Raw genomic sequence first — 71,351 nt, 5'->3', positions numbered from 1 at the left:
GACAGTCTTTGGTTTGGTGGGCGCAGTCTTTGCCGTGGAAGAGGCAGTAGAATCGGCGCGGCGGCTGCGCACGCCCCCGACCCCTACCGCGAGTTCCATTTCCGCGGCCCTGGGGGGGATATTCCTGGCGACGAGGGTCGTCAGCAGCGGGGTGCTGGTTGGCGATGTTGTGCACTTGCTGTTGATTGCGGCCGTCTCGACCGGAGTCTGGCTGCGGAGTCCTCGTCCACGTGCGGCTGGACTGTGGAGCATCTTTGGGCTTCCTTTGGGACTCGACCTTGCGCTGGTGGAGCTCTTCGGATTTGGCGTATTTTTCGAACAGCTGATATAATTCCTGGAGGTTCTTTGGCGGATCTCTGATGCAGTGGCTATAGAGGACGCCGGCGCGAAGGCCACTGATAGCGTAGTGGATAGCGATCTGGTCATCGACTGAGGGCAGCTGTGAATTGAGTGTTAAAAATTTGTGGTAATACTCCCGCAGAGTCTCCTTTTCCAGCTGCTTGCAGAGCGAGAGTTCGGCCAAGGCGTCGGTGTCTGGGCGGTACCCTTGGAAGTTGAGCAGGAACTTGTCCCGGAGGCTTCTCCAGGAATCAATGGACAGCGGAGGCAACCTGGTGAACCAGGTGAGAGCTGGGCCTTCGAGGGCGATGATGAAAGACTTGGCCATTGTGGCGTCGTCCCCTCCGGAAGATGCAACGGCGACCTGATAACTCATTATGTATTGTGCTGGGTCGGTGCTGCCGTTGTACTTGGGATAGGTCCCTGCCCGGAAGTTAGCGGGCCAAGGCGTCACTTGCAGGTGTGGCGCCAGGGGACTTCGCTCGTCAAGGTAGTTGACCCCTTGGAATGGCGCGGCGTGCGGGAAGGTGTGGTCGCGCTGGGGGAAACGCGTGTCTTCCGGTTGTGCGCGTTGTAGCAGGGGTGGCCCATGTTGCAGGCCGAGGTGGCCTTCACGCGTGTCTTCCAGTTGTGCGCGCTGCTGCAGGGGTGGCCCATGCTGCAGGCCGAGGTGGCCTTCGCGCTGCATCAGCGCGATCTCCCGCTCGAGGTCCTGGGCCTTCTGTTCTTCGTCGCGTATCATTTGCCGCACTTTGGCTAGTGCGGACACGCGCTGGCGCTTGGCCTCCAGTATCTCTTTCTGCCTCTGGAGATTGCGGTTCTTGAGGCGCAGGGCGCGCAGCTGTAGATGTTCTTCCGCTGAGACGCCGAGGACTTCACCGTCCTCGGTGAGGTCCGCGCCCTCCAGTGTGGCGAAGCCTGGGGGTGGCTGCGATTATTCTTCAGGGCCGCAGGTGCGGAGAGTGTCGTCTTCGCAGGTGCGGAGAACGTCGTCTTCAGTGGCCTCTTGGTGGGTGGATTGGGTGAGGGCGAGGGCCTTGCCCTTTCTTGCAGCAAGTAGTGCTGCCTTCGTAGCCTCATCAGCCTTCGGGTTAGCTTTCTTGGGTGCCATCGCGGGTGATTTTCTCGTAGCACGAACGGTGGGCGCCAAATGTTGGAACTTGCTCTTAGTTGCAAGGGGATCCAACAAGGGTGGACAGGGACGTTAACAGGGTTCTCACGCAAGATGGCAATAGCTCTGTTAATCTGGCCTCTCACGGGCACTGTGCGGGGGTATTTATAGGTATCTGAGCGCCCAGCGTCTTGTGTTAAGGACGCATGTGCCCTCAGACACCTAGGTTATCCCCAGAATATTCCCATAAAGCAGGGTTACAGACTGTAATTACAGGAATGCCTTTACAAATTAGGCCCGTAACACGCAGCGGCCACGCAGGGCCCGTTACAATGGGCCGGATCGCACGTGGGCCTCCGAGCTGGACGAGGCCACACGGTGGGATGACCTCGTCGCAGGCCTTCGTCTGATGTTGTATCGAGCGAAGGGTGTCCCTGCCCGTTTTATCTCCGCGGACCAATGACTGCAGCGAAGGCCTCGAGCAAAGGGTGGCGTCTTTGCCTTCGCCCCAACAATTATCATTTCAAAACAGTCCTGTACTATATGTGTGTTGTGGGGTCTTCATAGCTTCGTATGGACTAACAAGCTAACAGAAACACCAACTACTTGGCTAGACAAGAAAAGAGATACTGACCTTTAATGGCTTCCTTGGGTATCTTGAAACCAAGGCCAATGTTCCTCTGGAATCTATTTCTTCCTTTGCTAGGTTTGTTCCCCTTGGTGGCCTTCTTGGAACTCAATTCCAAAACACACATAAGCCTCGCATAAATAAAAGAATGAAACAAATGCACGTCAGAAATAAGCGCTGAAATATTACAAAGGGAACACTTCAGGTTGCTTCAACTATTACAAAGGGAACACTTTAGGTTGCTTCAACAAAGCCTCTTCTGTCATTGCCCGTCGGTAGAGACAATGAAGAAAAGATGCTTAGCGATGGCAAAAAGCAATTCCATCAGATCATATAGCAGATACACCATAATTAGCAGAGACATCAAGATCAGAACCCAACTAACGTTTGAGACACTCTTCATTATAGCATAATAATACAAGATTCACATGGTACATACTCTCCATGTTAACTGCTAACTGAACTTCTATGTTTCCAATCAAAAGCGCTGCCAAGTGTTCCCCAGCAAAAAAAAATCGTTTCTTACCATGAGACCATCATGCATTCCAGTAACAGCTGAAAACAAAGCAGTAACCAATCTTGGTGGTCCAACCAAGTCAAAAGCATCGGAGAAAGCATTCAATCACACAGCACGAGAGCGTCACACTCACCCCATGAGGTTGACGTGGTCCTTATGGTTAATGAAATTAGTGCAGCCAAATTTCTTAGTTGAAAAAAATAAAATGGAAGTAAGTTTGATGAACCATCACACACTGGCTTGGAAGTCAGTCAAGTCACAAAGAATAAGGTAAAATTCAATCATCACGACAACAGGATATAAATGGTGCTCAGCAAAAACTATTTGCCAAAAATAAGTACCTTCATTACCACCGAGGACAACAACTCTTTTAGATCGCGACCTTACTTGGTATTAAATAAAAAATAGTTACAAGGTTACAAGTTAACTTGCAACAATTCATCAGTAAATGAAAATCGTTGATCACAGAATTCAACACAATAGAAGCAAGAATCGAGGCAAGGGCAACCCACTTTATTCCTCTGTAGGTTGTTCATAGACAAAGTCCTGCAATATCTAACAGAAAGAACCAGGAAATAACGACCAACATATGATCCTTTTCACTAAAGAATGAGTAAATTTTCTAGCTAAAATGTGTGAGCCGTGAAGACTAATAGCAATTTTAACTCTAGAAGAAAAGACTAAGCATCAACAAAAAAGGAAATGTGCTGCCTTTTGAATCAAGATAAAAGGCCAAGCTTCCTAACAAATGGCATGAAAATGATAGCTTAATAGCTTATAATTAGAACAGCAAGGATACATGACAACACTGGAATATAGTAGAGAAACTATTGCTTTAATATAGTATAGATTTGGGTGGATCTCCATAACAAAGGAGACTTGACGGTGGCCTGATGACTCTCAGCTAAAGACTGGGTTAGTTGCGGCCAAACCAAACCAGCTAGACTAACTGTCTAATAAAGGACTTTCACTACTATTCTGTTTGAAAAATAAAAACTTAATATTCTAAAATTCAACAATTTAAGTTTTCAACCAAAACATATCCTAGATGCCTATTCCCATGTGCCAGAACAAAATCAGTTAAATGATCATGCTAGCCTCAAAAAATAAGTTAATAGATTGATCTTTGAAGAAAGTATTTATCGAGTCGAGGTAGTCTATGTAGTTCCAAAGGTAGTTATTGAGACTCTTGACCGAGAACATTTCCATGACCCTGGTCTGAATTTATTGAATTGTTCTACTGAAAACGTGATAACTCAGATTTAATTTGCTATGAGAAGTGAAGCTTTTGGAATAGATTCTATAAATCATATGGTCCAATCTAATTTTTGTCTTCCTCAACTAAGGCATAAAGCAAAATTCAAAAGCCATATGTTATCTTGTTCAAAATCTGGACATCATAAACCCACATGGTGAAGGTGGCTGATGGCTGAAGCTGTCAGTTCCGAAAGTGACAAAGCATTTGACTAAAGAAGAATTAGACATGCATATAGGTCATTGTGGCTATAGTTGGGAAGTAACAAGCATCATTTTGTCTTTGGCCAAATTCTAATTGCCATTTTTTGCAAACATTTTTTCCAAAGGTAACTGAACTTTCTGTTTTTTGAAAGAACAACAGAACATACCGGTATCAGTTGGGGGACGACCAGTTTAGCACCGGCGTGGGTAAGGAATCTTGTCACCTCCAAGGATTGGCCTGATAGCGCAAAGACTGAAGGTGGTGACTTTGAATCTGGCGATAGTCTCATCCACACGAGATGGTTGATAATGAAAGATACATTTGCTTCCACAAGTTTCTATCATAGTTTGGCACATGGCACCATTGATATCAGCTTAGGATGAACATTTAGTTTCATAAACTAAATTCTTCCAAGGCAAAGCTAAGCAACTATGGTATATTATCTGAAACTACAATAGACAAAATGTAAGCCGGCGAATGCCTTGTCTAACTCTAGGAATACCTGGTTGATGCTGCCATGGATGGAAAAAGATTCCTTCGTTTGTGTTACATACCATTTCAAAGGAAAAGCAGTGAAACTAAATAAACTTTTCAGAGGAGAGTAGACAGAGAAGCGTATTGTAGATACACGTAATAAACGAAACTTAGAAATCATTTGTTTTAGTATTTGCTGACAACATGTGAGGTTATGTCTTACAAAATAGAATGGAGGGAGTAGTGCAGATGAAGACAGTGGTGGCAGACAATGCTTTAAAAGTTGGATGTTTTAAAAAATGGTACTGTAAAGGTTGTCTTCATGATAAATACATTATTATTGTTTATGCTCTATGTATATATAGATAAGAATAGTTGAAGCCATAACTAACCACATATGAGTAAAATTATTAGAAAAAAGATAATGAGCTCTTACTTCTTTGTCAGCCAAAATAATATCGATGTGTAATACGGGCCCAGTGTCTATGTTTCCATAGAATCCCCATTTCCTTGAAACTTGTACTTCATTTCCTGCTTTAACAAAAATGTTTGAACAAATTGATGTTAGATGCACTTGCATATGAAGATATTGTTTTGATAAAAAAACTTTTCATGACTAACAGTGAAGATTATTTTGAAAATTTGAAGTATATGAATTAATGCATAGGTAGATGATCAATAGTTAAGAAGACCTTACCGCATATCGAGCTAAGAATAGCACATCATATTTTATAGCATAATGGGACAAGAACTGTGAAATTATTTGTAATAGCAGGTGCCTATATTATGTAAATAACAGACTAAAACTCTCTGATCTCACAGTAGGGGATGAAGTCGTTGTTGCAGGGGCTCAGGGGCTTCAGCCACGACCACCCCAAGGAGCGGATGGAGCACCAGCCACCATCCACCAAGCTCGACAAGCTTGTCTGCGCCGCCCAAGTTCGTTCCTTCCATCTAGGGTTTGGCTGCTCAGTTGCGCACATTAAAAAAGGAACACCAGAGGGCAGGCGTACCTAGTGTTGCTCGTCGTGGCTAAGGGTCCGAAGAAGACCTGGGCGTAGCCGTGTAGGGCTGCAACGATGGCAGCCCAATTGTCTCCACGAGAGAGAGGGAGGAGGAGATGAGAGAGCACACGCTAGAGGTGTCCATTCCCGGGGAGGAGGCATCCAGGGTAGTGTCGTCGGAGTCCATGCATCCTGGAGGCGAGACGCGGCCGGGTCGGGGAGGCGGCAAGGGGGGAGAGGGGTGGCACGACGAGCGTGGCGGCCTTGAGGCGGGATGTAGCTGGGTCTTGGGAGGCGGCGAGCGCGAGCGGAGGCAGAACGAAGGCACCTGCATATCAAATTTTCAAGTATTAATTAATACCCAGCATTGTAGTGCCGAGAAAACTAAAATAGTTTTTGTAGAAGATGCAATTACAAATGGTGTTGTTAATGGCAGTGAAGCTATGCCCAAAGAATCCCATGAAAATTTGACATCTAAAGAACCAAAAGACAGTGGAACAAAGGATAAGGTAAAATTCAATCATCACGACAACAACATATAAATGGTGCTCAGCAAAAACTATTTGCCAAAAATAAGTACCTTCATTACCACCAAGGACAACAACTCTTTCAGATCACGACCTTACTTGGTATTAAATAAAAATAGTTACAAGGTTACAAGTTAACTTACAACAATTCATCAGTAAATGAAAACTGTTGATCACATAATTCAACACAATAGAAGCAAGAGTCGAGGCAAGGGCAACCCACTTTATTCCTCTGTAGGTTGTTCATAGACAAAGTCCTGCAATATCTAACGGAAAGAACCAGGAAATAACGACCAACATATGATCCTTTTCACTAAAGAATGAGTAACTTTTCTATGATACTGGGAAAATTATTACAACAGAACAACCAAAGCATGTCAAAACATTTCTTTACTTTGATAGGACACAAGACAAAATTACAGTAGAACTTGGTAGTCTTGGATGTAATAAAAGCAACTGTTAGAATTAAACCATGCATGGTGAAATTACTCATCTAGTGAATATCCAAACAAAATCTACAGACAACGTGAAACCATTACACTTATCATGTACCTCTCAAATGCACGCAAACATATCTTTCATCAAGGGAGCACTGGAGGCAGACTGTATGGGAACGTTGGCTTTTCTTTCTTTAAGACAACCAACAGATAAATTAAATTTGTTGATTTTCCACGCAATGGTTGAATCTCCCTCAACATCTCAAGGATGTTGCACGCGAAACCCCCATGAATTGATTTCAAAACTAATTGGACCTCTGGTGTTTGGCTGCCATTGTTCTGGGGCCATGTAATTTGGACTTCCAAATCTCTAGATGAGGTCTAGATTAGATAATGAAAGGCCAAACTGCAAGGATGGAATCCCAAAATCCCCCGCACAGCACAACCGTTTTCGTATACCCAGCAAGCCCAGGAGGTGACCGACACTGGAGTGGAGGGCATAAATAAGTGATTTTTTTTGAGACTGGAACTGCTAGGTATTCAATATCTCCAATGAAATATCCCAAAATTATCAATTCACCAACACAAAAACCACAGAAACGAGCTACCTTAATTAAAATGTACATACATACTGTCTTAATAATCAAAAGGTGAACTCTATATGTTCAACTTAGCATCTAGAAAAGAAGTCTAAAAAATCAAAATTCTGTTAATTGAAAAAAGCACAGGATAATTTCAAATTATTTGTAGACATGATTGCACAACAAATTCTAGTAATTTCAAATAGTAAACAATTGATAATTAGAACATCACAAAACAGACATGGAAATCTTTGTACTGAAGAATGAGGTTTACCGGAGCATGCAACTGAGTTCCAGAACTGAAATGTTCACCCTTTACTTAGGAGTGCATAGATGGAGCGCTAAGTATGCTTGGGAGAACTTTAGGCAGGTTGTATGTTGTAGCAGTTCAATGTCGTTTGTTTGGTAATATCCACTGATAGAAAAAATCTTGGTTTTGGATTTTTTTTTAAAAAAAATCCTGTTTTTGGTTACACATCTACAATCCATACTTGCATCCAAACAATGCATGGTCTGGTAATAAACCAATTAACGACTCACGTCTCAGTTATTATGACTTGAGGATAGGAGTTGAGATCGAGAAATATTAGAGTTACGGCTTAAGGTTCAGAGAGGAAACCCCCATATACTTTCTTGTAATGGTATGATCATTTTTTTCAAGGTAACATTTTCTAGCATCTTCAGTTGTCTGCTTGACTGAATGCAATATATTAGTTGTAATAAATATTGCTCTTCTGTTGTGCACAAATGACAGATATATCACTTGCAAAAATTTGTTAGATAAAGGTAATTGCTAGCTACTTTGTATTCTTCCCTTCATTAGGAACACCTGGAGAATGCGTTGTGGTTGAACTGAAGCCTTGTGAGAAGTACTATTGACAAAAATAGCGGAAGTAAGAAAGGAACCTTGCACGGCAAGGCCTGATGGCAGAGAGGTAGTGCGAGGCTCATATCGCCATTGGGAGCTCTGATGTAGGTGCAGATGGCGCTAGCGTGCTCTTGCAGCTGAACTCCACCTTACGAGGATGGTATTGGTACTTGCTGTGCACGACGACGGTGGGATCCATGGACCGGCACGACAGGAACGGGGCCGCGTGCCTCGACGACGCGCGGCGGTGGCCGTGCGGGTACGGTTGCACCACCGCGCCAGGTACATCGTCAGCGTGAGGTTTTGCTCCCGTTCCCACGCAGTGAGGCGGCGGCGACAACAGTTGCTGCTGGAGAGGAGGCGGTGCAAGTGGCGACAACAGTTGCATGTCAACCCCCTAAGAAAGAAGAATACCAATGTTCAGAATAAAAGTGAAATGCCTAATATCAAATTTAGTGGCTAACAAAAGCAGAGGTAATAGGACTAATGTAACAGATATGATAAAGTGTTGATAGAATGTTGATGATAGGTTTCTTAGGCTTTTTAAAGCAAATTTGCAACTCAAGTAGTACAAAGTATGTGCTGTTCAAAATTGAAACCTACATTTGTTGCTTCAGCAGCAATACATAATATATATTGTTAAAAAAATGAGTTATAAGCAAGTCTTGTGTGTTATCTTAGGGGGGAAATCATCAAATCAAGTGAACTGTTGATTAAAACTATGACACCATTTGAGAAGTTATGAAAATTAGGTAATCCAGTTTGCAGAGTTGAGAAGACAGTACCTGACCCAAGGCTGGCAGGCTTAGAGCTTCGAGATTTCCTTCAGCCAGGTTGACTGGAAGTTGTCTCCTGTAGTCCACATGTCAAAGGGGAATGTTTCAGTAGTTGTCTTCAAATTTGAATCGAAGCCTAACAATGCTAGGAAGTTGCTCAAGAGTAACAAAACCTTAGTTCTAGTGTCATCTTCGGAAGTACATGCCGAATTGCGCAGTCTAGTTATCCAGCTGCCTTCAAGAAGACATCAACAGTGGCATGTCTACTCTCTGTAGCACATTGGAAATATGTGGCCTTGTCAGCGCATGAGCACTATAGACAGAAGTACTTGAATGCACGACAAATTGTTAGCATCTTTCAGTGGCCTAATTTAAATAAAGGATAAAGGAAACTTGGACACAGCAGTCTCCAGGCCGACAACGCTTTGGATTCATCTACAGCTAACAGTTGTAGTACCTTCAGAAACTCTTGGGGCGTAGCCATTGCCGTATGACCTTGGGAGAAGCAGGGTGTTGGCCTACTGCAAGCAGACCATGGCCATCAAGTGCAGCACCTCATACCAGACATCTGACATGGTCGTCTCCTGAGATTGAAAAGCTGCTGTATTTACATATAGCTGATTTCGAGCAACAAGACAGCAACGAGTTCACGGAATCCACGGCTGGACACACATACCTCAGCATTATCCTCTTGGTTACTCCAGGTGAACTGCACTTTGTGCCTCAAGACGCTACCTACACGTTTTACAGACCGGGCGAATCAGAACAACAGGACTGTGAACCGAAACAAGAGCAAACCAACCACCCACTACATTATTGCAGCAGTTGTTCCTCACCTTGTTGTGCTAGTCCCAGCAGAACGGGCAAGTAGTCTTTCGAGGGCCGTAGATGGTGACACACTACTTTGTTCATATCACAGAAATGAAGCGAGACCATCTAAGAAATTCAGGGGTTCTATAGAACGAGGAGTGGTGAAAGGACCATCAAATTATCACAATAAAAGGCATGTGGCTCTGCAGAATTACAGTGAACAGCAATAAACCAGCCGGACGGTGGTGGTCCGCGGCGAGCTTACATGGAGACGGCTGCGGCGGTGGCCGGCCGGCCAATAACTGCGTTGGCTAGCTTGCGCGCGCATACCTGATCAGTGATCCCCCCGGCCGGGCCGCCGCGGCAGTGCATGGCGAAATTAAGTCCGGCAATGGTGGCAGGGGGGACAGATCTTGACGGGAAAGATTGTGTCTTTGTCCAGGGCCGTCAACTCTAACAGCGAATCGACGCGAGATGCTAGCTGCTGTTGCTCCTGCTCCGTCTGAATCGCAGCGCTTCAGCCTGGTTGCGGGCAGGTCCGGTCGAAGCTCACGGCTGCCCGGCGCCGGCGGTCCGGGGCGACAGAGCTCGGAGGCGCGGTCGCGCCTCGCGCGGAGGCTCGGCGTGGAGGCCTGGCGTGGTGTCGGCGGCTCGACGGATGCCGGTTGCAGCTCGCGCAGATGAGGGGAGTGGGAGGCGGTTGATGCGAAGGGAGTAGCGAGAGCTAGCTAGGGTTGCAGAAACGGGAGGAGTGTGTGCGAAATCTCACCTCAGTCTTCTGCTCCTCGAGCTTCTGCTGCTCGATCTGGGTGGCGAGCTCCTCCGCGGTCTGCGTCGTCATTGTCTCGGTGTCGTGGGAGGGGATACGAGGGCAGAGCGACGGTGATCGTGGGAGCGGAACGGGGGCTCTTTGCTCGCGCAGGACGGTTGCGAGATGCGGGCCTGGCGGCGGAAGGCGGGGTGGGAGAGGTCGTGTGGGGTGGTGGGCAAGATCGGACGGCTACGACCGTAGAAGAGTAGAACGGACGGTTGAGATTGCACAATGGCAGAACGGCAGGCTACCCTTTCAGTCTTAATAAGTAGTAGAGATTATTGGTTATGGTTTTGTGAACTTTATTTCTAGCAGCATATGATGTTAGTGTTGTGCAATGAAATGTTACATGTTTGTGGAATGGATGACGAGTTGCTTTATAATGATGCTTGTTGCTATCTTATTATAATAAGGGTTTATAAATTTGTAAGTCAATACATATTTGGTTATTTAATTTAATATTAAAAGTTAGAAGCGCTAGGAAGATGATATGATAGTAATATTATAAAGGTTTTGGGTTTGTAGTGTTAAACACTTAAAATATGATTTTTCGGTTATATATATATATATATATATATATATATATATATATATATATATATATATATATATATATATAGATCTTTGTATTTAGTTGTGTGGCTCACGAGCCTAACGAGTTGGCTCGAACTTCCTAACAAGCCGAACCGAGTCAACTGTTTAGCTCGTTAGTATAACGAGCCGAGCCGAGCTGACTCGTTACAGTAACGAGCCATAACGAGCCGAGCTGGCTCGATCCTAGTTGCCGGAGCTCTCCCTCTGGAGAACACGAACAGAGGAGAAGAAAAGCATTCCACGACCCCCGAGGGGCCCCCTCAAAAAGGGAACTATTCCTTAAATTTACTTTTTTTTATTTATTTTTATTCGTTTTTTGAACCCCAACAAAAGTGGATTCAAAGTTACTTCAATTATCCTTTTCTTTTAAGTTCTTCTTGTAAAGTTCCATGCTTGCTGTTTGGTCAAGAAAATTAGACCTAATCCAACAAACAAGACAAGGATTGATTACGAATCTTGATTCTTCAAAGAATGTATTCCGTTTCTTTCATAACGGATTATCCGCTATTCGATTTTCTATTTATTAGATATTATTTTATGCTAACCAATTAAATTCCTTTAACTAAAAAGGGATCGATTTTGCACCGCCGCCTCAGGCGCACGACGAGGTTCGCTAATAGTAGAGCAATCGTTTCAGAGAAGATGAATTATGACCTTTCTTTTCTTGTTTCCTTTTTCTAGAACAGTCATTGGACGAACGCCGTTTGTGGTCGTTGTTGTACGTGAAGGATATAAGGTGAATTGTTAGAGATAATATGTACATAGGAGAAGAATCTTTGAGAGAAAGATAGTACTCCTTCGTTCTTTTTTAAATTTTGTTCGGTTATTGAAATTTTATGTGGACCGGAGTGTATATATTTAAATGGACTTAATAACACGCAGTCCATATATATATAGTGAAACGAATAAGTTCTTATTTGTTACATTTTAGTTTAAAAATAAACTAAAAGACGGTAAATATTCGAAAATATAGAGGTAGTATAATATATTAAAAATACAAATAAGATATATGGCAAGGGGTAATTGTTAGAGAGAGAGTATTAATTAGGACTACAAGAGGATCGAGAGACAATAATACGGTGTGGTGAGATGACCACGACAAACCTGTCTTACTTTTCTCGGATGATACCAAAACATCAGTCGATGAACTTTTTCTACATTTGACTTGAGTAAAATCTGCCTCTTGTACGTGTGTTGCGTCTACTTTCTACACACAAATAATGTGACGTTGAACTTGACAACAATAGGAGTCCATTCATTCATTCATTCATTCATTCATGTTGTTGCTTATACTTCCGAAAACATTAATCAACGCAAATAAGAAAAACAAGAGGAATAAATTTACAGGCATAGTATACGTTTAGGAACGACGACTTTTGTGTAGTCTGATCGATTTGAAGCCAAAACAAAAGCATGATTACGTGACGAGGATGAGGCCCTCGGTGATGAGCGAGTCAGCGATGACCTGGTTGGCCGCCTCGGACGGGTGGACGGCGTCCCAGAAGACGTAGGACGTGGCGTTGGGGCACGTCCCGACGGACTTGGGGTTGCAGAGGAGCACGGTGGTCTCCACCGTGCCCGTCCCGCAGCATCCCCGCCGGGCCTCCGCGAAGCCCTGCGACTGGGGGTCCGTGGCCAGGTCGTACAGCGGCGTGTAGATGTCGAAGACGGCGATCTTGAGGTCCGGGTACCGCCGCGCCAGCGCGTCCACGGTGCCGTTCATCTTCCGGTTGAAGCTCTGCGCGTCGCTGTTGAGCCTGGACACGCACCCGGCGGCGCCGTGCCCGAACAGCGTGATGGACGCCGGCAGGCAGCCCAGCGGCGGCAGCGACGTGACGCCGACGCGGCGCGCCCCCATGCCGTAGAGCTCCTGCACGGTGCGGCCGAAGATGGCCACGAGGCGGTCGGAGAACTGGTCGGCCGTCTGCGTCTTGAACAGCAGCGGGTTTATGTAGTAGTTCTGCACGAAGTCGCTGGCGCCGGCACTGACGATGTACAGCGCGCCGCTGAGGATGGAGCGCGCCTGCCCGGCGCCGGCCACCGCCGCCAGCTTCGTCTGGTACTCCCTGAAGTACTCCAGCTGCTGGGACAGCGGGATCGCGTGCTGTGTGTGTGTGTTTGTTTGTTTGCATTGGTGTGTAAGAATTGCTAGCCGTTAGGTCACACTGATCGATCGATCGATGAGGTGGTGACGAACTGATCTGATGATACTTACATACATAAGTGCCGTGTGGTCGTAGTACCCAGACCCCGCGGACGCGAAGTTGGCGCCGATGAGGAGGTTCTGCCCCGACGCCTGTGGGCTGAGGTACGCGGCAGGGTAGGTAGTGAACCCCAGCGTGTCGGCTGCAGCCATGGCACAATGCATGCACCACGTACGCAGACGATCGACGAAAAAGTCGTCGTACGTGGTCGGGAGTTGCATTCATCAGATCGATGTTGTCCAGACTCCAGAGAGAGACAGAAAGGAATGGCAATGGCATGCATCCCCGACTTAGTCCTAGCTACGTACGTACCGGTGATGTCGGTCGCCAGCTTGCCATTGCAGAACCTCCCGGTGGCGACGTGGTTGGCGAAGTCCCTGCCGTATGGCGGGAAGTTGGCCTTGATGATGGTGTGGAGGTAGTCGTTGTTCCCGACGTCCACCGACGAGTCACCGAACGTAAACAGCGCCGGCACCAGCGGCTGCGCCTCGCTGCCGCAACCGGCCAGGAGGAGGAAGAGCGCCAGGACCAGCGGCACCCGCGTCCCCTGCGCCTGCAGAGCCATCATCACCTCTATCTCTCTCAGTCTCAGACTCTCAGCTCTGAAACACAAACACTCACGACGCAACGCACGTCGTGCCCTGGTGTAGTGAAACCGGCCGTGCCTCGTGCGAGCTTTATATAGGTGACGAGACGACCAATGGAGTTTGTTAACCACGCACGCGCATGCATCCCCGCTGAGTAGGGCACGCATCATGATGCCGTGTCACTCGAGACTGGGAAGTGACCATGGCGGACCGCCCAGCCCAGTCGTTCATGCTGTGCGCTGCCCTGCCCCGCGTCCCCGCCACCGCCCGGTTCGATTCTCCCATCCGCAATGGTGGCTATTTATTAGGGTTGATAGGGAAACACAGCGGTGGTTGAGACGACGACTGCTGCTGCTGCTGACGCTACGACCGACCGGCCGAACTGACGACGCAGGCACGCGGCGCTCCGGCCCAGCGCCACTGCGCTAGAAATGTTCAGGAGCACCAACAGCTAGCAGGCAACCACTACTGGGTGAATTATTGCACACGTTCTATGTACTATGCGGGCATGGATGGATCCTGCGGATGAAGCTGCAGCTCGTGCGTGGGCTTCGGTCCAACCTGGAAATGTCAGACCAGGAGCACCGCCCGCCGCCGGCGGGCAGTGGTCCTGCGGTGAAGAAACAAGTGCGGAGGATGGAGCCAATGGAATGGAGAACAGATCTGCAGATCCTCCAAGTACAGGGTGACAGCGCAATCCAGTGGCCAGATTTTCGAATGGTGAATGCAGCGGCAATGGGGAGCCTATTATATATATATACAGAAGAAAAGCTCAAAACTTTTCGTGTAAAATTTGGCGAACTGGTATAAACATGACAGAATAAATCTAGTGAGATCACTTTGAGTGGGTAAAGGCCTTTTTGATTGAAGGCGTGGCCTATTTATTTGCATGGCAAAAACCGTTGCATGAGAGTTACGACGCTGAATTGATGACTTTTACATGTCCAGGCAATTTGAGCGCGAATGTATATTTGGTCGGAGGACTATGCCTAAGAATACTAATTGAAAGAAAGGGAAAGAAAAATCAGTTTTTAATCTATATATATGTAAATGGTGCACACTATTATCATTATGCTGTCTTTACTCCTTACCAAGGGAAGAAATGAGACAGATCATGATACCCACATCTAGTAATTAAAGTTATTGAAACACCATTTATAAGGGAACTATTCTGATAATAAATATTTGACCAGTCTAGTAATTGGTTTGGTCACCTACGATTAGGGCTGGACGAAATGCTCGTGGTTCGCTAGCTCGCTCGGTTTATGGTCAGCTCGGCTCAACTCGGATCGGCTCGTTTGAATTTTTTCACGAGCTGAGCTGACATCCTAGCTCGGTTCGTTAACGAGCCAGCTCGCGAGCTAAACGAGCTCTCATATTCCAGCAAAAAAAAACTATATGCATATCATTTACAGAATAATTGATGAACATGTTATATATATATGTGAGGTGTCTATGGCCTATGAATTAACATGTTATATATATGTGAGGTGTCTATGACTTATGAATTAAAGTAATGATTAATGAACTATGTCTATGTGTTAATTTGATCTATGCAAATATAATTATAGGTTAAACTGATGAACATGTATGTGAATTGTGAATTAATGAGTGATGAATTATGCTAATTTGGTGTTACATTGACGTGGTTTGTGAAACTATAAGTATAATTACTATTTTCTATCGTTAAATTAGTTTGAAATTAACTAAAAATTAATTATTATGTACATATTTTTTTCTGCTCTGGCTCGTGAGCTAAACGAGCCGAGTAAAGTTGACTCTGTGGCTCGTTACCTTAATGAGCCGAGCCGAGCTAGCTCATTAGCTTAACGAGTCAGCTTGAACTTGGACAAGCCAAGCCGAGCTGGCTCGTTATCCACCCCCTACCTATTACCTATGATGCACGGCACCGGAGTCCCAAGTAAACAAGCCCTAAATCACCAAATTCGAATGACAATATAGAGCATTACGCATTTAACAATGCTATTTAACTATAATAACAACAATAATATATTGCAATCAACCTAAGTTATATGCTTTGACAACGGTGTTTAAGGTACATTTACCAAGTGCCTGTCTACCATGAGAATGTTTAATTAGCAGAAAATACAGTTGGATGTCTCACGTCGACGAATTCATATCTCTGCAACAAGAGAGCCTTTAATTTCTTTTAAAACAACGCGATACAGCTCTTCAGTGCATTGAACAGAAAGAAGAGAGAAGAACAGGAAAGGCCATTCATCATAGACTTGAGTTATTATATGCAGTTGTGCAGGTTTCGTCATAATTGTCATTTATTCATGAGAAGACGAGTTATGCATTCTTACAGGACCCGTTAGCTCTTAAATACAAAGGACAGAACATTTGTGCAAAAACAGCGAAGGTGCAGCTACCATCATATGAAGCATACAAGCATGGAGACATCCTTTCCTTATAAAACAATAGGTCAACAAGAAGATCATTCAACTGCCACAATCGATATTGAAATGCTTTGAATTGTACTTTGAGGCGCAAGATTACCTGAGCATATAAGGTTCAGTAAACTCGGAGAGACTACAGAAACTCTATAAAATGCATAACAAAAGCTTACTTCCTTATCCAGTTATTTCAAAATATGCACCATAGTCTGGAAACTCAAATTCCCTCCGGAATTCCTAAAGATTGGGTGGAAATTAGTTTATTTTTCTAATCAAACACGGGAAATCCCGAAGGGGATTCGAGTTCCGAAACTAGCCCTAAGAGAAAAAAAACTGGACTATCGTATGGGCATATTTGCCATGATGAAGGTTAAACACACACAAGCTAGCTGTTTCACTGGGTAGCTTAAGCCTGCAATTAATCCTGGCTACTGGGATCTGGATACTGCAGCAGTCAAAGGAGAGTATTCCACTGTTCTCTCAACAAATACGTGACTGACTAGATAATATCGGCATTCTGAGCATAGATCTTACCAATTTAATGAAACAATCAAACAATAACGAACTCATTCATCAGAAATAAAATTCTGACTGCAGGATGAGATAGTTTTTATAAATAGTGAAACAAACCCTACGACTAAAGTAGAAGTGAGTAAATCCTTCGCTGTCAAGGATCATCATCCAAAAAGACATGTACGATCAGCAGATGTGGTCCAACATATAGGGGGTGTTTGGTTACCCCAAACTAAAATTTAGCCTCTGTCATATCGAATGTTTGAACCTCCGTTCTGGGTATTAAATGTAGTCGGATTATAAAACTAATTTGTCAGCCGAAGATTAAAAGACGAGACGAATCTAGTCCAGTTGGTTGGGTCTATATTTCATACTCCTATTTAAAAGTCAAACGTTTGATGTGACCCGGGCTAAACTTTAGCAGAAGCAACCAAACACCCCATATATGCAACCTGTCAAGCAAACCAAGGGCCACGTTTCGCACATGTTTTAAGGTAGGCAGGTTCAGGCCTTCAGCCGCTGGCCCGCTGCGACCTCCTATCATGCTGCGCCCATGGCAAAAACAGCATCGCCATGAGGCCAGTCACATCCTAAGCCTAGATGTCAATAGATAAATATCCACCGAGTATTACTATCTCATACATATACAGTAGCAGAGACCTACTGCTAGAATAGAGACAACACATCTACTATACAACATCTTGTTTTGTTGGTATAGTAGAAGATATGAGAGTTTTTAAAAGTAAGGTATGGCTCATGCCACACTAAGCCATAATGGCCTCTCCGCCACTGTACATATACTCACGATAAAAAAATAGTCTTGTGATTCTGTTAGATCACTCATATCCACTGGTAGGTATAAATTTACATCATACTCATACCCATGTGAGTATGGGTCACCCGTCGAGTCATTCGTACCTATAAAGATTAAACATTTATATTATACAAATGTCAAGTATATCTATCTAAATATCATTACAAAATTTCGAGTCGGCACTAATACCATTTGTAACACCTCTTCCACTCTCGGACCAACAGTATTTACTCATGGCGGTCCTCTAGGACCATAGACCATACACACAAACCAACACGAATCTTTTGTGCGCACTTTGTCCCCACTCGTGCGTCCCGAGAAAACTTTTCGGTCGGTCACCCATTCCAACATCTAGGCCAAGCACGATTAACCTAGAGGTTCTTTTGAAATTGGCTTCCAAAAAAGACGATGCACCTTTGTCGGGGACCATAATTAGGGGTACCCTCAAGACGCCTAATTCTCAGATGGTAACCCCCATCAGCATAAAGCTGCAGAGGCCTGATGGGTGCGATTAAGTCAGGGATCAGTCCATACGAGCGACTCGATCACGGCTCGCCCGAGCCTAGCCTCGGGCAAGGGCAGCCGACCCCGAGGGATTTCCGTCTCGCCCGAGGCCCCCCTTTAACGGCGGACACATCTCCGGCTCGCCCGAGGCCTTGCCTTCGCTAAGAAGCAACCCTGACTAAATCGCCGCGCCGACCGACCGAGTCGCAGGAGCATTTAACGCAAAGATAGCCTGACACCTTTATCCTGACGCGCGCCACCCGGCAGAGCCGAAGTGACCGCCGTCACTTCGCCGCTCCACTGACCGGTCTGACAGAAGGACAGCGCCGCCTGCGCCACTCCGACTGCAGTGCCACTTGACAGAGTGAGACTGACAGGCAGTCAGGCCCTGCCAAAGGCGCCATAGGAAACTCCGCTCCGCCCGACCCAGGGCTCGGACTCGGGCTAAGCCCCGAAAGACGGCGAACTCCGCTCCGCCCGACCCAGGGCTCGGACTCGGGCTAAGCCCCGGAAGACGGCGAACTCCGCTCCGCCCGACCCAGGGCTCGGACTCGGGCTAAGCCCCGGAAGACGGCGAACTCCGCTCCGCCCGACCTAGGGCTCGGACTCGGGCTAGGCCCCGGAAGACGGCGAACTCCGCTCCGCCCGACCCAGGGCTCGGACTCGGGCTAAGCCCCGGAAGACGGCGAACTCCGCTCCGCCCGACCCAGGGCTCGGACTCAGGCAAAGTCCCGGAAGACGGCGAACTCCGCTCCGCCCGACCCAGGGCTCGGACTCGGGCTAAGCCCCGGAAGACGGCGAACTCCGCTCCGCCCGACCCAGGGCTCGGACTCGGGCTAAGCCCCGAAAGACGGCGAACTCCGCTCCGCCCGACCCAGGGCTCGGACTCGGGCTAAGCCCCGGAAGACGGCGAACTCCGCTCCGCCCGACCCAGGGCTCGGACTCGGGCTAAGCCCCGGAAGACAGCGAACTCCGCTCCGCCCGACCTAGGGCTCGGACTCGGGCTAGGCCCCGGAAGACGGCGAACTCCGCTCCGCCCGACCCAGGGCTCGGACTCGGGCTAAGCCCCGGAAGACGGCGAACTCCGCTCCGCCCGACCCAGGGCTCGGACTCAGGCTAAGTCCCAGAAGACGGCGAACTCCGCTCCGCCCGACCCAGGGCTCGGACTCGGGCTAAGCCCCGGAAGACGGCGAACTCCGCTCCGCCCGACCCAGGGCTCGGACTCGGGCTTAGCCCCAGAAGACGACGAACTCCGCTTCGCCCGACCCCAGGGCTCGGACTCCGCCCTAGCCTCTGCCGAACAACCTCCGCCTCGCCCGACCCAGGGGCTCGGGCTCGGCCTCGGCCATGGAAGACAGACTCGACCTCGGCTTCGGAGGAACCTCCACGTCGCCCGACCTAGGGCACAGGCCCGCCACGTCAACAGGAAGCGCCATCATCACCCTACCCCGAGCCGACTCGGGCCGCAGAGAACAAGACCGGTGTCCCATCTGGCTAGCTCCGCCAGATAGGCAATGATGGCGCCCCGCAAGCCCTGTGACGACGGCGGCTCTCAGCTCCCTTACGGAAGCAGGGGGACGTCAGCAAGGACCCGACCGCTCCGACAGCTGTCCCTCCGCCAGGCTCCATTGCTCCTCCGACAGCCACGACATCACACTAGCAGGGTGCCAAGATCTCTCCGGCTGCCACATTGGCATGTACTTAGGGCGCTAGCTCTCCCTCCGCTAGACACGTAGCACTCTGCTACATCCCCATTGTACACCTGGATCCTCTCCTTACGCCTATAAAAGGAAGGACCAGGGCCTTCTTAGAAAGGGTTGGCCGCGCGGGGACGAGGACGAGACATGCGCTCTCTTGGGGCCGCTCGCTTCCCTCACCCGCGTGGACGCTTGTAACCCCCTACTGCAAGCGCACCTGACCTGGGCGCGGGACGAACACGAAGGTCGCGGGATTTCCACCTCTCTCACGCCCGTCTCCGGCCACCTCGCTTCCCCCCTTCGCGCTCGCCCACGCGCTCGACCCATCTGGGCTGGGGCACGCGGCACACTCACTCGTCGGCTTAGGGACCCCCCGGTCTCGAAACGCCGACAGTTGGCGCGCCAGGTAGGGGCCTGCTGCGTGTTGACGAACAGCTTCCCGTCAAGCTCCAGATGGGCAGTCTCCAGCAACCTCTCTGGCCCGGGACGGTGCTCCGTTTCGGGAGTCTTGAGTTCATGTCCTTCGACGGCAACTACGACATGATACTCCTTCCACCGCCGCGCGACAACGACAATGGCGGCCGACAACCCGCCCGCCGGCGGCGGAATCGACGACGTCTTCCCGGCGTGGTGGAAGAACAACATTCGGGCTCGCCCCGTCCTCTCCCCCGCCAACGGAGGAGGAGGCGGGGCAACCAAGGCCAAGCGGAAGGCCGCGCTTCGTCGGCTGTCGAGCGAATCGACGTCCCCAGCGCCCCAACGGGGGGCGCATCGGGCGTCGACCTCGCGTTTGAGACGAAGGCGAGCGCCGTCCCCCCGCGACACACCAATCCCGAGCAAGTGGACGACGCCAGCGCGCTCGCGGAGGGTTTGCAGGACGTCGCCCTCGTACCTAAGACGACGGTGCAATCAGTCCCCGACGTGACTATGTCGCTCCTCGTCGACCAAAAGGTACTGACTGATTCCCATCCTACGTCATTTCGACTCGGCCTCAACCCGCCTAGCGACCTCGCTTTGGCGGGCGCTCTCGTTGAGGCGAGTGCAACCCCTCTGGGGTTTCGTATGCGGTCGCCTTGGGACTGATTGACGGACGTCTCGACCTACGGGCCCTCTGCGTCCGAGGAAGAAGACGATCCCAGCATCTGTTGGGATTTCTCTGGATTTGGCAACCCCAGTGCCATGCGGGACTTTATGACCGCATGTGACTACTGCCTCTCCGACTGTTCCGACGGTAGCCGTAGCCTTGACGACGAGGACTGCGGCCCAAGCCGCGAATGTTTCCACGTCGAGCTAGGGGATCCCTCCGAAGGCAACCATCTCGGCATGCCGGAGGACGGTGATCTACCTAGGCCGGTGCCTCGCGCTGACATCCCGCGGGAGCTAGCTGTGGTCCCCGTTCCGGCGGGGGGTCACGACCCACAGCTCGAGCAAGTCCGCGGGGCGCAGGCCAGGCTCGACGAGGGAGCAGGAGCGCTTGAGTCGATCCGCCGGGACGTCGGGCAGGTATGGGCGGGCCAACCCCCGGCCGGAGAAATACGTCACCTGCCCCAGGGTTTCCAGCACCGCGTCGCCAACGACGTCAGGGTCAGGCCGCCACCCGCATCCAGTGGGGTCGGTCAGAACCTGGCAGCCGCAGCGATGCTCCTCCGCGCGATGCCGGAGCCATCAACCACCGAGGGTCGGCGAATCCAGGGAGAGCTCAAGAATCTCCTGGAGGGCGCTACGGTCCGACGGGCCGAGAGCTCTACCTCCCGGAGGCAGGGATACCCCTCGGAACCTCATGCCGCGACTTCCCGATTCATGCGGGAAGTCTCGGTCTACACCGGGCGCACGCACAACACCGCGCCTGCGGCCCCGGGCCACCTCGGCAACGAGCACCATCGTCGCGACCGTCGGGCCCACCTCGACGAGAGGGTGCGCCGAGGGTACCACCCCAGGCGTGGGGGACGCTATGACAGCGGGGAGGATCGGAGTCCCTCACCCGAACCACCCGGTCCGCAGGCCTTCAGACGGGCCATCCGACGGGCGCCGTTCCCGACCCGGTTCCGACCCCCGATTACTATCACAAAGTACTCGGGGGAAACGAGACCGGAACTGTGGCTCGCAGACTACCGCCTGGCCTGCCAACTGGGTGGAACGGATGACGACAACCTCATCATCCGCAACCTCCCCCTGTTCCTCTCCAACACTGCTCGCGCCTGGTTGGAGCACCTGCCTCCGGGGCAGATCTCCAACTGGGATGACTTGGTCCAAGCCTTCGCCGGCAATTTCCAGGGCACGTACGTGCGCCCCGTGAATTCCTGGGACCTCCGAAGCTGCCGGCAACAGCCGGGAGAGTCTCTCCGGGACTACATCCGGCGATTCTCGAAGCGGCGCACCGAGCTGCCCAACATCACCGACTCAGATGTCATCGGCGCGTTCCTTGCCGGCACCACCTGATGTGACCTGGTGAGTAAGTTGGGTCGCAAGACCCCCACCAGGGCGAGCGAGCTGATGGACATCGCCACCAAGTTCGCATCTGGCCAGGAGGCGGTCGAGGCTATCTTCCGAAAGGACAAGCAGCCCCAGGGCCGCCCATAGGAAGAGGCTCCCGAGGCGTCAACTCCGCGCGGCGCAAAGAAGAAAGGCAGGAAGAAGTCGCAAGCGAAACGCGACGCCGCCGACGCGGACCTTGTCGCCGCCGCCGAGTACAAGAACCCACGGAAGCCCCCCGGAGGTGCTAACCTCTTCGACAAGATGCTCAAGGAGTCGTGCCCCTATCATCAGGGGCCCGTCAAGCACACCCTTGAGGAGTGTGTCATGCTTCGGCGCCACTTCCACAGGGCCGGGCCACCCGCAGAGGGTGGCAGGGCCCGCGACGACGACAAAAAGGAAGATCACCAAGCAGGAGAGTTCCCCGAGGTCCGCGACTGCTTCATGATCTACGGTGGGCATGCGGCGAATGCCTCGGCTCGGCATCGCAAGCAAGAGCGCCGGGAGGTCTGCTCGGTGAAGGTGGCGGCGCCAGTCTACCTAGACTGGTCCGACAAGCCCATCACCTTCGACCAAGCTGACCACCCCGACCACGTGCCGAGCCCGGGGAAATACCCGCTCGTCGTCGACCCCATCGTCGGCGACGTCAGGCTCACCAAGGTCCTGATGGACGGGGTGAGAGCACCTAGAGGGGGGGGTGAATAGGTGATCCTGTAATAACTTAAACTTATAGCCACAAAACTTGATTAGGTGTTAGCACAGTTTATGCCAAGTGGCTAGAGAGGAGTCAAAACACAATAACCACAAGAATCCAATCACAGAGATGACACAGTGGTTATCCCGTGGTTCGACCAAGTACAAAACTTGCCTACTCCACGTTGTGGCGTCCCAACGGACGAGAGTTGCACTCAACTCCTCTCAAGTGATCCAATGATCAACTTGAATACCACGGTGTTCTTGCTTTTCTTTTCTCAATCCCGTTTGCGAGGAATCTCCACAACTTGGAGCCTCTCGCCCTTACAAAAGATGTTCACAGAGAATCACAGAGCAAAGGAGGGATTAGCAACTCACACACGACACAAAGATCACAGCGAATACGCACACACAAGACCCAGACTTGAGCTCAAAAGACTAGCACACTAGAACGGAGCTCAAATCACTAGAATGTCGAACAAGTGCACGAGATTGATGTGTGAGTGATCAAGAGTGCTCAAGGAATGCTTGGGGTACTCCTCCATGCGCCAAGGGGTCCCTTTTATAGCCCCAAGGCAGCTAGGAGCCGTTGGGAACAAATCTGGAAGGCCATCTTTGCCTTCTGTCTCGTGGCGCACCGGACAGTCCGGTGCACACCGGACACTGTCCGGTGCCCGATTTGTTTCCATAGAAAGCGAAGCCGACCGTTGCCGACCGTTGCAGATCTGGCGCACCGGACAGTCCGGTGCACACCGGACAGTCCGGTGCTCCCTTCCGACCGTTGGCTCGGCCACGTGTCGCGCGCCGATCGCGCGGCCGACCGTTGGCCCGGCCGACCGTTGGCTCACCGGACAGTCCGGTGCACACCGGACAGTCCGGTGAATTTTAGCCGAAGTCGCCGGGGAAAAACCCGAGAGCGGCTGGTTTGCGCTGCGCTGATCTGGCGCACCGGACACTGTCCGGTGCACACCGGACAGTCCGGTGCCCCAGCCCGAAGCAGCCTTTGGCTGTACACAGCCACTCTCCACTTCTTTTCTTTTCTTCTTTCTCCTGTTTCTAACACTTAGACAAGATGTTAGTACACAAAACTAATGTACTAAGGCTTAGAAACATACCTTTACTTGTGATTTACACTTTGTTCATCCATGAGCATATTTTCACATTTAGGCCCTTGTGTTTGCACTCAATCACCAAAATACTTAGAAATGGCCCAAGGGCACATTTCCCTTTCAATCTCCCCCTTTTTGGTGATTTATGCCAACACAATATAAAGCAACTAGAACAAGTGCAAAATCACTTTAAATAAAAACTCAAATTGGTTTTATTCAATTTTGGCATATATGGATCATCCTTTGCCACCACTTGGTTTGTTTTTGCAAATCAAACTCAAATCTCTATCTCTAAGTCAAACACACATGTTGAAGTATAAAGAGAGTCATTCCAAAAGAGATTGATCAAAGATTTCAAAAACTCCCCCTTTTTCCCATAATCAACACTTCTCCCCACAAGAAGCCAACTTTTGAAAATAGAGACAATAAGAGACAATAAAAGCTTTTGACAAAACAAAAACTCTATTCTACTATTTTCAAAATCTCTCAAGTGGTAGCTGATCCATTTATCACTTTGGCCTTTATTTTCTCCCCCTTTGGCATCAAGCACCAAAACGGGATCAATCTTGGCCCGTTAACCCTATTGCCTCACCAAAGTCTTCAATTAAGAGCAAATGGCAATAAGATTTCATGAGATGAACTTGGAATTAGTTACCCTCTCATCGGAGTGCAGTGGAAGTCTTTCATGGTCCAAGTCCACCTTTTCCCTTTCAATCCTCCTTCGAGACTAAATTATCAAACTCAAGCACATGGTTAGTCTCAAAGGGTCAAGTTGTAGCACATCTCCCCCTACACATGTGCATCACTTTGCAACGGACTTGTGAGGTCCAGGGAGTGTTTGTACAACTTGAGCACCATAATAAGCAACATAATGCAAAAAGGAACATGATCAAAAGCATAACTACATGTATGCTACAATTCAATCCAGGTTCCGCGAATCTAAGACATTTAGCTCACTACGCAACCTGCAAAAGGTCTTCTCATCTAGAGGCTTAGTGAAGATATCGGCTAGCTGGTTCTCGGTGCTAACATGAAACACTTCGATATCTCCCTTTTGCTGGTGGTCTCTCAAAAAGTGATGCCGGATGTCTATGTGCTTTGTGCGGCTGTGTTCAACAGGATTTTCCGCCATGCGGATAGCACTCTCATTATCACATAGGAGTGGGACTTTGCTCAGATTGTAGCCAAAGTCCCTGAGGGTTTGCCTCATCCAAAGTAGTTGCGCGCAACACTGTCCTGCGGCAACATACTCGGCCTCAGCGGTGGATAGGGCAACGGAAGTTTGTTTCTTAGAGTTCCATGACACCAGGGACCTTCCTAAGAATTGGCACGTCCCCGATGTACTCTTCCTATCGACCTTACATCCAGCATAGTCGGAGTCTGAGTATCCAACTAAGTCAAAGGTAGACCCCTTTGGATACCAGAGCCCGAAGCAAGGCGTAGCAACCAAATATCTAAGAATTCGCTTCACCGCCACTAAGTGACACTCCTTAGGATCGGATTGAAATCTAGCACACATGCATACGCTAAGCATAATATCCGGTCTACTAGCACATAAGTAAAGCAAAGAACCTATCATTGACCGGTATGCTTTTTGATCAACGGACTTACCTCCTTTGTTGAGGTCGGTGTGTCCGTCGGTCCCCATCGGAGTCTTTGCGGGCTTGGCGTCCTTCATCCCAAACCGCTTTAGCAGATCTTGCGTGTACTTCGTTTGGGAGATGAAGGTGCCGTCCTTGAGTTGCTTCACTTGGAACCCAAGGAAGTAGTTCAACTCGCCCATCATCGACATCTCGAATTTCTGCGTCATCACCCTGCTAAACTCTTCACAAGACTTTTGGTTAGTAGAACCAAATATTATGTCATCGACATAAATTTGGCACACAAACAAATCACCATTACAAGTCTTAGTAAAAAGAGTTGGATCGGCTTTCCCAACCTTGAAAGCATTAGCAATTAAGAAATCTCTAAGGCATTCATACCATGCTCTTGGGGCTTGCTTAAGTCCATAGAGCGCCTTAGAGAGCTTACACACATGGTCGGGGTACCGTTCATCCTCGAAGCCAGGGGGTTGCTCCACGTACACCTCCTCCTTGATTGGCCCGTTGAGGAAGGCGCTCTTCACATCCATTTGAAACAACCTGAAAGAATGGTGAGCGGCATATGCTAGCAAGATACGAATTGATTCTAGCCTAGCCACAGGAGCAAAAGTCTCCTCGAAATCCAAACCTGCGACTTGGGCATAACCTTTTGCCACAAGTCGAGCCTTGTTCCTCGTCACCACCCCGTGCTCGTCCTGTTTGTTGCGGAACACCCACTTGGTTCCCACAACATTTTGCTTCGGACGAGGCACCAGTGTCCAAACTTCATTGCGCTTGAAGTTGTTTAACTCCTCTTGCATGGCCAACACCCAGTCCGGATCTAGCAAGGCCTCTTCTACCCTGAAAGGCTCAATAGAAGAGACAAAGGAGTAATGCTCACAAAAATTAACTAATCGAGATCGAGTAGTTACTCCCTTGCTAATGTCACCCAGAATTTGGTCGACGGGATGATCCCTTTGAATCATCGCTCGAACTTGAGTTGGAGGTGCCGGTTGCGCTTCTTCCTCTATCACTTGATCATCTTGTGCTCCCCCTTGATCAAGCGCCTCCACTTGAGGTACCTGTTCGTCATCTTCGGTTGGGGGTTGCACCATAGTTGAGGAAGAAGGTTGATCTCGTTCATCTTGTTCCTGTGGCCGTACTTCTCCAATCGCCATGGTCCGTATAGCGGCCGTCGGAACATCTTCTTCATCTACATCATCACAATCAACAACTTGCTCTCTTGGAGAGCCATTAGTCTCATCAAATACAACGTCGCTAGAGACTTCAACCAAACCCGATGATTTGTTGAAGACTCTATACGCCTTTGTATTTGAGTCATAACCTAATAAAAACCCTTCTACAGCTTTGGGAGCAAACTTAGAATTTCTACCCTTCTTTACTAGAATGTAGCATTTACTCCCAAATACACGAAAGTACGATACATTGGGTTTGTTACCGGTTAGTAGCTCATACGACGTCTTCTTGAGGAGGCGATGAAGGTAGACCCTGTTGATGGCGTGGCACGCCGTGTTCACGGCTTCCGTCCAAAAGCACTCGGGGGTCTTGAACTCTCCTAGCATCGTCCTCGCCATGTCGATGAGCGTCCTGTTCTTCCTCTCTACCACACCATTTTGCTGTGGTGTGTAGGGAGCGGAGAACTCGTGCTTGATCCCTTCCTCTTCAAGGAACTCCTCCACTTGAAGGTTCTTGAACTCGGACCCGTTGTCGCTTCTTATCTTTTTCACTTTGAGCTCAAACTCATTTTGAGCTCTCCTGAGGAAGCGTTTGAGGGTCCCTTGGGTTTCAGACTTATCCTGCAAAAAGAACACCCAAGTGAAGCGGGAAAAATCATCAACAATAACTAAACCATACTTACTTCCCCCTATGCTTAGATAGGCGACGGGTCCGAAGAGGTCCATATGCAGCAGCTCCAGGGGTCTTGAAGTGGTCATCACATTCTTGCTGTGATGCGCTCCTCCCACCTGTTTCCCTGCTTGACAAGCTGCACAAGGTCTATCTTTTTCGAATTGAACATTGGTTAGACCTATCACGTGTTCTCCCTTTAGAAGCTTGTGAAGGTTCTTCATCCCCACATGTGCTAAGCGGCGATGCCACAGCCAGCCCATGCAAGTCTTAGCCATTAAGCATGCATCTAGACCGGCCTCTTCTTTTGCAAAATCAACTAAATAAAGTTTGCCGTCTAATACACCCTTAAAAGCTAGTGAACCATCACTTCTTCTAAAGACAGACACATCTATATTTGTAAATAGACAGTTATATCCCATATTGCACAATTGACTAACAGATAGTAAATTATATCCTAGTGACTCTACTAAAAACACATTAGAGATAGAGTGCTCATTAGAAATTGCAATTTTACCTAACCCTTTTACCTTGCCTTGATTCCCATCACCGAATATGATTGAATCTTGGGAATCCTTATTCTTGACGTAGGAGGTGAACATCTTCTTCTCCCCCGTCATATGGTTTGTGCATCCGCTATCAATAATCCAGCTTGAACCCCCGGATGCATAAACCTGCAAGGCAAATTTAGGCTTGGGTCTTAGGTACCCAACTCATGTTGGGTCCTACAAGGTTAGTGCAAATATCCTTAGGGACCCAAATGCAAGTTTTGTCTCCCTTGCATTTTGCCCCTAACTTCCTAGCAACAATTTTCTTATCCTTTCTACAAATAGCAAAGGAAGCATTTAAAGCATAATAAATTGTGGAAGGTTCATTTGCTATTTTCCTAGGAGCATGAATAACATTCCTTCTAGGCACATGATGAATAGCATTTCTTTTAGGAACAACATTTCTCCTAGTAACATTTCTATCATACACATAAGAGGAACTAGGAGCAAACATGGTATGAGAATCGTAAACATATGAATCATAAGCATCATGACTTACATTTCTAGTTTGTCTTCTATCATGATACAAAAATGCATGGTTCCTCTTAGCACTAGTAGCCATAGGGGCCTTCCCTTTCTCCTTGGCGGGAATGGGAGCCTTATGGCTTGTTAAGTTCTTAGCTTCTCTCTTGAAGCCAAGTCCATCCTTAATTGAGGGGTGTCTACCAATTGTGTAGGCATCCCTTGCAAATTTTAGCTTATCGAAATCATTCTTGCTAGTCTTAAGTTGAGCATTAAGACTAGCCAGTTCATCATTAAGCTTGGAAATTGAAACTAGGTGTTCACTACAAGCATTAATGTCAAAGTCTTTACACCTAGTACAAATTTCAACATGTTCTACACAAGAATTGGATTTGTTTGCTACTTCTAATTTAGCATTTAAATCATTGTTGACACCTTTCAAAGTAGAAATGGTTTCATGACAAGTAGATAGTTCAAAAGAAAGCATTTCATTTCTCTTAACTTCTAAAGCATAGGATTTTTGTGCCTCAACAAATTTATCATGCTCTTCATACAACAAATCCTCTTGCTTTTCTAAAAGTATATTCTTTTCATTCAAGGCATCAATTAATTCATTAATTTTGTCTATCTTAGATCTATCTAAGCCCTTGAACAAACATGAATAATCTACTTCATCCTCATCACTAGATTCGTCCTCACTTGAAGAAGCATAGGTAGAGTTGCGAGTACATACCTTCTTCTCTCTTGCCATAAGGCATGTGTGACGCTCGTTGGGGAAGAGGATTGATTTGTTGAAGGCGGTGGCGGCGAGTCCTTCATTGTCGGAGTCGGACGAGGAGCAATCCGAGTCCCACTCCTTGCCTAGATGCGCCTCGCCCTTTGCCTTCTTGTAATGCTTCTTCTTTTCCCTCTTGTTCCCCTTTTCCTGGTCACTATCATTATCAGGACAGTTAGCAATAAAATGACCAAGCTTACCGCATTTGAAGCATGATCGCTTCCCCTTGGTCTTAGTCTTGCTCGGCTGTCCATTGCGACCCTTTAGCACTGTCTTGAATCTCTTGATAATGAGGGCCATTTCTTCTTCATTAAGACCGGCCGCCTCAATTTGCGCCACCTTGCTGGGTAGCGCCTCCTTGTTCCCTGTGGCTTTGAGAGCAAAAGGTTGCGGCTCGTTGATCGGTCCATTCAAGGCGTCGTCCACATACCTTGCCTCCTTGATCATCATTCGCCCGCTGACGAATTTTCCTAGTACTTCTTCGGGCGACATTTTGGTGTACCTGGGATTCTCACGAATATTATTCACCAAATGAGGATCAAGAACGGTAAAGGACCTGAGCATTAGTCGGACGACGTCGTGGTCCGTCCATCGCGTGCTTCCGTAGCTCCTTATTTTGTTGACAAGGGTCTTGAGCCGGTTGTATGTTTGAGTTGGCTCCTCGCCCCTTATCATCGCGAACCGTCCAAGCTCGCCCTCCACCAACTCCATTTTGGTGAGCAAGGTAGCGTCATTTCCCTCATGAGAGATCTTGAGGGTATCCCAGATTTGCTTGGCGTTATCCAAGCCACTCACTTTATTATATTCATCCCTGCACAATGAGGCTAGAAGAACAGTAGTAGCTTGTGCATTCTTATGGATTTGCTCATTAATGAATATAGGACTATCCGAACTATTAAAGTGCATTCCACTATCTACAATCTCCCATATGCTAGGATGGAGAGAGAATAGGTGACTACGCATTTTGTGGCTCCAAAATCCGTAGTCCTCCCCATCAAAGTGTGGGGGCTTGCCGAGTGGAATGGAAAGCAAATGTGAATTTGAACTATGCGGAATACGAGAGTAGTCAAAAGAAAAGTTAGAATTAACCGGTTTCCTTTGTTTGTCGTAGTCGTCGTCCTTTTGGGAAGAAGAGGACTCATCGCTGTCGTAGTAGACGATCTCCTTGATGCGTCTTGTCTTCTTCTTCTTCCCATCTCTTCGCTTGTGGCCCGAGCCTGAGTCATTGGACTTGTCATCCCTTGGCTCGTTGACGAAGGACTCCTTCTCCTTGTCGTTGATCACAATTCCCTTCCCCTTAGGATCCATCTCTTCGGGCGGTTAGTCCCTTTCTTGAAGAGAACGGCTCTGATACCAATTGAGAGCACCTAGAGGGGGGGGTGAATAGGTGATCCTGTAATAACTTAAACTTATAGCCACAAAACTTGATTAGGTGTTAGCACAGTTTATGCCAAGTGGCTAGAGAGGAGTCAAAACACAATAACCACAAGAATCCAATCACAGAGATGACACAGTGGTTATCCCGTGGTTCGGCCAAGTACAAAACTTGCCTACTCCACGTTGTGGCGTCCCAACGGACGAGAGTTGCACTCAACTCCTCTCAAGTGATCCAATGATCAACTTGAATACCACGGTGTTCTTGCTTTTCTTTTCTCAATCCCGTTTGCGAGGAATCTCCACAACTTGGAGCCTCTCGCCCTTACAAAAGATGTTCACAGAGAATCACAGAGCAAAGGAGGGATTAGCAACTCACACACGACACAAAGATCACAGCGAATACGCACACACAAGACCCAGACTTGAGCTCAAAAGACTAGCACACTAGAACGGAGCTCAAATCACTAGAATGTCGAACAAGTGCGCGAGATTGATGTGTGAGTGATCAAGAGTGCTCAAGGAATGCTTGGGGTACTCCTCCATGCGCCAAGGGGTCCCTTTTATAGCCCCAAGGCAGCTAGGAGCCGTTGGGAACAAATCTGGAAGGCCATCTTTGCCTTCTGTCTCGTGGCGCACCGGACAGTCCGGTGCACACCGGACAGTCCGGTGCACACCGGACAGTCCGGTGCACACCGGACACTGTCCGGTGCCCGATTTGTTTCCATAGAAAGCGAAGCCGACCGTTGCCGACCGTTGCAGATCTGGCGCACCGGACAGTCCGGTGCACACCGGACAGTCCGGTGCTCCCTTCCGACCGTTGGCTCGGCCACGTGTCGCGCACCGATCGCGCGGCCGACCGTTGGCCCGGCCGACCGTTGGCTCACCGGACAGTCCGGTGCACACCGGACAGTCCGGTGAATTTTAGCCGAAGTCGCCGGGGAAAAACCCGAGAGCGGCTGGTTTGCGCTGCGCTGATCTGGCGCACCGGACACTGTCCGGTGCACACCGGACAGTCCGGTGCCCCAGCCCGAAGCAGCCTTTGGCTGTACACAGCCACTCTCCACTTCTTTTCTTTTCTTCTTTCTCCTGTTTCTAACACTTAGACAAGATGTTAGTACACAAAACTAATGTACTAAGGCTTAGAAACATACCTTTACTTGTGATTTACACTTTGTTCATCCATGAGCATATTTTCACATTTAGGCCCTTGTGTTTGCACTCAATCACCAAAATACTTAGAAATGGCCCAAGGGCACATTTCCCTTTCACGGGGGCAGCTTCCTCAACATCATCTACGCCGAGACCCTCAGGCTCCTGCGCGTCGATCTGTCCTCCGTCCGAGCAGGCGCTGCGCCCTTCCACGGGATCATTCCTGGGAAGCGCGTCCAGCCCCTCGGACGACTCGACCTTCCCGTCTGCTTCGGAACGCCCTCCAACTTCCGAAGGGAGACTTTGACGTTCGAGGTGGTCGGGTTCCGAGGAACCTACCACGCGGTACTGGGGAGGCCATGCTACGCGAAGTTCATGGCCGTCCCCAATTACACCTACCTGAAGCTCAAGATGCCGGGCCCCAACGGGGTCATCACCGTCGGCCCCACGTACAAACACGCGTTCGAATGCGACGTGGAGTGCGTGGAGTACGCCGAGGCCCTCGCCGAGTCCGAGGCCCTCATTGCCGACCTAGAGAACCTCTCCAAAGAGGTGCCAGACGTGAAGCGTCATGCCGGCAACTTCGAGCCAGCGGAGACGGTCAAGGCCGTCCCTCTCGACCCCAGTGGCGACACCTCCAAGCAGATCCGGATCGGTTTCGGGCTCGGCCCCAAATAGGAAGCAGTGCTCGTCGACTTTCTCCGCGCAAACGCCGACGTCTTTGCGTGGAGTCCCTCGGACATGCCCGGCATACCGAGGGATGTCGCCGAGCACTCGCTGGATATTCGGGCTGGAGCCCGACCCGTCAGGCAGCCTCTGCGCCGATTTGACGAGGAGAAGCGCAGAGCGTAGGCAAGGAGATCCACAAGCTAATGGCAGCAGGGTTCATCAAAGAGGTATTCCATCCCGAATGGCTTGCCAACCCTGTGCTTGTGAGAAAGAAAGGGGGGAAATGGCGGATGTGTGTAGACTACACTGGTCTCAACAAAGCATGTCCGAAGGTTCCCTACCCTCTACCTCGCATCGATCAAATCGTGGATTCCACTGCTGGGTGCGAAACCCTGTCCTTCCTCGATGCCTACTCAGGGTATCACCAAATCCGGATGAAAGAGTCCGACCAGCTCGCGACTTCTTTCATCACGCCCTTCGGCATGTACTGCTATGTCACCATGCCGTTCGGTTTGAGGAATGCGGGCGCGACGTACCAGCGGTGCATGAACCATGTGTTCGGCGAACACATCGGTCGCACAGTCGAGGCCTACGTCGATGACATCGTAGTCAAGACAAGGAAGGCTTCCGACCTCCTCTCCGACCTTGAAGTGACATTCCGATGTCTCAAAGAGAAAGGCGTCAAGCTCAATCCCGAGAAGTGTGTCTTCGGGGTGCCCCGGGGCATGCTCTTGGGGTTCATCGTCTCCGAACGAGGCATCGAAGCCAACCCGGAGAAGATCGCAGCTATCACCAGCATGGGGCTCATCAAGGACTTAAAAGGCGTACAGAGGGTCATGGGATGTCTCGCGGCCCTGAGCCGCCTCATCTCACGCCTCGGCGAAAGAGGTCTGCCTCTGTACCGCCTCTTAAGGAAGGCCGAGTGTTTCGCTTGGACCCCTGAGGCCGAGGAAGCTCTCGAGAACCTGAAGGCGCTCCTTACAAAGGCGCCTATCTTGGTGCCCCCAGCTGATGGAGAAGCCCTCTTGGTCTACGTCACCGCGACCACTCAGGTGGTTAGCGCCGCGATTGTGGTCGAGAGGCAAGAAGAGGGGCATGCATTGCCCGTTCAGAGGCCAGTTTACTTCGTCAGCGAGGTACTGTCCGAAACCAAGATCCGCTACCCACAAGTTCAGAAGCTGATGTATGCAGTGATCCTGACGAGGCGAAAGTTGCGACATTACTTCGAGTCTCATCCGGTAACTGTGGTGTCATCCTTCCCCCTAGGGGAGATCATCCAGTGCCGAGAGGCCTCGGGCAGGATCGCAAAGTGGGCGGTGGAAATCATGGGCGAGACAATCTCGTTCGCCCCTCGGAAGGCCATCAAGTCCCAGGTGTTGGCGGACTTCGTAGCCGAATGGGTCGACACCCAGCTGCCGACGGCTCCGATCCAACCGGAGCTCTGGACCATGTTTTTCGACGGGTCGCTGATGAAGACGGGAGCCGGCGCGGGCCTGCTCTTCATCTCGCCCCTCGGGAAACACCTATGCTACGTGCTACGCCTCCATTTCCCGGCGTCCAACAATGTGGCTGAGTACGAGGCTCTGGTCAACGGGTTGCGGATCGCCGTCGAGCTAGGGATCAGACGCCTCGACGCCCGCGGTGACTCGTAGCTCGTCATCGACCAAGTCATGAAGAACTCCCACTGCCGCGACCCGAAGATGGAGGCCTACTGCGATGAGGTTCGGCGCCTGGAAGACAAGTTCTACGGGCTCGAGCTCAACCACATCGCTCGTCGCTACAACGAGACTGCGGACGAGCTGGCAAAAATAGCCTCGGGGCGAACGACGGTTCCCCCGGACGTCTTCTCCTAGGATCTGCATCAACCCTCCGTCAAGATCAACGACACGCCCGAGCCCGAGGCACCCTCGGGCCAGCCCGAGGTACCCTCGGCCCAGCCCGAGGCGTCCTCGGTTCAGCCCGAGGTACCCTCGGCCCCCGAGGGCGAGGCACTGCACGTCGAGGAGGAGCAGAGCGGGGCCACGCCTGATCGAAATTGGCAGACCCCGTACCTGCAATATCTCTGCCAAGGAGAGCTACCCCTCGACCAAGTCGAGGCTCGGCGGGTAGCGCGACGCGCCAAGTCGTTCGTCTTGCTGGGCGATGAGAAGGAGCTCTACCACCGCAGCCCCTCGGGCATCCTCCAGCGATGCATCTCCATCGCCGAGGGTCAGGAACTCCTGCAAGAAATACACTCGGGGGCTTGCGGCCATCATGCAGCGCCTCGAGCCCTCGTCGGGAATGCTTTCTGGCAAGGCTTCTACTGGCCAACGGCGGTGGCTGACGCCACTAGAATTGTCCGCACCTGCGAAGGGTGCCAATTCTATGCGAAGCAGACCCACCTGCCCGCTCAGGCTCTGCAGACGATACCCATCACCTGGCCCTTTGCTGTGTGGGGTCTGGACCTCGTCGGTCCCTTGCAGAAGGCGCTCGGGGGCTACACGCACCTGTTGGTCGCCATCGACAAATTCTCCAAGTGGATCGAGGTCCGACCTCTGAATAGCATCAGGTCCGAGCAGGCGGTGGCATTCTTCACCAACATCATCCATCGCTTCAGGGTCCCAAACTCCATCATCACCGACAACGGCACCCAGTTCACCGGTAGAAAATTCTTGGATTTTTGCGAGGATCACCACATCCGGGTGGACTGGGCCGCCGTGGCTCATCCCATGTCGAATGGGCAAGTAGAGCGTGCCAACGGCATGATTCTACAAGGGCTCAAGCCCCGGATTTACAACGACCTCAACAAGTTCGGCAAGCGATGGATGAAGGAACTCCCCTTGGTGGTCTGGAGCCTGAGGACAACGCCGAGCCGAGCCACGGGTTTCACGCCGTTCTTCCTGGTCTATGGGGCCGAGGCCGTCTTGCCCACTGACCTGGAATACGGCTCCCCGAGGACGAGGGCCTACAGCGATCAAAACAACCAAGTTAGCCGAGAAGACTCGCTGGACCAGCTGGAAGAAGCTCGGGACAAGGCCTTACTACACTCGGCGCGGTACCAGCAGTCCCTGCGACGCTACCACGCCCGAGGGGTCCGGTCCCGAGACCTCCAGGTGGGTGACCTGGTGCTTCGGCTGCGGCAAGACGCCCGAGGGAGGCACAAGCTTATGCCCCCCTGGGAAGGGCCATTCGTCATCGCCAAAGTTCTGAAGCCCGGAACGTACAAGCTGGCCAACAGTCAAGGCGAGGTCTACGGCAACGCTTGGAACATCCAACAGCTACGTCGCTTCTACCCTTAAGATGTTTTCAAGTTGTTCATATACCTCGCACCCACGCAAAGTTTAGTCATCAAGGAAGGGTCGGCCTCGCCTCGGCAAAGCCCGACCCTCCCTCGGGGGCTAAAAATGGGGGGACCCCCTCTGCGTCGAAATTTTCCTCGAAAAAAGATCTCTTTTAGCAGAATATCTTTCGTGCTTTTTGACTACTTCGAAAAGCGGATCTTGAAAACGACGGAGTACACGTAAGCAGCCAAGGCTGACCGAGCCGAGGGACTCCTACGCCTCCGGGATACGGATACCTCACTCATCACCTTCTGCGATAAGTAACTCGCGTTCGGATAAAGTGATTCCGCGGACCGAACAAGTCTTTACGTTCGGAAGCTATTCTGCCGAAGCGGTCCTTCAAGCCTTCTCGACTGAATCGGTGACAGGGCCTCATGGACGGGTGAAAGTACGCGTAAGCGGCAAGGCCGACCGAGCCGAGGGACTCCCACGCCTCCGGGATACGGATACCTCACTCATCACCTTCCGCGAGAAGCAACTCTCGCTCGCACAAACATCCCTGTTACCGACAAAAAAGTCCAGATGCTCAAAATAAGAGGAAAGGAGACGCAGCTTTACAACGCAGCGAGGGTGTGTTTTCTGGCCTCAGCGGCCGCAGAAGGCACACGCTACAAGACAATCTGATCCTGCAGACTCGGGTCTTCACGCTGGAAGGGGGCTGTAGCACCCTCGGCATCGACGACACCTTCAGCGAGGTCCGACCCAGCCTCGGACGGCGACGCGGTCTAGGGACTTCTCCGGGAATCCGGCCCGAGCAGGCGGCTCGGCCGGTTACCCCAGGGGCCTCGACCAACCATCTTCCAAGGGCGCCAGCCCGGTCCGAGGCCTCGGCTGATCAACTCCGGCATCGGTCCCGCTGACGGACAACCCGGCTAGGCTCCGGCCAACCAGGTTTTCATTTTCGAGCCAACTCCGCCTCTGTTCGTGCTGATATCGCTACCCCTGGCCTCGGCTCATCGAAGAGCGGCCAAGGGGTCTCTTTAACTAAGCTAGAGGAGCCTCAGACAACAAGGCCGATCGAGCCGAGGGACTCCTACGCCTCCGGGATACGGATACCTCACTCGTCACCTTGATACGGGGCGACTCATGCTTGGTGAAGCGGTTCAGATAATCAACAGGCAAGTCTTAGTGCTCGAAAATGAGGAAAAAACACGGCTCCGTGCCAAAATTACATACATGTTCAGGCCTCGACAGCCACAATGAACAAAGACACTGGCATTCAAAGTGCCCTTACAAACGGAACTCAGGTTCCGTCCCCGCGGGTATGAGCAACCTCGAGCCTGCGGGGCGACGAACATCGGGAGGCTCGCCAGCGACCTCTGCGGCAGCAGCCATGGTCCCGGGTGGACGCGGCCACCAGAGGGCTCTCGTTCGCGGTCCCGCTCAAGGGACGCGAACCAGCTATTAAAGCCAAAGAGCGGGCCGCTCCCAAGCGCACCGGCAGATCCTCGCTGCCGTCCTCGCCGCGAATGCGAGGGAAAGGACGGAATGTTGCATCCTAGCTGCACAGCAACAGTTCGCCTTCCCCGGCATGACTGGAGGACGTCTCCATCGCAGCGCGGGAGGACGATTGCCACCACCAGAAGCTAGAAGAAGAGGTGGTCCGCCGACCCGCGCAGGAGGTAGAGCCCCGGCTCGCCTCGCTCCCCGCCCCAGCGAGGATGACGAACACCCCCGATGCTGAGGGCGGGATCACAGCCTGGCTTGCCTCTCCCCATCCAGGAGCTGGAGGTCACCGTCTTGGGTGACCACCAGCGGAGGGGAGCAACCGGGCTGTGTGATGAAAATCCTTGAAGCCGAACGATGGCTGAAAGGTACCAACTCCCACGGAGTTGCGTTCCTCCAACGATGAGGCGAAAAGACGGCGGGTACCCCCCATCCAGGGGCTTGGAAGGTGGGAAGACGCGACGCATAAGGGAGCGAGAAGACATGGTCGCCTTCCGAAAAGGGTCGCCCTCCTTTTAAAGGCAACTCTCCCTACGTGCGCCCCCAAACGTCACGGGCTGAGTCTTCTCCAACACGCTCCAAGGCCCTTCCCTGCGGCGCGGGGGCTGGGTCCCGCGTGTCATGCAAACCGGCTCAGAGCAGAAGAAGCCAAACCGCCGCGCGTGGTGCACACAACCGCCCAGCAGTTACAAGCGACCCCCCACTTTTGCCCAGACCAACGGGCGGAAGGGGCGGGCAGCCATGCAGGCGGCATGCAATCGCGCCAGGTGGACGCGCTTCTCCGATTCCCAACACGCCAGCATGGAGGCCCAGGCCCACGCGTCACGCAACCAGCGCGCCGGATGCTGCATGCAAGCAACTGCACCGCCACTTGCGCCACCACCGCTCCTCTTCGGTTGCGAAACCAATACCGCGACTCGAGGCGGCCCAGCGCACGACCCAGCAGCGCCAGCCTGGCGCGACGGTCAATACGGCCGAAAGTGGGCCGGCAGTAATGACGGTGGCAGGCGGGCGGGAGCAGCGGTCACGTCGTCGGCCAGACTCACGTCCCGTCCAGGGGGCAGCAAGAGAACCCCCTCTCACGGCGTGTAGACAGGGCGCCCGTGATCCGTTCCTCGAACGGCTCGCGCACGCGCAACGGCCGCCCTGCCAACAACTCACCCCGTCGCATTAACTCCGCGGCGGGACAGGCGGCACTTCTGGCAGGAGAAGCGGGCGACGCTTCGCCTTCGCCGCAATAACCGCGCCAAAAAAGGTACGCCACGTCGTTCGATTTCGTACCCTTTTCCTTTTTTCCTCTTTCTCTATCTCTTGCAACAGGGACCGGGAAAGGGGGATACCCCGAAAAAGGATCCTTCCCTGTGAAGGAACCGGGCTCCGAGCCCCCCTACTGATCAGAGGTTCGAAGGCTGGCCCTCCGAGGGGTTCAACAGTCGCCTCAGATCGCGTGGGCCCTACACCCACTACTGGTCAGAGGTTCGAAGGCCGGCTCCCCGAAGGGCTCCACGGCCGCCTCAGGCTACTCGGGCTCCGCGCCCATTACTGATCAGGGGTTCGAAGGCTGGCCCCCGAAGGGTTCACAGTCGCCTCAGACGCCGAGCGAGGGATGACCAGGGGTACGTTCGATACATAACCAAGGCTTGGGCTGCGCTCCCGAGGTACCCTAGGACATTTCCGAGACCAGCGGGAGCGATCTTGTAACGGAATCCCATCGGAGGGAGGCATCGAGCCCTCGGACCCCGTCGCCAGGGGACCGGGTCCGGCAGATCACCTGCAGGTACTTTTGGGCGTGCCTCTGGGCCCCTAGCCGACCCCCAACGAACGGGGCACGGACGTCCACTCGGATTACCCGCTTGCAGCTCACCGGAGACACCATGTTCGGTGCCCATCGAGGGTAACATGGCGCTCTCCCCCCTCCTCCTTGCGGAAAGGCGACGTAGGGGCGTATGTAAAAAAGCCGAGTCCGTCCCTGATCGCCCTCTCGCCCTGTGCGGAGGCTCGGGGGCTGCTCTCGCAAACCCGGCTCCGGTCGAACCGTTGACAGCATCAACATACCAGCCCAAGAACTTGGGCCCCGACCGTGCACCCGGGCTACGGCCAGTTCGCATGAGGGAACAACCAGACCAGCCGAAGCATTACGCAAGGCATTAAGACCTCGGGGGAGTGAAACCACTCCTCCGAGGCCTCGGGGGCTACACCCGGCGGGTGCGCTCGCGCGCACCCACCGGAACAAAATGCAACCGAGAAAGGCTGGTCCCTTGCAAAAAAGTGCGACGAAAGCTTCCAAGCGAGTGCTAACACCCCCTTCGAGGCTCAGGGGCTACTGTCGGGGACCATAATTAGGGGTACCCTCAAGACGCCTAATTCTCAGCTGGTAACCCCCATCAGCATAAAGCTGCAGAGGCCTGATGGGTGCGATTAAGTCAGGGATCAGTCCGTACGAGCGACTCGATCACGCCTCGCCCGAGCCTAGCCTCGGGCAAGGGCAGCCGACCCCGAGGGATTTCCGTCTCGCCCGAGGCCCCCCTTTAACGGCGGACACATCTCCGGCTCGCCCGAGGCCTTGCCTTCGCTAAGAAGCAACCCTGACTAAATCGCCGCGCCGACCGACCGAGTCGCAGGAGCATTTAACGCAAAGGTAGCCTGACACCTTTATCCTGACGCGCGCCACCCGGCAGAGCCGAAGTGACCGCCGTCACTTCGCCGCTCCACTGACCGGTCTGACAGAAGGACAGCGCCGCCTGTGCCACTCCGACTGCAGTGCCACTTGACAGAGTGAGACTGACAGGCAGTCAGGCCCTGCCAAAGGCGCCATAGGAAACTCCGCTCCGCCCGACCCAGGGCTCGGACTCGGGCTAAGCCCCGGAAGACGGCGAACTCCGCTCCGCCCGACCCAGGGCTCGGACTCGGGCTAAGCCCCGGAAGACGGCGAACTCCGCTCCGCCCGACCCAGGGCTCGGACTTGGGCTAAGCCCCGGAAGACGGCGAACTCCGCTCCGCCCGACCCAGGGCTCGGACTCGGGCTAGGCCCCGGAAGACGGCGAACTCCGCTCCGCCCGACCTAGGGCTCGGACTCGGGCTAGGCCCCGGAAGACGGCGAACTCCGCTCCGCCCGACCCAGGGCTCGGACTCGGGCTAAGCCCCGGAAGACGGCGAACTCCGCTCCGCCCGACCCAGGGCTCGGACTCGGGCTAAGCCCCGGAAGACGGCGAACTTCGCTCCGCCCGACCCAGGGCTCGGACTCGGGCTAAGCCCCGGAAGACGGCGAACTCCGCTCCGCCCAACCCAGGGCTCGGACTCGGGCTCAGCTGTGGCAGAACCGCCCGAATTATTCCAGCTTAAGTGCCTAAGTCACGCCTCAGGGGCCGTAACACACTTAAATCGGAATAACCCGTCAGTCCCTCAGATCTAGTCTGATGAAGCCACTTAACCAGGATCAAATTCCACAATCTCACTCGAAGGTGAGTCACAGAAGAAATACAATAAAACAGGAAACCTCAAATTAAGTGTTGAGTTATTACATAAATCGGAGTTTCTGAGTAGCAAATAAAGTTCATAAATTAAAGTGCAGCGGATAATCGATGTCGTCGGTAATGAGGAAATGGGCAAGGCCTAGCCCACTACTCCTCATGCTCCTCTCCTACCGGAGCAACATCCCACTCGACCGTCCAACCCGGTGGCAGGGTGGTAGGCCAAGTCACACCATCAACCATTTCCTGAATGGCACCTGCAAAAATGGTGCCACAAGCAAGGCTGAGTATACTAATACTCAGCTAGACTTAACCGGTGTGAGGAGTCTACTCCTCTACCTCTAGACTATGCAGTTGTTTGGCTGAGGGGTTTGGTTTGCCAAAAGCACTAGCTGTTTCTAAAATCAATTTTTAGCTTTTCAAATTCTATCATCATTAACTTAGCTAGATTTGCTCCTTCTAAGCATACATGGTAACAATCAATTAGTTCGATCAACAAGTTATCTCAGATAATCCACATTTCACTTCTTACTCGATGCAGTACAAGGAATCAAGCAGTCTCATTAGCTACGAGAAGCAGACGATTCGAATCGAGTTTTAACCTTGCAAGGTAAACCTAAACACACGTCAAGTCAGGGTACTCCGACCCCACACAAGACAACCGTCCCCATCGATTCCCCGTTCGCGTCCAGGCCTCACCGCCTTGGCATACAATGCTCCACTGACCCCGGCTGCCGCCGTGCAGTGACCGCACTTGTACCCACCATAGCTAGCATGGGAGACCCAGTCTCAGGTCGCATGAGGGATAAAGTCCGCGCCCGGCTTCACTCAGGTACTAGGTTTACCGGTTACCATTTTTCCCGGCATGTGCTTAGTACGTTCAAAAGCTTGACTCAGGTATCCACACATTAATCCTTAATTCATTTTTCCTGTCTCATGGTCAAGGCATCCTCCCTAGATCCAAGTCCATAGACCAACATAAATCCCATTATCAAGATGAATACAATCAATTCCTGACCTCGCGCGAGTGCTAGAAAAATCACTCGACTTCTACCGAGATCCTGATTAGCAAGCAGCTACTCGACCTAGCATACTAGTATTCATCTCAAAAAGGAATCCTAAGTTCATGCAACTAGGGTTTCAGGCAACTCCTATACTTAAGTGCACATTACAATCCTACAAGCATTAAGTGTAGTAAAGTAGCATATAATAATACGGTTATTCATAAAACCGGGGCTTGCCTTCAATTGCTGGGGCTGTGGGGAGATCCTCAATAGCAGCCTCTGAAGCCTGCTCCTGGTCCTCCTCTTGGACAGGTCCTTGCTCGGGGATGAGCACGTACTCTCCGTCGGCAAGATTACAATCTAATGAATGCAATGCGTAAGATATATGCATGATAGGATATGTGCTTTTAGAAATTACAACTTTAACGGTGTATGGGCTTTTGAGTTTAAACAAGTTAACTTTACTTATGTAAAACCCTTGGGGGGTATACTTGGTAAATTGGGTTAAACTTAGTTAAGGTAAGGGGTAGGTTTATTTTTGGGGTTCCACTAAATTCTTTTTAAGTCTTAGTGATAAATGATAAGTTCTCAAGTTAGACTTATTGAGGTGGGGTTTATTTCTTCTTTCCTTTTCTTTTATTCTTTTAATGTTTTGGAGTAGGTTTGAACTACAAGTTGCTTTTATAAAATTCCAAAAATTCTGCAAAAATTACAGTGGCTTGTTACTTGTGTATGATTCTCTGTCTCAAAATTTGGGGGTCAGAAAGTGAATGGTTTTCTCTGGACAAAATTACCAAATTTTAGGGCAGAAGGGGTACTTTGAACTACAACTATTATTTAACAGTGGGTAATTCTCTAAAACTTATTTTTGCTGGCTTTTAGGTGTTATAAAATGACTTGATACAAATTTCTAGTCATTAATACCTTTTAATTCTTTTCCTATGGTTTTCTTAAGGTTTCTAGCCAAAGGGGTGCTTTCTACTACCACTATATTTGAAAAACATCAAACAACAGAGTTCTTATTTTTCTTAGTTGGTATTTTGTGCAAGAGCAATCATTCTGAAGTTTGGCTTCTATTTGCTTAAGGGAAGGGGTGGTTTGCATTATTTGAATTAAATGGCCTTTCTCTTTAATCACTAGCAAAAGGTATGAGTTTACTTCTTTTTCATGGGTTTGCCTTTTTCTCTGGTGGACTGTCTCATCATGGACTTAGCTAATTTTTGGTTGCCCATTATCACATTAAAAGGGGTTGTTTATGATTTATTGGAAAAATGCCTTATTATCACTCTGTATTTATTTTCCCTACTTAAAAAGTTGGGCTGGGGTGTTCTGTATTTTTGTAGTGGGGCTCTGGTGGTTATAAGTTCACTGGATTTTTACTAACCACTTTGGTTATAGTTTTGCAATTATAATAATTGATTTTCAGTCTATATAAGGTTAATTAAATCATCTTAGTTAAGAACTGGTCCAAATTAATGGTCTCTGTATTTTTCCTAGGTTCTCTGTTGCATAAGTAAACTAGGAAAAATATTATTAATCACTGTTCATTAATCTCTAAGGCCTTTCTGATTTTCTCTAAGTTTTGGACAAAATAGCTTTAAATGAATAACTACCTCATATTTTCCAATGCTGGTGTTCCTACTATTTTTAAACAGTGTCTAAATAGAGTATAAACATCTACAAATTTTCTTAAGCTCAGCACAAAAGAAAAACTAATTTTTCTTAATTAAACAAGGTTTAGTGGGTTTCTGTTTTTAATTTTAAACTCTAAAATTTAAAACAGAAAGCATAGGGTTCACTATTTTTAAATGACAGATTACAATATTCCAGAGCTAGCAAAATTGGTTTGACAACTTTTTATTAAGATTTCATCAAGTTATGGATTTTCTAAGTTCTATGGTCATTTTAAAAGAATAACAGAATTGATTAAATGGAAATCCACTTTGCACTGGGGTCCCTGGCGGTTTTTCTAAGTTTCCTTTGCGAATCAGTCCTTAGGTTACTATTCACATGAGTCGCTGACATTACAGAAAACCCCTCGGGTTCTACAGATCCTAACCCGAGGTCCTTCTTCTACCTTAAAAAGTAGCCGCAGCGAAGAAAAGGGCGGAGGGGCTTACCGGCGGCGAGACTGTTCCGGTGAAGTGGTCGAGGATGAAGGGGAGGTCGCGGGGATCACAACGGTGTGCGGAACGCCGTCGGAGATGGCCGGAGTCGGTCGGTCCACGCGCGCAGGCGGGGATGCTCGTCGGCGGCGAGGAGACCGGCCTGGTCACGGCGAGATAGTTCAATCAAATAGGTCAGGGAGGTCCACGGGATGCCAGAGGAACTATGAGCGAAAGGAATCGGTCGGAGACTCACTGGGTGGCTCGGTCCACGCGCGGCGGCGGAAGACCGAAGTCCGGTGAGGTTGATCTCGGGCCTCCGGTGAAGTCCGGTCGGGTCCGAGGGCTTGGCAAGCTTCACGGGCTACTAGCGGAGCTAGCCGAAGCACTGGCTTGCCCAGAGGATGGCTGGGGTGGGCTGGCCACGGTGGCCGAAGCTCTGGCGGCAATGGCGGGCGGAATTAAGCTCGCCGGAGCTAAGGGGAAGTGGTTGGCCGGTGAGGGTGAGTGCGGGGCGAAGTGGGGCGCGCCTGGGAAGGCTTTATAGGCGCGGCGCGGTGCACGGGCGGTCGTGGACCGGCGAGTGCGCGCGGGCGTGCACTGGGAAGGCGCGGTGCGCGAACGGGCGTGAACCGGGGGTGTCAGCCGCGGTCGAACACGTGTTCCCGTTGCCTCTGCCCCTGTTCAAGCGCCGATTGGGAGCAAATCTTCGCGAATTTGGGCAAGATCACTGCAAGGGATTTGTTCACCAGACCAAGCTTTGTCTTTTGTGTATGGACGACGTGCGGTTTTAGGCTAGGGACAGGGAGTTGTAGCGTCACCAAGGTGCCAGTGTCAGAATGCCTGGTCCCGAGGTTGAGCTGCGCCAAAACCGTGTCAAATGAATTTGGTTTGAGTTCAAACTTTCCCAGAATGTGTTCAAGGTAATTTGGCACGACTTTGATATTTGGATCTTCTGGCTTTGAGTTTGGAAAAGCAGAGAACACAGATGATCTTTGAGAAGAGGTCTAAAATTCAGAAATTCAGAAATCTGAATTTCTCTAAGGGTTCATAGATCAAGGGCTGATTTGGGGATTTAGTTGAGTTATTTTGGCTAAGCCTTCTCAATCTTTCTTGTTGCTCATTAAGTATACTTTAATTTTTATAATTGGCTCAAGTCAAAATTTTAAACTTTTCATTCCCTTTTTCTTATTTCCTTGAATTTTGTTCATGGGGTTTACTTAGGGTTTTGAATTAGGGTTGCACATTCTTATCTTTCAAAAGTCTCAATTGTTTTGATCATGACACTTTTAAGTATATACTTGGTGAATTCTTTATTACTTAAGTAAATTGGATGCTCATGCTTACTTTGATTCACATGAAATAATGGTTCTTGGTTTGGCTTTTTAAGAGAAACCCTAGGTGACACTGGGGTGTCAAAGCCTTCCCCCCTTAAAGGAATCTCGTCCCGAGATTCGGGCCAGAGTCCTCCCAGGGTGAAGCGAAGGGTGAGACTGATAGGAAAAAGGGTGGTGATTGTTATTATTAGGGCAAGACTGCTCTTCGAATGTCATTCTCTTTGCAACTTCAGAAGGAAGTCCTTTTAAGTTTTATCTTTTAGTTACTTCATTCTGAATTAAGATCATGTTTTTGGAAATTAGATTCGAAAGGCAGGAGGAGGGGTTGGGGGTGATTACATACCAGCTTCCTTAGGTAGGCAATCGGGGAAGTTGGATCTTAAGAATTCCTCGGTTTCCCAAGTAGCTTCCTCCTCTGAGTGATTACTCCACTGGACCTTGAACATCTTGATCGATTTAGCCCGAGTTGATCTTTCCTTGCAATCCAGAATCTTGGAGGGGTACTCTTGGTACGAGAGATCTGGCTCTATCTCCAATTCTGGCTCTGCTATGATCTCAGTTGGCAATCGAACACACTTCTTCAGCTGAGATACATGGAATACACTGTGAATGGCAGACATCTTTGAAGGTAACTTCAGCTTGTATGCCACGGGTCCACATGCTTCTATGATCTCATAAGGTCCAATGTAACGAGGAGCTAGCTTGCCTTTGATCCCAAACCTCTGCACTCCCTTGGTGGGTGATACCTTGAGGTATACAAAACTTCCCACCTCGAACTGGAGAGGTTTCCTTCTTCTATCATGATAGCTCTTCTGCCTGGCCTGAGCAGCTTCTAGATTCTTCCTGATTAGCTTGACCTTCCTTTCGGCTTCAGTCACTAAGTCAGGTCCAAAAACTTCTCTTTCACCAGGTTGAGACCAATTGAGTGGTGTCCTGCACCTTCTTCCATAGAGAGCTTCAAAAGGTGCCATCTTTAGGCTGGATTGATAACTATTGTTATAAGCAAACTCTGCCAAGGAGAGGTGCTTATCCCAGTTCTTGCCACAATCGATCGCACAAGCTCTCAGCATATCCTCCAGAATCTGGTTTACCCTTTCCGTTTGACCATCAGTCTGTGGGTGGTAAGCTGAACTCCTGATTAGCTTGGTTCCCAAAGACTCTTGCAATTGTTCCCAAAATCTGGCAACAAATTGGGCTCCTCGGTCAGAAACAATGGTCCGAGGTAATCCATGCAAACACACGATCCGGTCAATATACAATTCTGCATATTTCTGAGCCTTATCAGTGGTGTGCACAGGAAGAAAATGTGCTACCTTCGTCAATCGGTCCACAATAACCCAAATCGAATCATGATGACGAGAGGTGTTGGGCAGACCCACAATGAAATCCATGCTGATGTCGTCCCACTTCCACGAAGGTACGGACAGTGGTTGCAAAGCTCCAGCGGACTTCAAGTGGCTTGCCTTAATCCTCTGACAGGTGTCACACTCTGATACATACTGGGCTATCTCCCTCTTCATTCTGGTCCACCAGTACAAAAGCTTCAAATCATGGTACATCTTGGTGCTTCCCGGATGCATAGAGAATTTGGAGAGATGAGCCTCATCCAAAATTTTCCTTTTGAGATCCTGGTCCTTAGGAATTACCAATCTGCTTTTGAACCATAACACACCCTTCTCATCCTGGTGGAAACAATTATACTTCTCAACCTTCTGATGGAGATTCTTCTTGATAATCTGCATTCCCTTGTCACTGAGCTGGGCCATGATGATCTGGTCTTGCAAAGCTGGCTCAACAGCAATTTGAGACAAAGAACCAGAAGGAATCACTTCAATTTGCATCTTGCTCAACTCATCACACAAGGTGGTAATGCGAGAATCCATCAGAATACAATTGCATTGCAACTTCCGACTCAAGGCATCTGCTACTACATTAGCTTTTCCTGGGTGATAATGTACCTCCAGGTCATAATCCTTGATCAGCTCTAGCCATCTTCTCTGCCTCATGTTGAGATCAGCCTGAGTAAAAATGTACTTAAGGCTCTTATGATCAGTGAAGATGTTGCAGTGGGTTCCCATTAGATAGTGCGTCCACATCTTCAATGCATGAACCACTGCTGCTAACTCAAGCTCATGAGTGGGATAATTTTGCTCATGAGGCCTGTGTGCTCTTGAGGCATAAGCAATGACTCGGTTGTCTTGCATCAAGACACAACCTAGCCCGGTGCCAGAGGCATCACAATACACATCAAAAGGCTTGCTGCTGTCGGGTTGCGCCAATACTGGTGCTGTGGTCAGATGCTGCCTTAATGCATGGAAGGCATCTTCGCACTTCTGACTCCACACAAATTTGACTTCTTTCCTCAGCAACTCAGTAATAGGCTTCGCAATTCGAGAGAAGTCCGGAATAAATCTTCGGTAATAACCAGCCAATCCTAGAAAACTCCGAATCTGGCGAACAGTCGTTGGTGGCCTCCAGTTCATCACCTCTTGCACTTTGTCAGGATCAACAGCTATTCCAGCCTGAGAGATAGTGTGACCCAAAAATTTGATTTCCTTTAGCCAAAAATCACACTTGGATAACTTGGCATAAAGGTGGTGCTCTCGCAAACGTTGAAGCACTACATGCAAATGCCCGGCATGTTCTTCTTCGTTCTTTGAGTACACCAGGATATCATCGATGAAAACCACCACGAACTTGTCCAATTCCGGCATGAAAACAGAATTCATCAGATACATGAAATATGCTGGTGCATTTGTCAGCCCGAATGACATCACCAAGAATTCATATAGCCCATATCTGGTTGAGAATGCCGTCTTCGGAATATCACTTGCTCGTATTTTGATCTGATGGTAGCCAGAGCGAAGGTCTATCTTGGAAAACACCTTGGCTCCGACCAACTGGTCAAAGAGAACATCAATACGAGGCAAAGGATACTTGTTCTTGATAGTTACCGCATTAAGAGGGCGGTAATCTATACACAGCCTCAAGCTTTCATCTTTCTTCTTCACAAACAGTGCTGGACATCCCCAAGGCGAAGTGCTTGGGCGAATGAAACCCTTATCCAGCAACTCTTGCAACTGCTTCTTCAACTCTGCCAACTCAGCGGGTGGCATTCGGTAGGGCCTCTTGGAAATCGGGGCCGTTCCCGGTTGCAACTCGATGGCGAACTCAATATCCCGGTCCGGTGGCATTCCTGGCAATTCATCAGGAAAGACATCTGCATACTCACAGACCACTGGGATCTTCTTCAGGGGTATCTCCGTCATAGAGAAAGCACATGACTGAGAAGAACCCTGACTAGGCAGAATCAAAGTGAAATTCCCGCAGAAAGGAGAATTAACTTCCACGGTACGACTGGCTACATCAAGCACAACTTGGTGCAAGGTCATCCAATTTGCTCCTAGAATAATGTCCACATTTTCCAATCCCAATACAAGAAGAGTGGTTTTGATAATGTGGCTTCCCAGTTGAATAGGCACACTTTGGTTTAATTAATTAGTTGCAATTTTACCCCCAGGTGTGACTATCACGAATGACCCTTTTGAGTGAGAGAATGGCAGTTTGCAATTAGCACTGAACTTTTGGCTAATGAAACTATGAGATGCACCAGAATCAAACAGAATTAAAGCAGGTTGATTATAAACTGAAAAGGTACCGGTCATGATAGGAGCTCCTTCTGGCACTTCCTCTAGAGCAGTGAAGTTGAGCTTCCCTTGCCTGACTTGCACCTTCTGCTTTCTTCCCTTGTCTTGATTTGGTGCTGGCATCTGCCTCTACTGGTTCCTGGGACAATTCTTGGCATAGTGGCCCACATTGCCACAAGTGAAACACTTGTTCCCATTGCCCTGGCGGAACTGCTGCTGCTGCGGAGGCTGATTGTTCCTTGGGGCGAGAGCTGGATAGCGGTTGGGTGCCAGCTGCTGCTGCTGCTGAGGTGGCCTGATCACCCATCTACCTGCCTGCTGCTGAAAACCCCTGCTCTGATTGTGAGAAACAATCCGGAACCTCTGAGCCTGAGCGGATGGTGCTGCCATTGATGCCTTTCTCTTCTTCTCTGCCCGGTGAGCAACAATGCAATCCTCCTGAGAGATGGCCATGTTGACCAACTCATTGAAGCTATCAGCCCGGACAGTGTTGAGTCGTTCCCGCAGCTTGGTATTGAGACCCCTGCGGAAGCGATCCCTCTTCTTCTCATCAGAATCAGCATGATACCCTGCATACTGGCATAAGTCGTTGAAGGCTTGCGCATACTGCAGTACCGTGCGGGTTCCTTGATTGAGGGCCAGGAATTCATTCAACTTCCGATCAAGAATGCCAGCTGGAATGTGGTGTCCTCTGAAGGCAGTCTTGAATTCCTCCCAAGATACTTCACGATCAGCGGGGAGCATAGCACGGAAGTGGTCCCACCAAGTCCGAGCAGGACCGCGAAGCTGCTGTGCGGCGAAGCGAGCCTTGGCCTCATCAGGGCAGTCTCCTGTGAGGAGGGGAAACTTGGACTCGACGACGCGAAGCCACACGTCGGCGTCCAATGGATCCTCTGCCTTGGTGAACAAGGGCGACTGCGTGCTCAGAAACTCTTGGTAAGTTGCCATAGCCGGAGGTCGCTGATGCTGGCCTCCACCATGATGTTGTTGGTGGGGCTAGCGCTGCAAGAGCTGTCGCAGAATCTCATTCTGCTGGGCCATCAGCTCCTGCACTGTGGGAGCTGGGGGAGGTGGCGGGGGAGCTTGCTCATTTTGCCCGCGACGCTGCCTAGCTGCCATCTGAAAACAGAGATTGTCGCCATTGTTATCCCAACTCACATTTCCGAACGACAAGATATCATCTCATGTGGAAGGAAAATGCCATATTCATAATATTAGGTTCGAAATGAAGGTAACATGGTGACAAGGATCCCACAGATATCAAAAGTTTACAGGGTTACATTAATCAGGGGAAGGTACCCACAAGCCTAGTCCAAAATGTGATACTACTAAGCTCGCATAGGTTTCTATCCGCCTAAAAACGTCGAAGTGACTGCTTAACCCTGAGCGGTGGAAGCGACACTGGATACGGGTGAAGGAGGCATCGCGGAGGTAGTCCCATTGGCACCAGGGGCTGGTCCTAGCTCCTCGGGAGCCTCTTCTCCCTCGCTTCCTGCTTCATTGGCCTCCATCTCCAGGTGGTGCATGTCCAAGTGGTCATTGGCTTCCTCGAGTTCCCTCTGCACGTCGTGAAGCTGGTTCTCCAAGACATCAATAGTGTTGTCTCGGATCTCCACTTGCTGTTCCAGGGTAGCGACACGCTGGCTCAGCCTTTCCACCTGCAGATCCTTCTCCACCAACTCTGTGGATAGGTCGACCACAAAATCTTCCCGACTGTCGAGAGTGAGCTTGGCAGTCTGAGCGGTGTTAGCAAGAAGTGTCATAGCATCGCTCTGAAGGGCCTGAAGGCGGTACAGCGCACTCATGCACTGAACAGTGACCCTCCCAACCAAGTCAGGATACATTGCCCACACATCCTTCACATGGCTCACGCGGTTACACCACATGGGATCATCCTTCTTCTCAGCAGGGAAGAGTCCCAAGGGGTGCATCACCATCTCCAGGGGATGGTAGCCACAGAAAGTCGTCAGAGTCTTCATGGCTGCTGCCTCAACGGTGTCGTCCGTCCTGAGCCCAATCGTCTCGGAATCAAGAGAACGCCAACCCGGCTGAAGGGGATGAGCCTCCAAAGTTAGCTAGACCCGACAACGAGGTACCCGATGCTCCTCATACAACTGCACTGTGTACAAAGGGGGCGTAGGGTAACCGGTGGAGTTAAGTACTTCCCACAAGATGGAAGGAAAGCCATCGCGAGAAAGGAAGTCAGAACTGAAACGAGAGTCTCCTCCACTGGCGGGGGTGGGTGAATTCATCTGCGGAAGGGAATCAAAGATAAAGATTATGGTGGAAGGAAAAAGAAAAAGAGAGCCCGGATGATTTTAAAGAAAAGGGGTTAGCTCAATTTTTAATTCCTCTTTGTGTTTTATAATGCATGCATGCTGTAAGGAACGTTGCCTCTCAAAAGAAAATAGGGTGCCTTTTTAGGGCATCCTTAAAAATATAAGTATTGGCCCACAGGGCCTAATTAATTAGCCACCTATTTCTCCCTCTATGCCTAAGGCCTTTCGTCCTAGGTCTAGCGATCTGGTCCTGACGATCCGTAGTAGTTTCTAGGCAAGTTTTAGATTTTGAAAATCCGTATTCATGGTTTATTGTCCTTCTCTGTGGTGGAATTTGCTCCGATACCAGCTGTGGCAGAACCGCCCGAATTATTCCAGCTTAAGTGCCTAAGTCACGCCTCAGGGGCCGTAACACACTTAAATCGGAATAACCCGTCAGTCCCTCAGATCTAGTCTGATGAAGCCACTTAACCAGGATCAAATTCCACAATCTCACTCGAAGGTGAGTCACAGAAGAAATACAATAAAACAGGAAACCTCAAATTAAGTGCTGAGTTATTACATAAATCGGAGTTTCTGAGTAGCAAATAAAGTTCATAAATTAAAGTGCAGCAGATAATCGATGTCGTCGGTAATGAGGAAATGGGCAAGGCCTAGCCCACTACTCCTCATGCTCCTCTCCTGCCGGAGCAACATCCCACTCGACCGTCCAACCCGGTGGCAGGGTGGTAGGCCAAGTCACACCATCAACCATTTCCTGAATGGTACCTGCAAAAATGGTGCCACAAGCAAGGCTGAGTATACTAATACTCACCTAGACTTAACCGGTGTGAGGAGTCTACTCCTCTACCTCTAGACTATGCAGCTGTTTGGCTGAGGGGTTTGGTTTGCCAAAAGCACTAGCTGTTTCTAAAATCAATTTTTAGCTTTTCAAATTCTATCATCATTAACTTAGCTAGATTTGCTCCTTCTAAGCATACATGGTAACAATCAATTAGTTCGATCAACAAGTTATCTCAGATAATCCACATTTCACTTCTTACTCGATGCAGTACAAGGAATCAAGCAGTCTCATTAGCTGCGAGAAGCAGACGATTCGAATCGAGTTTTAACCTTGCAAGGTAAACCTAAACACACGTCAAGTCAGGGTACTCCGACCCCACACAAGACAACCGTCCCCATCGATTCCCCGTTCGCGTCCAGGCCTCACCGCCTTGGCATACAATGCTCCACTGACCTCGGCTGCCGCCGTGCAGTGACCGCACTTGTACCCACCATAGCTAGCATGGGAGACCCAGTCTCAGGTCGCATGAGGGATAAAGTCCGCGCCCGGCTTCACTCAGGTACTAGGTTTACCGGTTACCATTTTTCCCGGCATGTGCTTAGTACGTTCAAAAGCTTGACTCAGGTATCCACACATTAATCCTTAATTCATTTTTCCCGTCTCATGGTCAAGGCATCCTCCCTGGATCCAAGTCCATAGACCAACATAAATCCCGTTATCAAGATGAATACAATCAATTCCTGACCTCGCGCGAGTGCTAGAAAAATCACTCGACTTCTATCGAGATCCTGATTAGCAAGCAGCTACTCGACCTAGCATACTAGTATTCATCTCAAAAAGGAATCCTAAGTTCATGCAACTAGGGTTTCAGGCAACTCCTATACTTAAGTGCACATTACAATCCTACAAGCATTAAGTGTAGTAAAGTAGCATATAATAATACGGTTATGCATAAAACCGGGGCTTGCCTTCAATTGCTGGGGCTGTGGGGAGATCCTCAATAGCAGCCTCTGAAGCCTGCTCCTGGTCCTCCTCTTGGACAGGTCCTTGCTCGGGGATGAGCATGTACTCTCCGTCGGCAAGATTACAATCTAATGAATGCAATGCGTAAGATATATGCATGATAGGATATGTGCTTTTAGAAATTACAACTTTAACGGTGTATGGGCTTTTGAGTTTAAACAAGTTAACTTTACTTATGTAAAACCCTTGGGGGGTATACTTGGTAAATTGGGTTAAACTTAGTTAAGGTAAGGGGTAGGTTTATTTTTGGGGTTCCACTGAATTCTTTTTAAGTCTTAGTGATAAATGATAAGTTCTCAAGTTAGACTTATTGAGGTGGGGTTTATTTCTTCTTTCCTTTTCTTTTATTCTTTTAATGTTTTGGAGTAGGTTTGAACTACAAGTTGCTTTTATAAAATTCCAAAAATTCTGCAAAAATTACAGTGGCTTGTTACTTGTGTATGATTCTCTGTCTCAAAATTTGGGGGTCAGAAAGTGAATGGTTTTCTCTGGACAAAATTACCAAATTTTAGGGCAGAAGGGGTACTTTGAACTACAACTATTATTTAACAGTGGGTAATTCTCTAAAACTTATTTTTGCTGGCTTTTAGGTGTTATAAAATGACTTGATACAAATTTCTAGTCATTAATACCTTTTAATTCTTTTCCTATGGTTTTCTTAAGGTTTCTAGCCAAAGGGGTGCTTTCTACTACCACTATATTTGAAAAACATCAAACAACAGAGTTCTTATTTTTCTTAGTTGGTATTTTGTGCAAGAGCAATCATTCTGAAGTTTGGCTTCTATTTGCTTAAGGGAAGGGGTGGTTTGCATTATTTGAATTAAATGGCCTTTCTCTTTAATCACTAGCAAAAGGTATGAGTTTACTTCTTTTTCATGGGTTTGCCTTTTTCTCTGGTGGACTGTCTCATCATGGACTTAGCTAATTTTTGGTTGCCCATTATCACATTAAAAGGGGTTGTTTATGATTTATTGGAAAAATGCCTTATTATCACTCTGTATTTATTTTCCCTACTTAAAAAGTTGGGCTGGGGTGTTCTGTATTTTTGTAGTGGGGCTCTGGTGGTTATAAGTTCACTGGATTTTTACTAACCACTTTGGTTATAGTTTTGCAATTATAATAATTGATTTTCAGTCTATATAAGGTTAATTAAATCATCTTAGTTAAGAACTGGTCCAAATTAATGGTCTCTGTATTTTTCCTAGGTTCTCTGTTGCATAAGTAAACTAGGAAAAATATTATTAATCACTGTTCATTAATCTCTAAGGCCTTTCTGATTTTCTCTAAGTTTTGGACAAAATAGCTTTAAATGAATAACTACCTCATATTTTCCAATGCTGGTGTTCCTACTATTTTTAAACAGTGTCTAAATAGAGTATAAACATCTACAAATTTTCTTAAGCTCAGCACAAAAGAAAAACTAATTTTTCTTAATTAAACAAGGTTTAGTGGGTTTCTGTTTTTAATTTTAAACTCTAAAATTTAGAACAGAAAGCATAGGGTTCACTATTTTTAAATGACAGATTACAATATTCCAGAGCTAGCAAAATTGGTTTGACAACTTTTTATTAAGATTTCATCAAGTTATGGATTTTCTAAGTTCTATGGTCATTTTAAAAGAATAACAGAATTGATTAAATGGAAATCCACTTTGCACTGGGGTCCCTGGCGGTTTTTCTAAGTTTCCTTTGCGAATCAGTCCTTAGGTTACTATTCACATGAGTCGCTGACATTACAGAAAACCCCTCGGGTTCTACAGATCCTAACCCGAGGTCCTTCTTCTACCTTAAACAGTAGCCGCGGCGAAGAAAAGGGCGGAGGGGCTTACCGGCGGCGAGACTGTTCCGGTGAAGTGGTCGAGGATGAAGGGGAGGTCGCGGGGATCACAACGGTGTGCGAAACGCCGTCGGAGATGGCCGGAGTCGGTCGGTCCACGCGCGCAGGCGGGGATGCTCGTCGGCGGCGAGGAGACCGGCCTGGTCACGGCGAGATAGTTCAATCAAATAGGTCAGGGAGGTCCACGGGATGTCAGAGGAACTATGAGCGAAAGGAATCGGTCGGAGACTCACTGGGTGGCTCGGTCCACGCGCGGCGGCGGAAGACCGAAGTCCGGTGAGGTTGATCTCGGGCCTCCGGTGAAGTCCGGTCGGGTCCGAGGGCTTGGCAAGCTTCACGGGCTACTGGCGGAGCTAGCCGAAGCACTGGCTTGCCCAGAGGATGGCTGGGGTGGGATGGCCACGGTGGCCGAAGCTCTGGCGGCAATGACGGACGGAATTAAGCTCGCCGGAGCTAAGGGGAAGTGGTTGGCCGGTGAGGGTGAGTGCGGGGCGAAGTGGGGCGCGCCTGGGAAGGCTTTATAGGCGCGGCGCGGTGCACGGGCGGTCGTGGACCGGCGAGTGCGCGCGGGCGTGCACTGGGAAGGCGCGGTGCGCGAACGGGCGTGAACCGGGGGTGTCAGCCGCGGTCGAACACGTGTTCCCGTTGCCTCTGCCCCTGTTCAAGCGCCGATTTGAAGCAAATCTTCGCGAATTTGGGCAAGATCACCGCAAGGGATTTGTTCACCAGACCAAGCTTTGTCTTTTGTGTATGGACGACATGCGGTTTTAGGCTAGGGACAGGGAGTTGTAGCGTCACCAAGGTGCCAGTGTCAGAATGCCTGGTCCCGAGGTTGAGTTGCGCCAAAACCGTGTCAAATGAATTTGGTTTGAGTTCAAACTTTCCTAGAATGTGTTCAAGGTAATTTGGCACGACTTTGATATTTGGATCTTCTGGCTTTGAGTTTGGAAAAGCAGAGAACACAGATGATCTTTGAGAAGAGGTCTGAAATTCAGAAATTCAGAAATCTGAATTTCTCTAAGGGTTCATAGATCAAGGGCTGATTTGGGGATTTAGTTGAGTTATTTTGGCTAAGCCTTCTCAATCTTTCTTGTTGCTCATTAAGTATACTTTAATTTTTATAATTGGCTCAAGTCAAAATTTTAAACTTTTCATTCCCTTTTTCTTATTTCCTTGAATTTTGTTCATGGGGTTTACTTAGGGTTTTGAATTAGGGTTGCACATTCTTATCTTTCAAAAGTCTCAATTGTTTTGATCATGACACTTTTAAGTATATACTTGGTGAATTCTTTATTACTTAAGTAAATTGGATGCTCATGCTTACTTTGATTCACATGAAATAATGGTTCTTGGTTTGGCTTTTTAAGAGAAACCCTAGGTGACACTGGGGTGTCACATCAGCCCCAGAAGACGACGAACTCCGCTTCGCCCGACCCTAGGGCTCGGACTCCGCCCTGGCCTCTGCCGAACAACCTCCGCCTCGCCCGACCCAGGGGCTCGGGCTCGGCCTCGGCCATGGAAGACAGACTCGACCTCGGCTTCGGAGGAACCTCCACGTCGCCCGACCTAGGGCACAGGCCCGCCACGTCAACAGGAAGCGCCATCATCACCCTACCCCGAGCCGACTCGGGCCGCAGAGAACAAGACCGGTGTCCCATCTGGCTAGCTCCGCCAGATAGGCAATGATGGCGCCCCGCAAGCCCTTTGAAGACGGTGGCTCTCAGCTCCCTTACGGAAGCAGGGGGACGTCAGCAAGGACCCGACCGCTCCGACAGCTGTCCCTCCGCCAGGCTCCATTGCTCCTCCGACAGCCACGACATCACACTAGCAGGGTGCCAAGATCTCTCCGGCTGCCACATTGGCATGTACTTAGGGCGCTAGCTCTCCCTCCGCTAGACACGTAGCACTCTGCTACATCCCCATTGTACACCTGGATCCTCTCCTTACGCCTATAAAAGGAAGGACCAGGGCCTTCTTAGAAAGGGTTGGCCGCGCGGGGACGAGGACGAGACAGGCGCTCTCTTGGGGCCGCTCGCTTCCCTCACCCGCGTGGACGCTTGTAACCCCCTACTGCAAGCGCACCCGACCTGGGCGCGGGACGAACACGAAGGTCGCGGGATTTCCACCTCTCTCACGCCCGTCTCCGGCCACCTCGCTTCCCCCCTTCGCGCTCGCCCACGCGCTCGACCCATCTGGGCTGGGGCACGCGGCACACTCACTCGTCGGCTTAGGGACCCCCCGGTCTCGAAACGCCGACAACCTTATTGATATGAGTACTCTATTAATTCTATTAAGCCTTGGTCCAGAATATCACAGTCCTTATGAAAATAGGGTCATTTGTTATAGTCTTTGTTTGTGAAACTTCATAAGTCCTGAAGTTTCAAGTAGAGCCTTTGTTAGTGAAGCTTTCGGACAAGGAGCGAAGTTAACCGAACAGGTTTGATCTTTGCATATGGTCTTAGTGCTTGGGTAAAATAAGATATTTGTTTGTTCTTTCTTATCACTCCTACTGCTTTGCTCAATTGCAAAGTCGGTCCTAATTAAAAACAAATGTAAAACAAAGATTGCTTGTTAATCAACTCTGAAATATCTAGGGCCACATTCATCCAAGGTGAAATCCCTAACAGTAGCCTCTCATGGGCGAAGACCTGCTTCGAAGATCTGAATCCTACAAAATCATGATTTTGAGCAAAGATAAAGATATTGTTCACAATCTTCGAAGTTGGTTGTTAAGAAGTGAGCAGTAAGTTTCAAATTTATAACAATCAAGTTTGACGGACACATAATATAAAATGGGTGAGCAAAACAATAAATATCATGCTCATATTTATATTTAAATAGTCTTGATGTTGGTTTGAGCAAAACAAACTTTTTTTGTGTGAAGTCTGTTTTCTTGTTAATTTGCATGGCATCTGAACTTCTTTTTCTCATACTCGTGAGTCACAAAGATGTTTGGTACTCCCTCTGTTCTAGTATATTGTTCGTTTTATCTCTTTATTTTTGTGTCCATATTCAAATGGATGACAATGAATCTAGACACATATGTAATACACATACATCAAATATTGTATGAATCTATTAACACTCTAAAATGAATACTATTTTGGAACGGAGGGGCTACTAAACAATCTCTAGACTCCTGGCTCAAACACGCTGCATGCATGAGGCACAGGTAGCATCTAGCGACCAGGCCTACTCGATTCGAGGCCCACCCGAATTTCTACATCCATGATTGTGTTTAAGGTTTGCCCTGTCTTTTCTACTTTGGTTCACCCAACGACCTACCTGCTCTCCCCCTCTCTAAAGATTTTTGCAATAATGGCATCGCCATCAACGGGTTTCAAAGATTTGGCACCACCAACGATGTAATTGTCAAACTGGCATTATAATGGTGGCCAATTTGAAGATTTGGCATCTAGAGATGTTAATCGTGAATTGCGTATTTTGCCTATCTTCCCTACTGTTTCCTCCATATTTTCCGTTTGATGGTTAGCCTCAAATCCGGGTGGAGGTTGTTTGTCTTCCTCTCCTTTCCTCAAATCCATTAGAGCAACTCCAATAGTTATGAAAACAACTTCCTAAATCATAGATTTAGGAAGCTGTTACAAACAAACACCTCTCCAACAGTTGTGTAAAACCTATTTGGTAAATTTACAAAGCTCCTACCCAACCCAATTTTCTCCCTACGTTTAGGAACCTAGAGCTACTCCCGAAATACACTTGTGCGCCATTTCTACAACAAAAAACATAGCACAAACAATTTTTCGCTCATTTCCTCCATCTACATCCGCCTGTCTTTTCCTCCCCCAACAGCGCATCAGCGAATTCATCAAAGCCACTATGAGCCCACGACCTCGAGTACCTACTGCGACAAAGCTCCACCGTAACCTCGGACCACTGGCCAGGAGGACGATGTGACCTCGACCCTTAGCGTTGTTGTGACCCCGACGTTGTCTAGAGCCGCGATCTCGAACCACCGTCTTGGAGGTTGGCATGGCCTCGACCCGATTGCTGCAACAACCACGACTTGCCATCCACTATCGCGACCTCAGACCACCGTCCTGGAAGGTGACAACCTCAACCCGCAGCACTACCGTGACTCCAACTTGTCGTCTAGATCTCCATTGTGACCACGACCAGCATACCACATCGTCGTCGTCCAGCTATGGTTCCTCGTCTCACCTCCTTGCTTCATCGTCGTCTCCGGTCCACTTCTCCTGTTTGATCGTTATTGTTCTTCGCCATGTCTGCAAAAATTACCGCTTTTGTAGCCATAGTAATGATTTTTTTATGATTTTGTAGGGATGGAAGGAGACAGTTCTTATTACACAAATCTAATGAATGGAGTATAAACTTATAAAGATATCTACAATATACCAATTGAGTTACAATAAACACCCCCTATGGTGGACAATACCCCCTCATATAAGACAACACATTAGCAAAAAGGTAAGAACTTCAATGATAATGAAGACATGCTTCTTGTTTCAGCATGGTTGAATGTCAATACAGATTCTACACAAGGGACAAATCGAACAAAAACCACATTTTGGAAAAAAATCCTTCTATTTATGAGTCCAATAAAGAAGCATTTAAAGAATGTACTGAGAATTCATTGTTGCATCGTTAAAGTTTAATTCAGGATGTCGTTAGTACGTTTTGTGGATGTATAAGCAGTATTGAGAGTAGAAACCAAAGTGGGCTAACTATTCATGACAGGTAAGACATCCTAGCACTTCAAAATTTAATTTTGGTGGTCTAGTTACTTGCAATCAACAAAATCAACTTTCTTTATTTATCATTCCTTATTTTCAATGTACATGTAATGCTGCTTGTAAATAATAATGGTCCATGATTAGCTTTGACAATTTTTTCATTGCTTTTCTATACTTACCTTTGAGAATGTTAAGTCAAATTTGTTGTCTAAGGAAAAATTTGGTGTTGATTCTCGTTCTGAACCCAAAGGTGAAGGTTTAATTGTTCGGGGATCTGGAGATCATAAATCCAACCTTTATTGTTGTTATTGCAAAAAAAATACTCATCGTATTTTTCAGTGCCCCAAAGTGAGAAATAAAGAGGAGAGAAAGAAAAAAGAATTAGATAAGTCTTCAGCTGAAGCCATTTTTGTTGAAACTTTGGATAGTGGAGAAGATTTGTTTGTTGCCTCAATTGAAAAGTGCTCTTCTTGGGTTCTCGATTCCGCTTGCACTTTTCACATTTGTTCGCATAGAGATTGGTTTTCCGATTATATTCAGTCTCATGCTGGTGAGGTTGTTATTGAAGATGGATCCACATGTGAGATTATTGAAATCGGCTCTATTTATATCCAAGTTCATGATGGCAGTATTAAGAAACTTATCGATGTCCATTTTGTTCCAAAATTGAAGAGAAATCTTATTTTTTGAGCACTTTAGAAGCAATGGGATTCAATTTTGCTGGTATTGATGGTATTCTTAAGGTTTCTCGTGGCAATCGTATTATCTTGAAGGGCAACCGTTTGAATAATCTCTATTACTTGCAATGTTCAATAGTTGATACTAAAGTAGTTTCTATTGTGTTCCAGAAGAGAGCTTATTTTGATGATACGAAGTCGTGCTCCAGTTCCAAATCTAATGATTCCTTAGACTTGGTTAATATTCAAATTTAGCATCCTAGAGGTGTTTGGGAAATAGTTCTATAGATTTAGAGTTAATGGGAGATTTGTTGGAATATGACTCTAATTCCTTTTATATATTTGGAATATCCCTTAGAATATACTTTCCAGTACGCCTTAAATATAGGCTCTCCCTATAACTTGTACTCTGTCGCTGATAGTGGATCTGTTTCCTCGTGGTTGTTTGCTCCTCCATATTGTAGGGGATTTTTCCACGTAAATCTTTGTATCTATTTTATTTCCTAACAAATATGTTTTTAGATAGTTAAGGCATCTTAAATCTGATTATCTATTTCAAATATTTCATAACACCAACAACCAGCTGTCGGCCGTAATTAAAAAGACCAATAACCTAGAGCAAACCAGGTGAACCTCAATTTAGTTGGCTTTGGAAATGAATACCTTTGTCAGAAGGGGGTTGAACAGGGTAAAAGGAACAAAAAAAGGGCAACAGTAATCTACAATTTACAAGAAAATAATGAACAAAACAATAATAAGTCCTGTGTTACCCTATTTCGCGTGATAAACCTCCTACATGACGACCTGTGTGGACCTGATTTGGAGATCATGAATGATGCTCTTCCTCGTGAGAAGTTGTGTTTCCATGTGGTGCATGAGTTGGGTGGCTGTATTTCTTGAAGACCCGCTCTTGGTTTTCCCTCCACCATTCTTCAGCCTGATTCTCTGCGAATCTCCTCTTGCTGTCCGAACAAACAAATTTCAGTCTTCAGTGAAGGTTAAGGTAAAACAATAGTAATTTCAGGTTCAGAATTTATACTTCAATGAAGGGGGAAAGGGTACCTGAATCGGACCCGCTTGAATACTTTGGTACCGTCCTTTAGTTGGATAAGTGTCACATATACGCCAGGTTCAAACTGCTCAATTAACTGGACCTCTCCATGGGTACCCTGCTTCGGGGCAAAATCACCATGGGCCTTTGAACTGTTTTCCATGAAACGATGGGATGGGGATTCACTCGTGATGGACATGGCTGAGCCACTGGCAGAACTGCCATCTTGAGACATTGTCAGGTAACCTACACCTCCTGACTTATGAGTGACCAAATCATATCTTCCACTTCCACCACTGGACAGGTGAAGATGATCACGTTCCATTGGATTCACGAGCTCTAAGGGGTGACCTGATTGTTCCCTCAGTAGTGACTGTGTTCGCATTTGCAAAGCTTTCAAGCTGTCGGCAACGTCAACAGGAAGTTTATCTGCAATACCCTTGAGCTGCAGAAGAGTAGTAGATTAATATGTGTGTACACAGCAACATAAAACCATTGATATCCAATCATCAAACCGGAATGACATTTTAAATTCATATCAACTTATTAAAAAGGATTTCATGAATGGAAACACTATCTTTCACATTAAACTGTCTTATGTAAATTTATAATATCAAGGATATTTTGTTCAAAAATAATATCAAGGATATGAAACACAAGCTTATTTCATGAAGCACATGAAAGTCTTTACAGTACCTCATTATCAAGAAATTTAACAAACTCCACGGCAGCATTACGTTTCGAGGATTCTTCAGTGGCCATAGAGGCAACTGACTTAGCTTTTTTATCTGATTTCTGAAGCTGCTCGTGCTGTGCTTCGCACTTTTGTTTCAAATCCTCAACCTGTTGAAGACATAATACTTTGACAAAGAAGCTAAACGTGACAAATTAGAAAGTACAATACAGCACCGTACTTGCCTGAGATTGCAATTTCAGAACTTCCTGATTCAGCAAGTCATTTGACTTCTGCAAGTGATCAACATCGACTTTAGAGCTCTGGGGGATAGCAGAAGTAGGAGGTGATTTCATTTTCTTTGTATATGGAGATGGAGGTGCCAAAGAAAATGCCGGTATCGCAGGTGACATAGCTAATGCCGGTGGCATTCCCATAGGCTGAAGCCCACCAAATTGGGCACCAAAACCAAGATCTTTGAACTGCAGTAGAGCCGAAGCTTGTGATGCCTTCATGATCGAATCTGCAGGTTTCATATCGCTCTTAGATGCTTTTACCTCCATGTACTTGCCTGGCTCTGCTGACGGTGTTGCCACAAGCCTGGGAGGCCTTATTTCTGGTTTTTCTCTGCTGTCCGTAGAGCGACGAGTAGCGGCATTTCTTCTGTTCGCATTGCTGCTGCTGGTGTCTGCATTCTTCAGTTTCAGGAAACATGAATCACATACACGATGCGGCTTGCCAGGAGTTGGTGCCAGAGCAGCCTTGAGCACTTTTCTTGAACTGCAAGCATGGCAGTGTACTAGCCCACAGTTGTAGCAATTATGTCTCTTCCTCGTGAAACCAAATGCCTGCCTACAACCTGTGCAAACAGACTGATCTGCACCTGACACCCACCTATGTATGCAGATACATGTTGTGAAGTTTGAGCCGCATGATATACTTTTGACATGCCGATCTTTAAGTGCTTCGACAATAGTTGGTGTCTTCTTGTCGTTGAGGTCACCATGACCAAGTCTTCCATTGGCACCCAGTCCCCACGTGTATACTTCGCTTCTTGACGTTAGAACTGCAACATGGGCGGCTCCACATGAGATCTCCTCAACCAACTCGTTAGCTAGTTTGTCTTTGACAAGGCAAGGATGTTTACCATCAGATTTTGGATTTCCGAGCTGACCATTGTCAGAACTACCCATGGTATACACATGACCGGATGTAGCAAGGGCAACAGTCATGTTCTGTCCACATCCCAGCTGATGAAAATTGTGCTCAAGAAGAGCTTGAAGACAGGTAGGAATCAGCCTAGCTTCTTTGTCCCCTTGGCCTAAACGATTCTTATCTCCATCACCCCACGTATACAGCTTCTTAGACACCACATTCATGCCTGTCTGAACAGAGGCCTCCACAATTGCTGCAGAATGCCAGACTCCGCATGCAACTTTGACAGTTCTAAATCCATTCAAGGCTTCCACTTCTTTTGGGTACGCAGCGCTTTCACGGTTTCCATGCCCAAGAGCACCGAATTTTCCGTCACCAAATGTGTAAAGTCTTCCAGTTGATGTGATCAGAGCTGAATGCCACGAGCCACATGCAACAGACAGTACCTGAAGCCCCTCCAAGGGCCCTGAGACACGCTTTGGAAGCCAATGGCTAGCCCCAGTGTCGTATCCAAGCAATCCAGCACGGTAAGAGCCATCCCCCCAGTTGAACAGATCACCAGAAGCAGATATAGCACAGGTATGGAACTCTCCGCATGAAATAAAATCAACTATGGTCACGGATAGTGACTCAACAAGCTTGGGACGACTAATATCTGTATCAGTTCCATGACCAAGGCGCCCACCAAGTTCCTCGCCCCATGTAAACACCTCCCCTTGCCTGGTAGTAAGAGCAACATGCCTTGAACCACATACTATCTGATTAACATCTAAGACGACATCTGATTCTAAAGGCTTCGGGATCAAAACGTCTACTTTTGAGCAAGACGAGCTTGTGTGTCCATCTGATGGGGCCGCATCAGTCCAAACTTCACCCCATACATAGACATCACCAAGGGATTCTATGTCATCTGTTCCAGAACCCTGACTGGAAGAGCTAGGGGCACTGGAAATACTAAGTCGAGTACTATCTGCACCACTAGTTCTTATCATATTTGCACGATCAGATCCAGCATCTGATCTTCTGAAACTAAAAGAACTGCCTCGGCAATAATCTGCTGTGTTAAAACTACGTGATATACTTGAAGCAATATCTAGTGTTGAATCATACGGATGTCCATCTCGATAATATGATACATCCTGGAAAGCAAAACCACAAATTAGATGACAGTACTATTGCATTTCATAAATCAAATAAAAGATACATACAAATCTCAAGCTCATAAAAACTGGGCTATGATGGATAGCTACAGGGTAGAAACGTCGAAGCATGGATGCTCATTCTTCACAGGAAAACTCGAGGCACAAACATAGAGCGGACTATCGATCTCAAACTTTAAACTTCAAACATGCAAAGTACCTATTTCGTTTCAGTAAAAATAATCTCCAAGTGTAACTCTGGGAAATTAAAGATTATATTAACATTAAATGTGTGTATAAATAATTATGTCTAAAAATCAATCCTACCTCTTAACATATTCTTTTTTATTCGAAAGGTTAAGAGAAGAGTGGTATTTACAGGATGGCTCTAAGCCAAAGAAAAAAAAACTCGGTCGAGGAGGGAAAGACCGTCTTCCTGGTATTATATCAAGAAAAGAACCGAAACATGGTTCAGCCGAGAAAATCTCTGAACCTTAACCCTCCATCACTAGCGGGCCGTCATCGTCCACTCTACATTGGCCCAGTCGAAGGGTGACACGCAGGACGTAACTCGAGAACGGTAGGGCACAACGGGGGGATTTTTTTAACAAAGCCAGAAATTCGCCCCCGAGAGGGATCGCACCCAGGACCTGGAGATGCTACTCGGAAGCCTTAACCATTACGCTAGAGGCACTTTCACACTCTAGGCCAAAGCAGCGGGCACAACCGCACCACCACGTCAAACTGCTTAGGGAAGAAAAAGAGAATTGCTTAGGAACACAAACTCACATCAGAAAATGATACTCTATCCTTGTGTTCATCAACTGAAGAATTTCTATGGCACGAACTTATTAATGCCTCGAGTGCTGAAAACCAAACTTCAACTTCAACTTGATCCTTGCAAACCTATATAGATAGAAAGAAAGAAATCAACGCTACAACTGTCATCATTATATTATTCTATCATCGCTCTAATCTATTTAGTATAGGTTATAAGCTCACAAATTTATCTTTACCAGATCAAGGGAACGTTGGCCGTTCTTGTATATGAGTGAAAATGATAGATAGTCCTTCTCAGGGCGTAGAAACCTCCTAAAAACAGCCTGATCAAGAGATAAACATGGTAGGACTTAGATTTAAATTTTCATTTTCTCGAAGGAAAATGTCAGCTAAACTGTAATAGAGTTTTTATTGCAATATACAGGCTCTTCTTTTAATATCTACTGCCGGTATGGTTATACCAGCAAGAAAATTATTGTTATTTAACACAGATAACAGTAAACTTACAGTTCTCTGCCCAGGAATGACTTTAGAGACAGAGGACAGTCTGAGGAACTTTTCCTTTTTGTGAGAATACCAAATTAATGCTGTTTCGTCCTGTAACAAGGAGGGTGAAGCAAACAGTGTCAAGCACAACATCCCGATGTCAGGCAATTGGCATATATGCATATGACTCAGCATATATATTCTCTCAAATATATTGGTAATCAGATTTTATAGATACAAACTTCATAAAGTGAAATGCCAATGTCTGCATGTCAAGATTATTCCTATCCATATTGCAAGAGACGTGTACATTGAACAAATGGCACATATTAAGCACTTTACTCCTCCATTAACAGCCTATATAGACTTTTTAGCATCTATACTAAATTGCTTATATATGGCACATCTTTTCTTTAGCTATTAATTTCCTTCTTTTGTTATTTTCCCTTTACCATGCATGTTTTACTTCAAATCTTCACACATAATTCAGTTCAAGAATAAGCTACATCCCACAAGTCAAACAAAATCATTTCAAGATCACAGGAACGAGCCTATGAACTTACACTAGAAAGTCTGAAAGAACGGATCTTGGGTTTTCCTTTCCGGCTATACTTGATAAGCTTGCTACCTTTCTTTAGAGTAATAAGGGCCTTCAGAAAATGAAACACAAATGTGGTATCACAAGAGTTTTGCCACATGTGCGATTAATAAGAAAGTGAAACAAAATATCATATATTCATAGTCATGTTTATAGCCATACATTTTCATCCGGTGTCATCTAAACAGCTACAAGTCAACATCCTACTGTCAGCTCTTTTCATCCACAACTGCAAACACAAGAATAAAAAATTTTAAAAAATGAAGCTTTTCATATGTCATTATTAATGCATCACAGAAATAGAAAACTCGGCCGGGGAGGGAAAGACCGCCCTCCCGGTATTATATTAAGAAGAGACCGAAACATGGTCCCGGCCGAGAAAATCCCCGAACCCTGGCCCCCCATCACTAGCGGGCCGTCACCGCCCACTCTGCAACGGCCCAGCCGGAGGGTGGCGCGCAGGACGTAACCCGGGAGCGGGCAGGGCACAGCGAGGGGATTTTTTAACCAAGCCAGAAATTCGCCCCCGAGGGGAATCGAACCCAGGACCTGGAGATGCCACTCGGAAGCCTTAACCATTACGCTAAGTTGATGACAAACCATTTGGTGATAAAAGAAATGGAAAATTGTAGCAAAAGGTGAAAGAGATGTTGCAATTCCCCAAACTATGGATTAGTTACATGGTTCCCACCAAACTTTTGTCGACAATCTAGCAGTTTGCACATACTGTTTTTTTGGAGGAAAGGTTTGCCCATACCATGAAACTCATGTCCTTTCACAATAATTAGCCACTCATGCATAGCACTACCGAAATATGTTTGCAAAGAAATATCTAGGGGAACATGGGAATCAAATCTCTGTGAAGAAAAACAACAGGAATACCGGATAGAAGCCAACACCTGTACAAAACGTTAGCAATAAATAATGTCTTTAGAGTTGATTTGTCATGCTTCTAGGCAATTACAATTGGTATGCCTGGGAGTACAAAGTAACAACAATTGGGCGTCAGTTAAATAAGAAAGTTTCCGTTCAATTTTTTATGTTGAATGGCACTGAGAAGTGGGAATGCAAATTAACAGTCAGTTATATGTTAAAGTTTGAGCCCAATTATATGTTTACATTGAATCAAATTCACAATAAACATCAAGGATGCTAGGCTATGTAATAGCATCATTGTATGAGAAAAACCATAACATACGGTATTTTTACTAAATTGGAAGAAAAGTAATTTGATTACCCACCATGAAAGAACACGGATCACCCGACTAGTTCACTGGCTTTTATGTAGCACTCCCCGAGTCCTGGATTCAACTTTCGGTGGAAGCAAATTTACAGATTGGGATTAAAATAATCTCTTGTCTATCCCACGCCAAATCACGGGACTAAGGTTGCTACAATTATGAGCATCTGGTTCCATGGCTAGATGCATCCTCGATGATCTACTTGTGGCTTCCCTACCACGAAAACATCCTCAAATCACGTTGTTGTCGCTCTGATTCCTCATGCTGCTAACATGTTAGAGAATCTAGAACGAGCAGTGTATAAGTGTATTGTCTACCTTCTCCTAACAGCTTAATTTTTTAGGTTGAACTGGTTAATATGTCCACTCTAACATGGTATTAAAATTAGAGATCTCGAGTTCGAATCCTGACAGAGGCTTTACTTGTGACTCCTCCCCAGGGAGTCTTGCTTCAGCCACGCATTAACCTGCTAATTTATTTTTTGGCCTAGCCTGTTTCTGTTTGTCGGTACCCTTTGTTTATTTCTTTTTGTAGGACTATATAAGTTTGGCCAACTGCTCTTAATGAAACGCACTCAATGTACAAAATAAAGTAACTAGAAAATACCAATGTAATTCATCAGGTACTGATTCGTGATTTAACTAGATTAGGATTGAGGAAAACTAGCTCATAGATCTTCTTTGGAGTGCAACTTCTTGGCTATTAATTCCAATTTTTTTCTGTTTCACAGGATTTAACAAAGCACGACAATTCACGAATGTTTATACACAATTAATCATCACCAAAACAACACAATTCAACCCTATCATTTTTAAGAAGCTTCGGCAGAAGCTCTGCCTTTCAATTAAAATACGAATTAAAAAGCATGTTTATGTAGAAGCAAAAACATTGTTAGCAGGCCCTCGGTGGGCAGAAAAAGGAAAGGTCACTCAAAAGATGAACCTCCTTAGCCGAACGCTCTCTTTTTCTGCTCAATGTCAGCCTTTGATCCGCGTGGCCACATGCAACACTATTTCTAAGGTGGATAATGATGTTAGTTTAATACTAATACATACAGGATTAATTCCAATATCTGAATGGGTCACATTATCCCCACGTTCGAGCCAACAACGAACCCTATACGTATTCGGCATCCAAAACTATGGTCGGTAAGTGAACGCCTCGAGAATTCGACCAGGGAAGGACAATGCCGGATTAAATCAACCAATCGATTAGGCCATACCTCCGTTAGAAGTTCTTCTTGCGTCTGGCGGCCCTGGGAAGAGAGGTGAATCTCTCTTTCTCTCCAGACGGAGGGGAGAATGGCGGCTTGTTAGGCGGACGTGGGAGCCCAAGGGAGAACGCAGAGAGAAGGACCGGCTATACGAGTCCGAGCGTTTTGTGGAGACAACTGATTTTTCTATTGTGGTGTTTCTTCTTACTCAGAGATCTTCCTCTCCTCTAACCTTCACCAACACATGATGCGCCAACGTCTCAGGACATTCCTCATCTGATCTCACAATCAACAAAGGTGGCGTTTGGGAACCCGGAGATTTTCAAAATTTGTACCGTGTACAGTATCCAACAAAATTCAACGTAAGGTTAATACTCCATGGAGATTCTTTGTTGCAGCACACTATTCAAGACAAAGAATCCAAACTGTTTGGATCAATAGCAGATAAACTTTATCAGATTACGATAATCCTGCGTAACCAAACACGGCTACAGTATAGATAAAAATAGAAGGACGCAAGTAGACATATAACATATTCACGGGGTGTTTGGTTTGGGAATTCAAACCCTCCAAGATAAGGTGAGATCATTTCTCAAATTTGGTGGGATGACCACATTTCTTCGTGAGAAACGAGGTGGTGATAGATCAACTTATTTTATCCTGCAAATCAAACAAAAAAGTGAGAATTGAAAAGATAATAGACTAACTTATTCCTCAAATCAAACACCTTAATAATTAGTTGTTCGTATATTATTACGGTTTTTATACATCATTTACAAAGATCTTGCTTATGGTTATATTGTTATTTTAAAATTATTATTATCCATAGTTCATCTTTTTTCTGAGGAGCTTTTCTGATAATCAGGTTGTGAGGAGAATCTAGTTGTGGAGAGAATCTGATTATCGTGGAGATTACGTGTGGTGGAAGATAAAAGAGTCCATAGGGAAAGGCCTCTAGTATTTGGGGCCTGCTGGTCAGCTAGAGGAGATAGATAACATCTACCCTGGAGGCACCCTCCCTCGAACGAACCACACGACACCGAGCCCAGGGACGGGCGTGGCGAAACCTGACAGGGGACCGGGCACGCCGAAGGGAAACCACTCGAGTGGATCATGTGCCTAGTCCGAGACCGACCCGTCATAAGTGACTGGTCGCATTAACTGCGCCTGGCGACGAGCCACGGCGAAGGCTTCGGTCTGCCTCCCACTCATGATCTACGAACCCCTCGAGCTGTCATGCACTTATGACCTACGAACCTCTTGGACTACGGCACACTCGTGACCAATCGGGACTAGGCCTGAGTGCGCAAACCGTTGCAGGGCACAACACAACTAGCCGCACCGAGCCCTACTCTACGAAGACCATGGGTCTACGTAGCCCAAATGATGGCGCTCGAGCCCCACGCTGCCCCACGTCATTTGCCATAAAGAATACAAGACAGTCAAGTGAACCTAGGGCCCACGAGCACACGTGGCTTCACCCCATGGAAGGACGCTTGGTTCACCGTCGCTTGGTGACTTCTTCCCAAGAAAGCCACGCTAGACGACCCCTCCCTTGGCCTATAAAGGAAGGGGTTATCCCCCAGGCGAACGAGAGGATGCCCAGATCCCCGAATGGGCAGACGCACGCAAGCACATGGGCGGACCCAGGCAAGAAGATGCCTAGAAGGACCGACAAACAGGAGGAGGACACACCGATGAGGACCTAGAGGCCGGAGTCCCGCCAACAAGCCTAGACATAGCTAATACTCCACCTTGTAACCCTTAGTTCCACCTTGACCACGATAAGAGACTTGGGAGCCTCTCCTCCCTCGCTTGCCTGCTTGTAACACCTACTATGAGCTTTGATCATCAATGTTGTCGGTAGTGCGAGCCGCCAATAACTGGAAGTATGGACGTTCTGTCCGAACCAGTATAAATCTTGCGCCCACCACGCACATCGTCCAGAGCCCGGAACGTGCACAATAAATTTACTTATCGGAGTGAGCTTCAAAACACCGACAATTGGTGCTAGGTAGGGGGCTTGCGTGTTTCATGATGAAGTTCTTCAAGCTCTGGATGGCTGGCAACCATGTTGACAGGGTTTAGATCCCCGGAACGACCATCCGTTTTGGGAGTCTTGACTTCGTTGCCAGTAGCAAGGAAACAATGGACGGGGCCCCAGAAGCCCTGGCTCCCTTCACAAGCGATTCACTCGACGTCATCGAAAGCCTTGACTTCATCGGTTTGGTCCCCCAAGAGGTGGTGACGGGCTGCAGCGCGCGCCGCAGCCCGCTTTCGCCAAGATCGTGGGGATGCTAGGCCCCGTCTAGGGCTCGTTCTGCGACCTTATTCCATCGGGGTTAGAAGACATACTTGTTTCCCCATCAAGCAGGATCAACCATGACTGGGCCTAGGAGTGCCTCATGGTCACCTCAGCTGGGGACACCTCAACGCTCGTGGAGAACCCAGAGGTGGCCCCCACTGATGTTGCAGCGTACGTCGCGGTGTCTGTCCCGCCCGGATTCGACCTACCATCCCGGGAACCGTTGTCGGGGCAAAGCCCCACCCATGGCGGTCGAGGCCTGAAACTCGCCTAGAGGGGGGTGAATATGGTGAATATGAAATTTATGAACTTAAGCACAACTACAAGCCTGGTTAGCGTTAGAAATGTAAACGAGTCCGAGAGAGAGGGCGAAAAACAAATCGTGAGCAAATAAAGTGTGAGACACAAGGATTTGTTTTACCGAGGTTCGGTTCTTGCAAACCTACTCCCTGTTGAGGTGGTCACAAAGACCGGGTCTCTTTCAACCCTTTCCCTCTCTCAAACAGTCACTTAGACCGAGTGAGCTTCTCTTCTCAATCAAACGGAACACAAAGTTCCCGCAAGGACTACCACACAATTGGTGTCTCTTGCCTCGGTTACAATTGAGTTCGTCACAAGAAGAATGAGAATGAAAAGAAGCAATCCAAGTGCAAGAGCTCAAATGAACACAAATGTCGCTCTCTCTAGTCACTATT

At 48.3% G+C, this 71,351-nt stretch overlaps 2 protein-coding genes and 1 long non-coding RNA gene across 5 annotated transcripts; all 3 read right to left on the bottom strand.

The window, feature by feature from the left end:
* Window positions 1–9,203: 9,203 nt before the first annotated feature.
* On the bottom strand, window positions 9,204–9,610 carry LOC109941505 (uncharacterized). Its single transcript, XR_002264142.1, has 3 exons — window positions 9,558–9,610; window positions 9,398–9,456; window positions 9,204–9,305 (listed from the first exon to the last, which is right to left on the bottom strand). It is a non-coding gene; the product is annotated as an uncharacterized lncRNA (long non-coding RNA).
* A 2,402-nt stretch (window positions 9,611–12,012) lies between these two features.
* LOC100216840 (uncharacterized) lies at window positions 12,013–14,001 on the bottom strand. Of its 2 annotated transcripts, none has more exon segments than NM_001143233.1 (3): window positions 12,013–13,040; window positions 13,152–13,282; window positions 13,453–13,773. In NM_001143233.1, coding segments are annotated over 3 exon segments (1,026 nt in total). In that variant the 5' UTR covers window positions 13,709–13,773; the 3' UTR covers window positions 12,013–12,401.
* Window positions 14,002–58,285: 44,284 nt separating this feature from the next.
* LOC100273718 (putative regulator of chromosome condensation (RCC1) family protein) lies at window positions 58,286–68,722 on the bottom strand. Of its 2 annotated transcripts, XR_556707.3 has the most exons (11): window positions 68,361–68,722; window positions 66,060–66,126; window positions 65,863–65,949; window positions 65,321–65,410; window positions 65,050–65,136; window positions 64,823–64,939; window positions 61,985–64,033; window positions 61,763–61,909; window positions 61,078–61,511; window positions 60,786–60,977; window positions 58,286–58,870 (listed from the first exon to the last, which is right to left on the bottom strand). XR_556707.3 is itself a non-coding variant. In NM_001360301.1 (10 exons), exons 2-10 carry the CDS (start codon window positions 66,075–66,077, stop codon window positions 60,842–60,844), a joined length of 3,165 nt encoding a protein of 1,054 aa, NP_001347230.1. In that variant the 5' UTR covers window positions 66,078–66,126; window positions 68,361–68,608; the 3' UTR covers window positions 60,645–60,841. The 2 variants fall into 2 exon arrangements, 1 of the variants encoding a protein (NP_001347230.1); NM_001360301.1 differs by lacking the exon at window positions 58,286–58,870 and having other exon boundaries at window positions 60,645–60,977; window positions 68,361–68,608.
* Between the last annotated feature and the right edge of the window lie 2,629 nt (window positions 68,723–71,351).

This window comes from Zea mays, chromosome 8, assembly GCF_902167145.1.
Source record: "Zea mays cultivar B73 chromosome 8, Zm-B73-REFERENCE-NAM-5.0, whole genome shotgun sequence".
Classification (NCBI taxonomy): Eukaryota; Viridiplantae; Streptophyta; class Magnoliopsida; order Poales; family Poaceae; genus Zea; species Zea mays.
The sequence above is the reverse complement of the archived record's forward strand: the minus strand, read 5'-3'. Positions and strand labels throughout refer to the sequence as shown.

What these genes read in the sequence shown, in the direction of transcription:
- LOC100273718 (NM_001360301.1), bottom strand. An exon ending in GTTCTTTCAGACTTTCTAGT is followed by an intron (nt 65,411 to 65,862) that starts GTAAGTTCATAG and finishes TCCTTGTTACAG; the next exon opens with GACGAAACAGCATTAATTTG. An exon ending in TTCAAGCGGGTCCGATTCAG is followed by an intron (nt 60,978 to 61,077) that starts GTACCCTTTCCC and finishes TTGTTCGGACAG; the next exon opens with CAAGAGGAGATTCGCAGAGA.
- LOC100216840 (XM_008656259.3), bottom strand. Translation starts at nt 13,897, where the DNA reads ATGATGCGTGCCCTACTCAGCGGGGATGCATGCGCGTGCGTGGTTAAC. An exon ending in GCTGGCGACCGACATCACCG is followed by an intron (nt 13,283 to 13,452) that starts GTACGTACGTAG and finishes CCATGGCTGCAG; the next exon opens with CCGACACGCTGGGGTTCACT. An exon ending in ACCACACGGCACTTATGTAT is followed by an intron (nt 13,041 to 13,151) that starts GTAAGTATCATC and finishes ACACACACACAG; the next exon opens with CACGCGATCCCGCTGTCCCA.